Consider the following 68,772-nt stretch of genomic DNA (forward strand, 5'->3'; position numbering starts at 1 on the left):
AGCGTCTGTTAAGAAATCAGTCAACCAATAATAGACTAGGACTCTCAACCCTGCTCAGGTCTCACTGAACACATTCAGGACGGATTTCAGACAGGTTTTAGATTAGAGACCGTCACTCACCCAGCGCGATGAACGAAAACACCCACTGGAGCACGGCGAGGGTCTGTACCCTGCGTCTGAAAGGTACGTTTAGAGGCGCAAACTCGATCCTCATCGCTGCAGAACCAAAAGTCCCGGTGAACACAGCTGGACTTAAACGAATACAGTTTTATCTGTTTAGTTTTGCATTGATAACAAGCGCAGGCAACAATAAAGAGCGTGTGTTTGGTCCACTCCGGTCGTGCTGCTTCTGTTGCTTGGCCGTGTCTCTAGCCAGTACTGTGGAGTTAATAAATGGATTGATGCGTCCTGGATAACTTTTATTATTCCCACTGGACTCGGTTGGGAAGCTGCAGCACCCGCGGTCCGTCGCTTAAAATCGTCACCGACCCTCCCCTCGCTATCGTGGGCTTTAATTGGAGGTCCTGTACAGACCCACCCGTCCCCTCCCACCGCCCGTGTTCACAAATTATTACAAAACTCCCAAAGCCGATGTGCACAGCAATGATAGATAGCCTTGTTTACAAAGGGTGCAGGTTTTGAATTGTGTTTGACGGGCAATAACGACATAATCTGGGGAGGAGGGGGGCGAGTTTCTCTGTTTTAACCCCAAAAATCTCTCGACAAGCAAGCCTCGAACACTCTGAAACACACCCAGTGTCTCAATGGCAGGGGTGCAAGCCACACGCATTATTCCATTGAAGGTAGCGTGGCCGAGCGGTCTAAGGCGCTGGATTTAGGCTCCAGTCTCTCTGGAGGCGTGGGTTCGAATCCCACCGCTGCCAGCACATTTTTGTGCGGTCTATTCATAGAAACAATGTTATGCATGTATTTTATAAAGTTCTTTTTTTTAATACATTTCTGGCTTACCCCGTCCCGTCCCACTCTCACCCCCCACGCCCACTAATGCCCCTTCAGTACAACACATACAAACCCACACAGTGTGCGGACAGGACAAGGTGGTCGAGTGGTTAAGGCGATGGCCTGCTAATCTATTGTGCTCCCCACGCGTGGGTTAGAATCCCCTCCTCGTCGGGCCAGATGTATTTTGCCGGCGAGTCAATATATTTAATACATCGCTTCAAATTCACACCAGCGAGACCCTTGCTGAAAAAAACACTGGAGATTGACGAGTAACCTTAAGATAGAACATTAGATTTTGATTTTTGGGGGGAGGGGCTGGTGAACAGCGACGTCACTGATATAAACGTAAAATACTATTTCATGTATTATGCTGCTATCCTGTATTCTCCTCTTTCCACTGTATTTAATGCACTATTTCATGTATTCTGCTGCTATCCTGTATTCTGCTCTTTCCGCTGTATTTAATGCACTATTTCATGTATTCTGCTGCTATCCTGTATTCTCCTCTTTCCACTGTATTTAATGCACTATTTCATGTATTATGCTGCTATCCTGTATTCTGCTCTTTCCACTGTATTTAATGCACTATTTCATGTATTCTGCTGCTATCCTGTATTCTGCTCTTTCCACTGTATTTAATGCACTATTTCATGTATTATGCTGCTATCATGTATTCTGCCCGGAAAGGATTACAAAATTTATCTTTCCACTGTATTTAATGCACTATTTCATGTATTATGCTGCTATCCTGTATTCTGCTCTTTCCACTGTATTTAATGCACTATTTCATGTATTATGCTGCTATCCTGTATTCTGCTCTTTCCACTGTATTTAATGCACTATTTCATGTATTATGCTGCTATTATGTATTCTGCTCTTTCCACTGTATTAATGCACTATTTCATGTATTATGCTGCTATCCTGTATTCTGCTCTTTCCACTGTATTTAATGCACTCTTTCATGTATTATGCTGCTATCATGTATTCTGCTTTTTCCACTGTATTTAATGCACTATTTCAGGTATTCTGCTGCTATCCTGTATTCTGCTCTTTCCACTGTATTTAATGCACTATTTCATGTATTCTGCTGCTATCCTGTATTCTGCTCTTTCCACTGTATTTAATGCACTATTTCATGTATTATGCTGCTATCCTGTATTCTGCTCTTTCCACTGTATTTAATGCACTATTTCATGTATTCTGCTGCTATCCTGTATTCTGCTCTTTCCACTGTATTTAATGCACTATTTCATGTCCGTAGACCGATAGGAAGAACGACGGAGAATGAGGTGTTGACGATTACCCAACACGTGCTAGAGTGACATGACGACGAGCAACGGTGGACCTCCATTCCAGCCCCAGGTCAACCCCCCACGCACATGGAAGGGAAATTAAACTTAGCTGAAGTTTTTATAAGCAGACAAACAACAAACAGTATATATATTTTATTTCATTTTATTTTTATTTTAATACAAAATGTGAACATGCTGCAATGAACCCAGACATCAATCGAGAAAGAACGCAAGAGGGAGATGGAGAGAGGGAGAAGCTGTGTTCATGTCACTTGTGTTTGGTGCCACTATTATGCTCCGAAATCCTCAGTATAGTCTCTCTTTGAAGAAGGGAATATCCAACCACAATTCAGAGCCTGTAAACTCTCCTTGGTCTCCGTGTGAGCACAACCAATTGGAATTCAGGATTTGAAAACTGCCCTTGGTCTCTGCGCAAGCACAGCCAATCACAATTCAGGATCTGTAACCTGTCCTTGGTCTCCGTGTGAGTTCAGCCAATCGGAATTCAGGATCTGCACCCTGTCCTTGGTCTCAGTGTGATCACTTCACACCTGTGCAAAAGTCAATTGTCTCTGGGAAGGAGAGGGCAGCCAATCACAATTAAGAACTGGTAATTTTGCCACGTGTTGCCGTGTGAGCACAGCCAATAGAAATTCTCCTTTTGCCTCAATTCACAACATATAACGATAATTACATTAACAATAATATACAATGATGTCCAACCTCTGATCTGGACTCCACCTACTCATGACATCAGAATGGCTACAGTCTCCGTGGGAGATCTCAGCCAATCAAAACTCTGGCCCCACCAATATGTCACCTGTCTTGTTTCCATGGGAACACCAACTCCATTTTACATTCTTCAGCCAGTAGTATTTTCAAAATGGCAGATTATTATTATTCATCTTTTTTTTTTTTTGTCGATAATTAAAAATGTAAACAAGTAAAAAATAAATAGAGGGGAGGTAATTTATTTTTTTTTAAATTATTAATTATTACCTTTTGCTGTTTGAAAGTTGTACATTTTTTCAGAAGATTTAATAAATATAAAAAAAAAAACCTCTACAGATTTTTCAAATTCCTTTTTATTTTCTCGTCCTCCTGTCTCTGATTGTCTTGTCCTCCCTCTCGTCTCGTCTCATCCTCGTGTCTCTTATTGTCTTGCGTCCCCGTGTCTCTTGTCCTCGTTCTCGGTTTTCCTCGTCTCCCGCTCCTCTGCTGGCATTTCCTGGTCGTTGCCGTGCGTCGCTGGCTCCTCCCCTCCCTCCTCCATGGCCGTTTCCAGGGCGACGGTCGCCTTCCCGTCGTTCTCCTCCCTGGAGTCCAGCATTCCGCTCAGCTCCATGTCGTGGACTTCCACATCGAGAGGCGTCGCCACGGCGACCGGGTTAGCTAGGCCGCAGCCCACACAAGCCTGAGAGACAGAGAGAGGGTGAGAGTTTACATTAAGAGTATAACCCCAACGACACAATAATGTTGAGATACTCAGTCTGACATAAAAGGGACGGGAATAAGACTCCCGCTGCACAGCAGCGTCACCCAGTCTATTCAACATTATCCCCACCGTCTTCAGAGTTTATAGTAGTACATCTTCATAAGAGAGAGTGTGCTGTGGCTGTGCTGTGGCTGTGCTGTGGCTGCGCGTTGCTGTGCTGTGGCTGTGCTGAGGTTGCGCGTTGCTGTGGCTGTGCTGAGGTTGCTCGTGGCTGTGCGTGGTTGTGCTGAGGTTGCGCGTGGCTGTGCGTGGTTGTGCTGAGGTTGCGCGTGGCTGTGCTGTGGCTGTGCTGAGGTTGCGTGTGGCTGTGCTGAGGTTGCGCGTGGCTGTGCTGTTGCTGTGCTGAGGTTGCGCGTTGCTGTGCTGTGGCTGTGCTGTGGCTGTGCGTGGCTGTGCTGAGGTTGCGCGTGGCTGTGCTGAGGTTGCGCGTGGCTGTGCTGTGGCTGTGCTGAGGTTGCGCGTTGCTGTGCGTGGCTGTGTTGCTGTGCTGAGGTTGCACGTGGTTGTGCTATGGTTGGTGGTACTCACAGACGCTCTCAGGCTCGTGGGTAGTCTCCCACTCCTGATCCAGGGGTGCACTTCGCTCAGCTCCCTCTTCTGCGCCTCGCTGAACCGAGGCTGCTGTCTCTGCATGGCCTTCAGCCTCTCCCTGTCCTCCCTGAGCACCGTCTGGATGTCTCTGAGGAGGGGGGGGGGGAGCACAGGGTCATGCACGGCAGGGGGAGGTTATAACAGTGTCTCACTATTTCTCAGGTGTGCTTGAGTCAGGTATATTTCTCAGGTGTGCCTGAATCAGGTATATTTCTCAGGTGTGCTTCAGTCAGGTGTATTTCCCAGGTGTGATTCAGTCAGGTGCGGTTCAGTCAGATATATTTCTCAGGTGTGATTCAAGGTATATTTCTCAGTTGTGACTCAGTCAGGTATATTTCTCAGGTGTGATTCAGTCAGGTATATTTCTCAGGTGTGACTCAGTCAGGTATATTTCTCAGGTGTGATTCAGTCAGGTATATTTCTCAGGTGTGGTTCAGTCAGGTGTATTTCTCAGGTGTGATTCAGTCAGGTGTATTTCTCAGGTGTGATTCAGTCAGGTGTGGTTCAGTCAGGTGTATCTACAGCCCTATAGCCAGGTGTGTGGGGGGGCATGTCCTGACCTGGCAGGTATCTGGTAAGTCATCATGACCTTCTCGTCAGCGCTGGCCATGAGCAACCAGAGGGGGTCCTGCAGCACGCACTTCAGGAGCTGCTCGCTCTCGGGAGCCAGGCTGCCCGCCCCACTCCGGCTCCCGTCTCGCTGTGTCCCGCTCAGCCCGTTCTCCGAGGAGTCAATGCTGCCAAAGTATTTGCTGGTGTGGCTGCTCCGACTGCTTCCTGCGAAGGCAAAGGGGGCAGGGTTAAGGTGACAAAAACAACAGCCTTCAATACGCACTCGCTGACACCAGAGCAGGCAGACTCTTCGACTAGCATTTAAACACACACACACACGCACACGCACACGCACACATGCACACACATACACAAGCACACTCACTCTCTCTCTCTGCTATAAACTCTGAAGACGTTGGGGATAACGTTGAGTAAACTGGAACATACTGGTACCGCTGGCAGAGCCGCTGCAGCCTTTGGACCCGGAGCCCGAGGACCTCGAGGCCGAGCCGCTGCCCGAGGCGGCCGAGCCGCTGCCCGATCGGGAGTCCTCCTGCAGGAGCAGGTCCAGCAGGTCAGTGGAGCTCGACATGGCATCCTGGTCAGGGGAGCTGAGAGAACGGGCCTGGGGGAAGAGAGAGAGAGAGAGAGAGTCAGAGAGAGAGGACAGCAGGGTCAGAGAGGAGAGAGGGATCAGAGAGAGAGACAGAGAGAGAGAGAGGGGTCTGAGAGATGAGAGAGGGGTCAGAGAGAGAGAGAGAGAGACAAAAAGAGAGGATGAAAGATTGAGGGTCAGAGAGAGATACACAGAAAGAAAAGATCAGAGAGAAAGAGAGAGAGCGGTGAAGAGAGTGTTGTTTTCTTTAATTTTTTAAATACTGACGTGTTTGTTTTGTTCCCGGACGACCTCACTTCCTGCGACCGCCTGCTTCCTGGCCCCGCCCCTGGCCTGAGGCCCCGCCCACTCCCGAGCCGCCAATGCCGCTGCCGCTGCGATGGAAGCTGCTGCCTGCGTCGCCACTTCCTGCCTGTTGGGGGTGCTGTCTTCCAGCTGCAGCAGATTGAGCTGCAGAGGGGAGCTGCACTGTGACTCAAAGAGGGGCGAGCGGGCTCCTTCCCGCTCGTGTGGGGCGCAGCTGCCGGACTGGGGGGTGCTGGAGCGGGATAGGGGCTTGGGGGGTTCCCGAGAGGGGGCTCGCTCCCCCCATCGACTCCCCCCATCTCGACCCCAGGGGAGAGGGGGCTGCAGCTGCCTGGGCACTGGGGTACATCTGAGAAGGGTTTGGGTACACGGGCTGGGGCAGAGGGGAGCCGAGTTGAGGGAACAAGTAGTTGGGGAGTACGAAAGCCATCACGGGGGCGACGAGGGGGGCGGGCGCCTGCCCCATCGCCTCTCGTCCGACCACACCTAGGCCCTGGGGCCCTCCCATGTCCCCCATCGGGCCCTCTTGGGGTCCCTTCCCTTCGGCGCCCTCTCACCCGACTCTCCGTCGCCTCTCCCGGTCCTCAGGCGGCGGGGGGTTCCCCGTTCCTCGTCCCCCCTCCCCCCGACCCCGTACGGCAGCCCCCCTTCCTCCCCCCGCCGCACGACCTTGGGGGGAGGAGAGCTGCTGGTGTTTGAGGCGCTTGGCTTTGGATTTGCCTCTTCGGCTGCTGCTGCCCCCTGTTGGGTAGTTTCGGGAACTGCGCATGGCTGAGAAGAGAGAGAGATGCATTAGAAATCATGAATGAAAAGAATTCAATTGTTTTATTTTACGAGTTCACCATATTTTCTGTCCGTGGGTTTGAACACCCCCTCCCTCTCCCGCCCCCCTCTCACCACCTCTACTAACCCCTGTGCAGGTATTGTCCCTCTCACCTCCTCTGTTGCCCCCGCCGTGGGTATTGCCCCTCTGCTCCTGCCCCGCGGGGTCGAACACTCTCAGCTCGCTCAGGTCCTTGAATCTGTTCAGGAAGACCTCCTCCTCGTTCTGCGTGTGCACAGACAGGACCTCCTTGGTCAGCCCCACCCGGCGGTAGGGGTCCTTGGGGTCAGGGGTCGCGCTGGGCGTGGCCAGGGGAGGGGCCTGGGAAGGCGTGGCGGGGTCCTCCATCATCACAATATCTGAGAAGACAGAGAGAGAGAGAGAGAGAGATTCTGTCAACATGAATGGGGAGCAGAATTTGAAAAAACTAAATGGTAGATGAAAAACATGTTTTTTGGTTTGTGTCAATGCAATACCTCAGCCTGCGTGCCGTCACGTGACATTAGCATGTCCACACACTTGCACACAGTTATAGGCACGGACAGAGAAACACACAGGCACAGCACCACTGAAACGCCGAGAGCGACACTCCAGAGAGCGCTTCTTGCGTGTTGGTACCTTGTGGCAGCGTGTCTGTAGAGTGTTACAGTGGCAGTGTGTCTGTAGCGTGTTGTTAGCATGTGGTTGGCGTGTGGCAGTGCATACCTGACTCTGGTGGCTTCTTGTCCCCCACGTGCACGATGGTGCTGCTGAAGCTACACTGGCTCGTGACGGACACCACGCTGGCAGCCTTGCTTGGCAGGGCGAGGGGGGCGAGGGGGACGAGGGGGTGGGACGAGCCCAGACCCCCCCCCTGCCCCGAGGCTGGAGGAGCGGCAGCAGAGGCAGGAGAAGCCTGGCCTGGAAACCGAGCGCAGAATAATCTCAAATAATGTAATCTTCATCTTCCATCTTCTCGCTTTAGAATCACCTTGTCAACCTCAACGACTCTGCCCTCTTATTACCATGCAGACCACTCCCCCAAAGAACACTCCCCTCTTGTTAGCATGCAGACCACTCCCCCAAAGAACACTCCCCTCTTAGCATGCAGACCACTCCCCTTTCTGGGCTTTTTTTCCCCCAAAACCTAACTTTTTTTTTGTATTAAGAATTTTTATTATATATATATATATATATATATATTTAATTTTTTTTTGTTTTTGTTCCAGGGCAGCACTCACCTCTAGAGCCGGCTCGATTATTCTGCTTGTCATCATCGGAATTCGATGACGTCGTGCCGGAGGTGGAGCCACACTTCCTCTTCACAGTACTGGGGGTGTTACAGCTTTGCAGATACCTGCAGAAAGAGAGTGAGAGAGCCAGGGTCAGAGAGGGGGGGCTATACAGTGCGGTCCCTGCGTTCTGCACACTGTCCTGTGTCCTGCACAGCGCTCTGTCTCACCGGATTATGCTGTCCAGGCAGTTGATTTGCTGGTAGGAGTAGGTGGAGGGCGGCTCTTTCCTCACAGCCTCCTTGAGAGCTGAGATTCGGGGTACGTAGACCGTCTCTTTGGGGGTCTCCCCGGGCTGCCTGGGGGTCTCGCTGCTCCCCACTGCGGAGAGAAGAGGCAGGCACCCTACAGTCAGCACCACTCACCCCTCCAGAAGCATCACAATGACAATAATAACAATAACAACCTGTCTGTCTGCCTGTCGGAGCCTCAGGAGAACCATTGTCTCTCTCTCCCCCACCCCTCTCTCAGCTCCCCTTCCCCCCCCTCTCGGAAACCTCGAGCCCGGAGATGGGGCGGGGAGAGCCCCCTTCTCCTCACCTGGGGAGGGGGGAAAGGAGGAGTGGACGACGACCCCAGATCTCCCAACACACAGAACTTGAGACCTGCGATACTTTCGACGACCGGGACTAAGAAGTGGTACAACTTGTGAAATGTCTAGACGACCTGCAGTAGATCTCTTTCTATCTCTCTTCCTTAGAGAGAGAAAGAGAGAGAGAGAGAGAGAGAGAGAGAGATACAGCAGTGAGACACTCTGCGATTCCCACACTGTGTATCACACTATGATAGAGGTTTGCAATCTGGTGGTTACTGGTTTGTGTTCGTTAGTGGGAGGCTGTTACAGGAGCTTGTTTCTGTGCTTCTCTGTATGCTGGTACATACTGGTTTGCAGTGTGTTGTACTGTGTTGGGTGCTGCTCTGTATACTGGTCTGTACTGGTGAGTATTCGGGGACGTACTGGTTTGTGCAGCCTGGCCTCCTCGGCCGCGTTGCTGTCGCTGGATGAGGCGATGCTGAGGAGCTGCTCAGGGGAACCACTACTCTCAACACTGCAGTACCCCTGAGAACCACTGGAGACAACGGGCTAGAGAGAGCAGAGAGAGAGAGGGGTCAGTACTGAGAGACACGCAGAGACAGAGAGAGAGGAGAGAGAGAGGGATCAGTACTGAGAGACACGCAGAGACAGAGAGAGAGGAGAGAGAGAGGGATCAGTACTGAGAGACACGCAGAGACAGAGAGACAGGAGAGAGAGAGGGATCAGTACTGAGAGACACGCAGAGACAGAGAGACAGGAGAGAGAGAGGGGTCAGTACTGAGAGACACGCAGAGACAGAGAGACAGGAGAGAGAGGGGTCAGGGAGACACGCAGAGACAGAGAGACAGGAGAGAGAGGGGTCAGTACTGAGAGACACGCAGAGACAGAGAGACAGGAGAGAGAGGGGTCAGTACTGAGAGACACGCAGAGACAGAGAGACAGGAGAGAGAGAGGGGTCAGTACTGAGAGACACGCAGAGACAGAGAGAGGAGAGAGGGGTCAGTACTGAGACACACGCAGAGACAAGGGGCTAGAGAGAGCAGAGAGAGAGACACGCAGAGACAGAGAGAGTTCTACAGACAAAGAAACAGGGGCTAGAGAGAGCAGAGAGAGAGACACGCAGAGACAGAGAGAGTTCTACAGACAAAGAAACAGAGCAAGAGAGACAGAGAGAGATAGAAGAGAGACAGATAGGAAAGAGAAACAGAGAGAGATGGAAAGAGACAGAGACACACGCTGCAATATCCCAGAATGCTCACCTGCACCAGGAGTCGATGAATCTGTCCGCTCAGCTGGTGAATCTCGGGCTCCAGAGACTTGAAATGAACCACACGAGGAAGAGAGAAGACATCCTCATTCAAGGGGCTCCTGGGATACAAGAGGAATGAGAGAGAGAGCGTGAGAGAGGGCACACAGGGCCAGACAGAGGGGAGGTGTGAGCGAGGGCAGAGAGGGATGAGAGGAGGAGAATGGAGAGGGGAGAGAAGGGGAAAGGGAGATGAAGGGAGAGAGGATGGAGAGGAGACAGAGAGAGAAGGGGATGGAGAGGGAGCAGAGAGAGAGAGAGAGAGAGAGAGAGGGGAGCAGAGAGAGAGAGAGAGAGAGAGAGAGAGAGAGAGAGAGAGGGGAGAGAAGGAGAGGGAGAGAGAGAGAGAGACAGAGAGAGAAGGGGATGGAGAGGGAGCAGAGAGAGAGAGAGACAGAGAGAGAAGGGGATGGAGAGGGAGCAGAGAGAGAGACAGAGAGAGAAGGGGATGGAGAGGGAGCAGAGAGAGAGAGGGGGAGAGAGAAGGAGAGAGAGACAGAGAGAGAAGGGGATGGAGAGGGAGCAGAGAGAGAGAGAGAGAGAAGGGGATGGAGAGGGAGCAGAGAGAGAGACAGAGAGAGAAGGGGATGGAGAGGGAGCAGAGAGAGAGAGAGAGAAGGACTGGGGGAGAGGGAGCAGAGAGAGAGGAGGGGAATGTCTCTCTCTCTCTTAGTGTTACCTCTCCCTAGTCTCTCTCTCGTCTCTCTCTTCCCCGTACCTATCCCTCGTTCTCTCTCTCTCTCTATCCCTACCTCTCTCGTCTCTTGTCACTCAAGAGAGAGAGAGAGAGGAGAGAGAGAGGGAAGAGAGAGAGACAGAGAGAGAAGGGGATGGAGAGGGAGCAGAGAGAGAGACAGAGAGAGAGGGGGAGGGAGAGGGAGGAGAGAGAGAGAGAGAGAGTTCCACTACCAGAGGGAGAGGAGAGGAGAGGAGAGAGAGAGAGGAGAGGAGAGAGGGGGATGGAGAGGGAAGGGGCTTTGCTCGATCGCTTGGGGCGCGAGTCCAGGTATTCCCGACCGGAGCTCGAGGAGTCTATTCTCTCTCGCTTCTCGTACCTCGGCTAAAGCGCGGAGCCGGGTGTCTCTCTCTTCCGAGACCTCTCCCTCGTTCGCCACTGCGATCTCGCTTCCCGAGAGAGGATTCCTCGTGGAGTAGCTGTCCCTTCGACCTAGGTCTCCCTCGTCTGAGAGGGAGAGGAGAGAGGGATGAGAGAGAGAAGGGGATGGAGAGGGAGCAGAGAGAGAGACAGAGAGAGAAGGGGATGGAGAGAGAGAGAGAGAGAGAGGGGGATGGAGAGGGAGCAGAGAGAGAGAGAGAGGAGGCGCAGTGTGACTCACGTCCTGACTTTGTGTCTGCCAATGATGAAGGCCACCTTGCGTGTCCAGGGGTTGACGAAGCTGGACCAGCTGGTGTCGATGGTCAGGTACTCACCGTTCCGAGCGCAGAACCGGATCGGGGAGTGGTCAAAGGGCTGGCCTGCGAGCTTCAGAACTGCCGGGAAAAACAACACAGCGACTGAGCCCCCTGCGGCCGGCCATTACGGCTCTGAAGCGCCATCAATGCAGTGAGACAAAACCTCCTGCTCAGATAATTAACACAATTTCACAGACCAGAGCAGATCATGAAACTGCAGCCCTGTGTCGGCCATGTTGGCTCCTGGTTCCCTATAGGTTGCTATGCAGAGCTGGCTCTGCCCCAGAGCCAGAATGGCCCCAGTTTCATCTCGTTGACTCACTTTTTTTGTGGATGGCAATCATGACTGGTCTGTCTTCGGGGTGAAGGTAGGGCAGAACCGGGGTCCCCACGAGGTCCTGGGGCAGGTACCCCAAAAGAGGGACAGCCCTGAGGCAGGAGAAAATCGAAATCAGGGCAGAGGAACAGGTGTCCAGTTACAGCGCTTCAACATTACAGTGCGAATTTCCCCTGGTTAACTTGCACAAGTATTGCAAAATGCTCTTCCATTTGTACCTGTGTGTCTCTATGAGGTCTGGTCTCTTTGTATAAATACTCCTTACCGTTCATCAACATCCTGGAAAAGGCAGCTGGGTGTGTGACTGGTGGTGAAAACACGCTTGTCTGAAGGTATTCTAGGAGCTGAGAGAGAGAGAGAGAGAGAGAGAGACAGAGTCAATTTCCAGCTAGTGCCTTCATCAGTGTTAGTGACACTAAACTGAGTCAAGCAGCCCAGCGTTTGGGCTCTAGTGTCTTCATCAGTAGTCTGGACTCTGGGTCCTCACCCTCGTATCCTGAGTGAATTTTCTCTGCCAAGAGGAGGCAGCACGGCTGGGCTTCGGAGGTCTCGGGGTCTCGGAGGGTGAGCAGGTAGGGGGCCAGTCGGAAGGGACAGTAACGCACCCCCCCTCCCCTCTCCCTGCCACTGCTGGGGAACAGAGAGAGAACACAAGAGCTTACAGCAGCGTTGGCAGAGAGGGTTCAGAGGACAGAGGAGAGAGACAGGGAGAGGGGGGAGGACAGGGGGAGCAGAGAGGACAGAGAGAGAAATGATGGGGAGAGAGACAGGGAGAGAGATAGAGGGAGATGGAGAAAATGGGACAGAAAGAAGAGGGGAAAGAGAGGGGGAAGAATGGGGAGAGGGAGAGGAAAGAGAAGAGAAGGGAGAGGAGACAGAGGAAGAGAGAGAGGAAAGAGGGGAGACAGAGGAAGGGGAACTCCCCCCCCCCCCCACTCACACTCTGTTGACACTGCTCAGGTGGGGACTGTTATTGGGACTCACCTGATTCTACAGAACATGGACTTCTCCTGGGCACAGTCCAGAGGGGCGACAGCTGAATAAGAGACAGACAGACACAGAGGCAGAGAGACAGAGAGACAGTCAGAGAGAGAGAGACTAAACAACACTGAAGTGGTCTGGGCAGCTGTTTCCATTACAGTAAGAGTGAAAATGTTCGAGCGAGTGATCTGGGCGGGGGTACCTGCTCCCATGCAGGCACTCCAGGAAGGCAGGCGGCATGGCGCGGTGGAGCTGTAGAAGACGCTCACATCCTGGGGGGCCAGGAGCTCAGAGAATCGGGCCCCCTGCAGGGCCTCTGGCTTGCAGCGGAGCACATAGGAGGCTTGGTGTGAGGCATAGACGACCTGACCAGTGAGGTAGGACACCACGACCGAGAAGGTGTCCTGCAGGAGAGGGAGATAGAGAGGGGGGAGTGTCACTGTGGAAGCTTTCCACCAGCGCTGTCCACTTCCACTACAAAGACAGCGCTGTAAGAGTTTCAACTGAACAGAACTAGCACTGGCAATGTAACTACAATGTCAATGAACAGCGCTGCTGTGACTAACTGAGGCTGTAATTATAACTGACTGCAATTGAAACTGGTTGTAATTGATGGTAATGGTGTTTGTAATTGATTGTAATTGGTTGTAATTGTGTTTGTAATTCATTGTAATTGATTGTAATTCTGTCTGTAGTTGATTGTAATTGTGATTGTAATTGTTTGTAATTGATTGTAATTATGTTTGTAATTGATTGTAATTGCCCTCACTGTGTTCTTCAGGCTGCAGGCGGAGGTGATGTTCTCCAGCTCCTCGATGGTGAATGTGATTGTAATTGTGTTTGTAATTGATTGTAATTGCCCTCACTGTGTTCTTCAGGCTGCAGGTGGAGGTGATGTTCTCCAGCTCCTCGATGGTGAATGTGATTGTAATTGTGATAGTAATTGATTGTAATTGATTGTAATTGCCCTCACCGTGTTCTTCAGGCTGCAGGCGGAGGTGATGTTCTCCAGCTCCTCGATGGTGAATGCTGACAGGTCCAGGCTGCAGGGCTGCCTCTCGTACTGAGCCCACTGGTGGAAGTATTGCTGGTTACCTGCGGGGGGGGGGGGAGAGAGCAGGGGGTGAGAGGAGACCCCAGACAAGCAGCGGAGAGCAGAATACAAGCTGGGACCCGCAGAAGAGTGTTGGCTACCTGTTTCCATTACACTGCTGTGTGTGTATCTCTCAGTGAGTGAGTCTCTCTGTGTACCTGTGTGTGAGTGTCAGTCTCTCTTTGTGTCTCTCAGTCTCAGTGTGTGTGTGTCTCAGTGTCTCTCTGTCTCAGTGTCTCAGCGTCTCTCACCTCTCACTTGCTTCACACAGCTCAGAGCGTACTGCAGGGCTGCCAGGGTGCTGGACTTGCCCTTGCCGGGCCGCTCTGACGGCACCCCGAGCTTCAACTCCTTCAGAGCCTTCATCAGCTCCTTCTGAGTCTTCACACGGGCAGACTGGTCAGAGCTGAGAGGGGAGAGGGGAGGACGAAGACAGGGAACAGAAAGAAACACTCCAGAATGAGAAAATACTAGCTGATCGAAAACGTCTGTCTTTCAGTTTATCTTTTCAGTGCTTCTCAAGACGTTGTAAAGTAGCAGTACCAACCAAGTGTAATTAAGCACAGTAACAGCGCGCTAAAGCACAGGGAAGCATTGCAAAAACTTAAAAACATGCAAACCACATGGCATCACACGTAAGGAGAAAACGGTATCACACAGACAGTAACAATAATGAACACGTGCAGTTCAGGCAGCCAGCAGGCAGGGGGCGCTGTGTTGTGGTGGGGGCAGGTACCTGCAGCCGCTGGTGGAGGGGTTGTCTTGCTCAGAGCTGCCGCTCAGCAGGCTGTAGGCGATGGAGCTGCTGGGGGGAGACAGGCTCTGGGAGTCTGAGCTGCAGAAAGAGAGAAAGAGAGTCAGAGAGAGAGAGAGACAAAGTCAGAGAGTCACACGACTCCCACCTCCTGCGGTCTGACAATGAACGCGGACGAAGGAAGGCGCCAGGGAAAGGCGCGCCCGCGCTAACACGCACCTCTTGTTGCTCTCCGTGGTTTCCAGCAGCCCCGAGTCCTTGTCGTGGCAGCTGGAGCCGCTGCGGCTCTCGTGCCCCGCCGTCTCGTTCCCGCTGCTCCCGTTGCTGTGCGCGTCCATCTCGTCCGAGGAGACCCCGGTCTCCTGGGCCCCCCCCTCCGGGCCCTGCGCGGGCCCCGCCGCTTCCCCGCCCACCGCTGACGCGTCGTCTCCACGGCTGCCGGCACGATTGGAATTGTCGTTGCTCATGGCTAAGGCTTGCAATGCAGCGGAGTGGCCACTGGGTGGAGAACTTATTATTTTATATATAAATAAATAAATAAATAAATAATTATCAATGCATTAATAAATGCAAACCCTGGTGTATTTAACAAAGGCTTGTTATAGCTGAAGCTTTGCTGTAATCAAGCTCTCCCGTGTCTCAGCACCAGTTTGCAAGGCGTGTTTTCGCTAAGTCCTGCACTGCTCCTGGGGGCGGGTGTGGCAGTCGAATTATTCTCCCCTCTCTCTCTCTCTCTCTCTCTCTCTCTCTCTCTCTCTCTCTCTCTCTCTCTCTCCAGCGAGGAGCGAAGCAGACTTGCTCAGTTTTTTTTTTTTTTTTTTTTTGTAAATCTTCGTTGCTGTTCGTCTCGCAGCCTGCAAAGAAAACAACAGACGGAGAGAAGGAGGAGTGAGGGAGGGGCCGTCACCCTGCAGCAAGCACACAAACCTAGAAAACAGGCAGGGATTGCTGGCTGAATCTGAGCGAGCGATCCAGACCTCTAAACTGACGATATAAAGACACCTTGAAATCCTGCAGGACTGGCGCTCTCCAGGACCGGAGTTAGGGACTCCTGCTTTAGTATGATTGCACTGCGGCCAAAGGGCTTGTGTGTGCTTGTGTGTGTGTGCGCGCGTGTGTGTGTGCGCAAGCCCAGTGTGAGGGGGCCTGGCACACACACACACACACACACAGGGGGAGAGTTTAATGAGTGTAATCTAGTCTCTGACACACACACACACACACAGGGGGGAGAGTTTAATGATGACAATCCGGTCCCAGACACACACAAACACGCAAACGCTGTAACGAGCTCAATTAAGTCCCAAACACACACACACACACACACACACACAGCAAGTGCTGCAATACAGAAGGGATCTCTGCAGACACATCTAGATTCAGCCTGCTTTATCCAAGATTCACACGGGGCTCTGCAGAACATCAGTCAGCCTGTCTGTCTGTCTGTCTGTCTGTAACCATCACAGCTCTCTGTCTGTCTGTCTGTCTGTCTGTCTGTAACCATCACAGCTCTGTCTGTCTGTCTAGAACTAAACTAAAAGGATAAAAGAAATCCTTTTAGTTTTCCGAGCTCCGAGTCACAGTGGGGGAAGGGGGGGACCCCTGTTAACTGGCCAGCTGACCACGCTGCTAACTACAGTGGACACGGGTTCGATGAGGCTCAGGGCAGCCCGGCTGGTTTCCTCGCTGACACACGCACACCCTCACCAGCGCTGTGCATTTCCAGAGCCTGCTGCAGGATCAGCTACTGTGAGGACCCCGCTACTAACACAGCAGACATGCAACTCACTGACTGAGGATCCCACTACAGGTCTCTCTCAGCGTCTTCACTGTGAATTCAGTGACTAACGTTTCCACTAGAAGTCTCTCTCAGTGTCTTCAGTGTCAATTCAATGGCTAACGTTTCCACTAGAAGTCTTTCTCAGTGTCTTCAGTGTCAATTCAATGGCTAACGTTTCCACTAGAAGTCTCTCTCAGTGTCTTCAGTGTCAATTCAATGGCTAACGTTTCCACTAGAAGCCTTTCTATACCCACTACATTATATACATCTCTAGTGATACACTAAATGAATCTTAACGGAAATAAATAAGTAATAAGGCAAATATTAACATAAATAATAAAACAACGTAGGGTGCTGATGTGTACCAATGCAAGCAAGCGCGGTATTTAAACAGTATTCAACATGCATTAAAGCACACAAAACGATTCATTGCTAACAGAGCGGCAGCCCTGCTCACCCCTCCAGATTACATAACGCTTTTTAAACGAGAAATAGCAAAGAGCCGCCGCGTGATTGGTCAAAGCAGTCCCCCCCCCCCCCCCCCCGTGTGGGGGGGGGGTCTGGAAAAATTTTTTTTTTTTTTGTATGTCTTGCACGTGGACTGAGGCCAGGCCCCCACCCCCCCCCCCCCCCCCCCCCACCCACAACCACACCCCCCCCCATCCCACAACGACGCTCGGCGACTAAACGCGGCGGGCCGGCCCAGGCAGCCAATGGGAGCGGTAAGCCGAAGAGACTCGTGTTCGATCGGGCAAACCCGGAGACAAACCCAGCTGGGTTTACCTTATGTTATCAAAATCAACATTATTTTAATGTACATTGTATTTAATTCATTAAAAAAAAGACAAAACAAAACAAAAACAAAAAACAGAGAGATAGAGAAACGGAACTGTAATAATATAGCCAGCCGGCGACTACAGAGCTGCGCATCAATTAATTCAACGCGAATGACAAGCGTTGTTGTTCCCACGCAACGCTACAATTAAATCATTCGACTACTTTGTTACAGAAAAGAAACATTCATCTAAAATCTAATTTAACAAATACTGCCGCCGTTCTGTTTTCAAAGCAAAAAAAAAACGGAAGATGAACGTGTCGTGCCGAGAGTCTCGCAAAACTACAACCCCTTCTCTCTCTCTGTAGCTACAGGGGCGTTGTACTGTTATTATTTTTTTTGAAGGTAAAAAGCCATTTCATAAATTCAATGTGTTTTGAGCAGAAATCGCGCTCAAAATGTACCCCCCCCCCCCCTTTCCCCCCTCCCGATTCTGTTCCCTCAGCACACCTGTGCTCAATTGACCTTTATAGGGCTATATATTCTCAGCCAAAAAGAACAAATCGATCCATTCCTTAGATCTGGGATTTATTTTATTAGTTTGCTTCAAAGGAGGGGGAAAAAAAAAAAAAATTAAATGTTTGCTTTCCGCATCACAGCTCAGACAAGCAGAAAATGAGTTTCTGAACAGAGACGCTAAAGTGCCGGGCAGCGGTGTCTGTATATTTTGCATCGTTTCATTTGGCAACCTGAGGAGCCTGATAATTTCAATATTAATAATAATAATATTAACAATAATAATAATAGACTTCATTGAGGGGAGCTCTGAGCCCCAGGACTGGGTGCAGCTGCAGCAGGGCTAGTGTGAGTTTGTAACCCTGCTCAAACTCCTGGCTGCTGATCATTGCAATACTAATAATAATAATAGACTTCATTGAGGGGAGCTCTGAACCCCAGGACTGGGTGCAGCAGCAGCAGCAGCAGCAGGGCTAGTGTGAGTTCATTTCAATATTAATAATTCAGTATATTCACTTCGTGCTCTTGCACCATCTCAGCAGTTAATGCGCTGCACTGCGCCCTCTTGTGGCTATTTGTTAACACTGCAGCCGCTGTGCCAAGACGAGTTACTAACACTGTGCTCTACCCTAGCTGCAGTCATTTGTGCGTTTTTCCCCGCAATGCTTTTCCCATTGTTGCACTGTGCAATGCATTTACCAGAGTGCATCCACACCTCACTGTGCTTTACCAGACCTCCCTGTGCTTTACAATGCTTCCCTATGCTTTACCACACCTCTCTGTGCTTTACAATGCTTCCCTGTGCTTTACCAGACCTATCTGTGCTTTACAATGCTTCCTTGTGCTTTACCAGACCTCTCTGTGCTTTACAATGCTTCCCTGTGCTTTACCAGACCTCTCTGTGCTTTACAATGCTTCCCTATGCTTTACCAGACCTCTCTGTGCTTTACAATGCTTCCCTATGCTTTACCACACCTCTTTGTGCTTTACAATGCTTCCCTATGCTTTACCAGACCTCTCTGTGCTTTACAATGCTTCCCTATGCTTTACCAGACCTCTGTGCTTTACAATGCTTCCCTAAGTCGCTGGCATGGTTGAAGGGCTTATCCTAAGTAGCCTACGCATGTTAGATTATAAACTGCAGAAAAGCCTTGAAGATATCATCCCTAATGCGGTGTGGTGAGGTAAGCCAGGACAGTAACAAGTACGCACAGCCGACAGGGATAAACTGCTTTCTTAATCTTCTGGACTGAGTTCCACCCCCAAAAAAAAATAAAATAAAAACGGCTGGGGTGCAGAACAATGAATACTTAAAATACAAATAATAGCAACAAATAATACAAATAAAATAAAATACAATAAATACATTAAAAACCAAGACATTGTATTTCACAGGACAGCACTTAGCTAGTCGTGTTCTCGTTTGGATAGTTAGGAATATTTGCTCTGTTTGTGTGTGTGGGGGGGGGGGGGGGGGTAAAGCTAACCTGTATATTTAATTTAAAACGTCTACATTTTTTTTTTTTTTTTTTTTGCTTTATGTAAACAACAACATACACGCTTACAGAAACACACGCTTACACACAGGCATACCAAACTGGCCTGCAGGACAACTGAATGCAAAATCACAACTAAATAGATTGTTTGTTTTTTTTAATTGCAGCTCCCAAAATGACACATTGATATCTAGGATACACTGAAACAGCAGAACCGATAATACACACACACTGAGACACACACACACACACACACACACAGACAGACAGAGACAAACACAAACACACTGAGTCAGACAGAGACAAACACACACACACACACACACACACACACACACACACACACACACACACACACACACACACACACACACACACACACACACAGGACACACACACACACACACACACACACACACACACACACACACACTGAGACAGACAGAGACAAACACACACACACACACACACACACACACACACACACACTGAGACTCTTGTCTGTCTCTGTTTGTGTTTGTCCTGTGACTCAGTATGTCTCACACACACACACACACACACACACAGAGAGACAGACCTCACACACACACACACTGAACACACACACACTCAGACAGACAGAGACAAACACACACACACACACTGAGACAGACAGAGACAAACACAAACACACACACACACACACACACACACACAAACACACCAACCACTGAGACAGAGTGTTTGGTTGTCGTGTGTGACTCAAACACACACACACTGGGACACACACACACACAGACACACACACACTGGAGACAGTGACGACTGTTACACACACAACACACTGAGACAGACAGAGACAAACACAAACACACACACCTGTGAGTAGACCAGAGACAAAACACACAAGTTTGTGTGACGACCCAGACACACAACACACACCAACACCACAAATGTGGACTCACACAGACACACACCACACACACACACCCAGACAGACACACACACACAGACTGAGACAGACACACACACTGAGACAGAGACAGACACCAACACAGACACTCACACTGAGACAGACACACAGACACTCACACTGAGACACTCACACAGAGACAGAAGCACAGACACTCACACTGAGACAGACAGAGACAGACACACAGACACTCACACAGAGACAGAGACACACACAGACACTCACACAGAGACAGAGACACACACAGACAGAGAGACAGACGTCGCTGGGTGCGCATTTGCATTGGCAACAGAAAACAAAAACAATCTTACCCTGAACGGGTTTTCAAACCAAGCGAGGCAGATCCAGCTAATATAACGTTGCTCTCGTTGCTGGATGGAGGGCTGAAAAAAACCCAAAACGAAACCAGTCGCTTGCTTGCTTGCTTGCTTGCTTGGTTGGTTGCTTGCTTGCTTGCTTGCTTGCTTGGTTGGTTGGTTGTTTGCATGCAGTTTATCTCAAGCAGCGAGTCACACCGCAGCTCTGATCCCAATGCCTGGTCCTTCTCTATACTGTCCTTACCCAGGACCAGCCACACGCACAACAGCATGTGTGAGCAGCCTCCGCCTGCCCCCGCCCCGCCGCGCCCATTGGCTGGGGCTCGCCCCTGGCCCCGCCCAGGCCCTGCTCCGCCCCGCCCCGCTGCTCTCCTATTGGCCGGCGAGGGAGGCGCTGTGTGCACGGGTTAGGGTGGTCACGTTGCCGCCTGCCTGCTTCTAAATCTAAACAATAAAGCGCAAGAGATTACCGTAATCACCAGAGATCAGCGCGGCCACCTCAACTGCGCCAATCAGTCAGTCAGTCAGTCAGTCAGTCAGTCGCGGTCTTGCAGGGCAGTTCCGCTCCGGTTTTGATACAGTTATAAAATGAGCTAACTCATGGTCTGGATTGAGGTTTAATTTAATATGTAGATTTTTTTTTGTATAGAAGCGTAAGCCGTTTGTTTTAGTGTCATTACGGTCCAGCTCTCCACCGCATGCACGATTCAACGTGAATCCCCGAACGGCCCGGGACGATGCAGTCGCGCCACCCCACCCACCCCCACCCACCCCACCCACCCCCGCCGTGCGCCGCACACCACACCCGCAGCCACGTATCGGGACCTCGTCCCTGTCCATGTCCCTGTCCGTCCTGTCCCTCTATCCTCCTATCCCTCTCGATCCCTGGCCCTCTTCGCTCATGTTCCTGAGATAGAGAGGGAGAGGGACAGGGAGATGGACAAGGAGATAGAGAGGGACAGGGACAGGGAGAGGGACAGGGAGATAGAGAGGGACAGGGACAGGGAGATAGGGACAGGGAGATAGAGAGGGACAGGGAGAGGGACGACTCCCACCCCCCCCCCCCCTGGAGAGAGGGACAGGGAGATAGAGAGGGACAGGGAGATAGAGAGGGACAGGGAGATAGAGAGGGACAGGGAGATAGAGAGGGACAGGGAGATAGAGAGGGACAGGGACAGGGAGAGGGGAGGCTGTGTTGACCGATCTGTTGTTTCCATTGATCTCCGCCTGACCTCGTTTTCACAAAACCGGCGACACCGGATCCCAGGCAGGAGGGAATTCATACAGTCTGCAAATTATGAGCCGTAAATTAATAATAATAACAATAATAATAATAATAATGTCGTGTTCCAGGAATTGCAAAAAAAATGCTATCCCTGCAAAATGATATTATTATTATTAATACTGTTATTATTATTATTATTATTGATTGATTTGTGATCTGGTGTATGGGTGATAGTATCGATTAAATAATTATAAGACATATGTTTATTTTTGGCTTTATAAATGAACCGCACCATGGAGAGGGAGGGAGGAGGGAGGAGGGAGGAGGGCGTGTTCTGATTGGCGGGTTGGAGGAAGAATGGCACTCTCGCGTCTAATCAGATCGCTTCTTCTGTTTACCTTTAAACCAACCGCTGGCCGGTGACGCGCGATCAGGGGCGGAGAGCATCCAATGAGGAGAGAGAGAAGGTTTTTTAAATTTCTCGGCGGTTGCGCGGCGGGTCGAGTTCAGGAGCCGCGCCGCTGAATTGAGAGTAAATATCGAGGTAAGAAAACAAGCAAATAAACAAACAAACAACCCGAGCGTTACTGAAGCGTAAAGCGCTTCCACCTGGAATAATACACGCGTGTCCTGTCTGAGTCGTGTCTTCCGTTGCGAGTTCAGGGTGTTTTTGTACGCGAGTGTGTTTGTGTAGTTGTGTAGTTGTGTAGTTGTGTAGTTGTGTTGTCAGTTTAAATACACCTTTGGGTTTTCCACCCAAATACTTTTGTTTCGTTAAATTATGTGGAAGTCCCAAAAAGGTGGTTTAAAACATTTGGGACTGGTTGGTGTTGGGCTGCGTGTTTTGAAGAAGAAGACGGGACGAAGCGTTTCGCCGAGGACCGAACTACTATAATAAAATTATTATTTATTAATTATTATTATTATTATTATTATTATGCAAGAGGAGGATATTAGATTATGCCCCATTATTAATTAAAGGGTTCGTGTGGAAGCAGCGCCCTGAACTGAACCGCAGCGGCTCTGAAGACCTGGAGAGACCCGCTAGTAAAAACACAAGTTGTTCACGGAGTTAAAGGCAGCTAGCGTTCCTGAAGCTGTTTGCAATTTCAGGATGATAAACTAATAATTGAAAATATACTTCCCTGCTCTCATCAGATCTCTTTCTTCCAGGAGTCATGTCTATCAAAGAGAATTTGCCCCCAGCTAGCACCTCCACACCGCAGGTAAGCCCTCTACTCACCAGCCCCCCTCGGGCAAGGGGGGGTCCAGCCCTGGTCCTGGAGAGGTAGGTCTGGTAGGTCTCTGTGTCCTGTGTAACTCTCTCTCTCTCCTCTTCTGTTCCAGTTTTTAACCCCTCTTGGGATCGGTGGTCCTCAGCGTGTCCCGAAGAGCAGTTCTGGAGCCAGTGTCCGGACCGTGGCAGTGTCGGGTCAGTCCTGCAGGGGGTGGGGGGGGGTCGCTGCGTGCTCCTGGCACTGGATCACACCTTCAGCAGCACCACTTATTAGGTGTTGCTGAATGCCAGGACTGTGTTCGGTGTCAGACTCTCTGTGCTCTACCACGTGTTACTCATTGTATTTATAGTGAAGTGTGCCACACAGAAGAGCCCTAGATATTACAAGCATATGTTTCCTGTTTCCATGTATATAAATTTAAAGGTTGTGTTTTTTTTTCTCACAAACATTCACTGTACAATCTTGTGTCTCCGTGCAGGTCCTGGGAGAGTCATGGCTGAACCCCCTGCCCAGTAAGAGCCTTTCATTCACAGTTAGAACTCAGATCAGTGTTTGGACTCTCGTAGCAGTGTCTTCATGGGGTGTGTTGACCCTGTCTCTTGTTGGGGTGTGTTGACCCTGTCTCTTGTTGGGGTGTGTTGACCCTGTGTCTCCCCCCGTCTCTGCAGGGAGCAGTTCTCTCTCAAGGATTTCGATATCGGCCGACCGCTGGGGAAGGGGAAGTTCGGGAACGTGTACCTGGCCCGGGACAGGGAGATTAACTTCATACTGGCCCTCAAGGTCATGTTCAAGTCCCAGATCGAGAAGGAGGGAGTGGAGCACCAGCTTCGCAGAGAGGTCGAGATCCAGTCCCGTCTCAGGTGAGTGTCCGAGGGGAGGGGATTCAAACACAGGGATCGTGTGACTCTGCAACAGGAGCCCTTTTCACCCCTCGAGTTGTATAATTTCTCCCTTACTGGTTCTGTGTGAGTTGGGTGCGCAGGTGTGCTGCTCTATGTTAATCTGACTCTCTCTCGCCCCCCCGCAGGCACCCCAACATCCTGCGCTTCTATAACTACTTCCACGACCGCAAGCGCGTGTTTCTGATGCTGGAGTACGCGCCGCGGGGGGAGCTGTACAAGGAGCTGCAGCGCTGCCAACGCTTCGACGAGCAGCGCAGCGCCACGGTGAGGAGAGGGGTGCACAGGGTGCAGGGCACTGCTACGGGGAGAGGGGCTGTTGGATTGCAATGCAAACTCTGTCTGGATTGAGTGGGGGGGGGGGTGACCTGTCCGCAGCGTCCACATCGGGGCTCAACGGGGAGCCAGTGCGACTCCTCCATCGGCCAGTGTGGAACCCAGGATGGATTGTTGGCTCCCCCTCTGCAGTATATAGAGGTGTTGATAATGGATGGGTTTAGTTGTGTGTTTGTGTTGCTCTGCAGTATATAGAGGTGTTGATAATGGATGGGTTTAGTTGTGTGTGTTTGTGTTGCTCTGCAGTATATAGAGGTGTTGATAATGGATGGGTTTAGTTGTGTGTTTTGTGTTGCTCTGCAGTATATAGAGGTGTTGATAATGGATGGGTTTAGTTGTGTGTGTTTGTGTTGCTCTGCAGTATATAGCGGTGTTGATAATGGATGGGTTTAGTTGTGTGTTTTGTGTTGCTCTGCAGTGTATAGCGGTGTTGATAATGGATGGGTTTAGTTGTGTGTTTTGTGTTGCTCTGCAGTATATAGAGGTGTTGATAATGGATGGGTTTAGTTGTGTGTTTTGTGTTGCTCTGCAGTATATAGAAGTGTTGATAATGGATGGGTTTAGTTGTGTGTGTTTGTGTTGCTCTGCAGTGTATAGAGGTGTTGATAATGGATGGGTTTAGTTGTGTGTGTTTGTGTTGCTCTGCAGTATATAGAGGTGTTGATAATGGATGGGTTTAGTTGTGTGTTTGTGTTGCTCTGCAGTGTATAGAGGTGTTGATAATGGATGGGTTTAGTTGTTTGTGTTTGTGTTGCTCTGCAGTGTATAGGGGTGTTGATAATGGATGGGTTTAGTTGTTTGTGTTTGTGTTGCTCTGCAGTGTATAGGGGTGTTGATAATGGATGGGTTTAGTTGTTTGTGTTTGTGTTGCTCTGCAGTGTATAGCGGTGTTGATAATGGATGGGTTTAGTTGTGTGTGTTTGTGTTGCTCTGCAGTGTATAGCGGTGTTGATAATGGATGGGTTTAGTTGTGTGTGTTTGTGTTGCTCTGCAGTGTATAGAGGTGTTGATAATGGATGGGTTTAGTTGTGTGTTTGTGTTGCTCTGCAGTATATAGAGGTGTTGATAATGGATGGGTTTAGTTGTTTGTGTTTGTGTTGCTCTGCAGTATATAGAGGAGGTGTCGGATGCCCTGCAGTATTGCCACGAGCAGAAAGTGATCCATCGAGACATCAAGCCAGAGAACCTGCTGCTGGGCTTCAGGGGGGAGCTCAAGATAGCGGACTTTGGCTGGTCTGTGCACGCGCCCTCCATGAGGTGAGGGGGGGGGGACGGGACCCTTTGGGGGGGCGGGGGTGGGACCACCCTGCTACCCTTTATGACTCTCCTCTCTCCTCCCCTCTCCAGGCGTAAGACGATGTGCGGGACTCTGGACTACCTCCCCCCTGAGATGATTGAAGGGAAGACCTACAGTGAGAATGCAGACTTGTGGTGTGTGGGGGTGCTCTGCTACGAGTTCCTGGTCGGGACCCCCCCCTTTGAGACCGCCAGCCACAGCGAGACCTACACCCGGATCACCAAGGTGAGTATGGGGGGGGGGGGGTTGCTCTGGTACCCAGCCTCACAGCCAATGCATTACAGTGTGTCTGCATTGACATTTCGCAGATCTTTTGGCCAGGGTATAGTTATCAACTTTCTGTAAGCACTGAACCACCGAGAGCCTCCGCAGTGTCCAGCCCTGTCCTCTCCTCTCCCTCCCCAGGTGGACATGCAGTTCCCCAGCATCGTCTCTCCCGGCGCGCAGGACCTCATCTCCAGGCTCCTCAGGCACTGCCCCTCCATGCGGCTGCCCCTGAAGAAAGTGCTGGAGCACACCTGGGTGAAAACCAACTCTCGCAGGGTGCTGCCCCCAGTGTACCACCCCAAGAGCTGAGCCCAGGCCAGCCACACGCGTGTTACAACCGCCCCCACACGCCTACTGCTGCTGCTCAGGCGAAGGTGTGCCTTGGTCACAGTAAAACCAGGAATGGATCCGAGTGCTATGCAATGGTGGGGTGGGATGGTGGTGTATTTCCAGCCCTGTTCCTGAAGAGGGACCTGCTTTTAAACCACACCTGGACTCAAAGGACTGGGAGAAAAGAAATGGAAGTCTGGAAAAAGTATAGAATTTCGCTGTTGAAAAAGTGTATGAACCGTGATAGATGGATGATAGAGAGAATATTTTACCAGCCGCCCTTACCGACTGTACTGGACCAGCTCCAAGCAGTGCTGCTGTCGAAAAGACTGAATGAGATTGCGCCCAGTTACATAGAATTTACAATTACAACCAGTGCATCCATATTACAAACCAGTTACAGCACCAGTGGCTATACTGGCACTCATACTGAAAATGGGTACAACGGAAAAGCAAGGCGGGCCTTCATATATTAACAAGGTATTCATTTTTGTGATGGCATGTGTATTAAAAAGGCAACAAAAAATTATATGACGTGTTTGTGACTCTGTGTAGCCCAATAGGACAGAGTAGAGTGGAACAGAGTAGAATTTAGAAGGAGGTTAGAAATGACATCTTCAAACTCTTAGTCTGGTCAAAGCTGGCTTGGTCTGTTGACTGCAGAGCTGTTCCACCGGGGTGGGGGTTCAGATTCAAGAGGAAAGCGTTACTTTTACAATGCAACACACAAGCTGATCACAATATATTGTTTTAAACTGCATATTTACATACAGTTTTATTATATTTATTTTTTACAAATACATTTTCTACTTTGAGTACAGTTACAGGTGTCAACAGAACCATATAATTATCATACCACACTTACAACTTGTAATATGTTATTTTCTGTTGCGGTTTTCACTAAAAGACGGCCCCCCCCCCCCCCCCCCCCCCCACCGAAAAGAAGCTGTAACATTACCCAGAATTGCTGTTCCCTCCAAGTACAAAGGATTCTGGGTAACGCCTGCATGTCCACACTCACTGAGGATACACAACACATTTACTTCAAGTTGTAGTCAAAGCAAGCAGCCTTATAGAAACCTGTGGGCCCCATTTTCACTCCTGGTTTTGGAAGCAAAGACTTCTGGGAAGGCTTAGACTAAGGGCAGTTACATTAGGGAGCGGGGGGGGGGGGGAATTAAAAAATCAAAAAAAAAAAATTAAAAAATATTCAGGAAACAACCAGAAATGGTCTGTAAGGATTTCAATTGGGACCATTTCTGGGATACAAGTTCAGTGACAGGGGGAAACTCTTCCGTTCCTTGGCGTTCTCGAAGAGGATATAAACTTCAAAGGTGGGAGGGGAGGGATTTGAAGTTAGTGCAAAATTCTCCAACCCCCCCCCCCCCTAGTAGTGCTGTAGTGTTTTTTGTAGACTTTGATGTAGTGTGTGTGTGTGTGTGTGTGTTTATTTATCAAGGGTCGAAAAGTCACAGACACACGCAATTTGATTTTGTTTTCATGTCTTCTCCTGAAAATTATTTGTGCTTTTCCTAATATGATTTTGTTTATTCTATTTCTGCGTTTTAGATCCGCTGTTAGGATTTGAGTGCCTCTGGTCTACATGTATAATAATAATAATAGGACACGCTGAGTGTTATAAATTTGGTGGTTCTTGCATTAAGATTAAACACAGATTCACCACACCCGAGTATCTTTGCAGAAATGCCCACTGCTTATCCGGGAAAAAAAAACAAATTATGAATTGAGCTCAGGTTTTCATGGTATGTTTATGTATACATGTAACATTAAATCACTATTCGAAGAGGCACGAACAGCAGCAGATGTCTGCAAAATAGTCACACTGGGACTCCAACTACCAGAATGCACTGCAATGTAGCTGGGACTCCAACTAGCACTGCAATGTAGTTTCTTCTAGTTTTTCAAGTTCCAGAATTCTATTAGCTTTAGCTCTGGCAGGGGCAGAAATTTTTGGGCCATTTTATATATATATATATAATTAAATTTTTAAAACTCTAACATGATAAACTGCTTAAGAAAATAACATTTCATTTTATCCTGGATAAACCCTCCAATTAACCATGGAAGAAAAGAAAGTCTACAGTTCTACAGCAGTCTAAAATACCACACAGCACATTACCAGACGCTAATCAAATCTACAGACGTGATTTCACCAGCAAACGTTTTTAATTTCTCTGCCCTCAGAACGCTGGGGGAGGGGCCAGAAAGCAGCTTCACCTTCTCTATTGGCTGCTGTCAGGAGAGACAAGCTAAACATCACAGCTGCAGCTGACAGGCACTGCTAGGGTGTGATTGCAGCTTAACATCTGGTAATTCTGCACCAGCACTCCTGCAGCTAGTAATAATAATAAGAAGAATAAAAAATTGGTCCATTGTTTCCGAGAGCAGTGCAGTTTTTCGAGAAAGCTGTGGAGCCAAATATTTATTTAAATTCTATGTTGTTTATTTTATTTATCTATAGATACACAGCCCGTGTATATTTCTTTCAGAGCTACACTATTTGTAGAAGTGTGTGTCGTTAGTAGTTGCGGGAGCAAACAGAACAAAGTTAGTGTAATTACCTTTTTATTTGATATTTATAATGTTTTTAATTATTAGCATTGACGTCTCCTGTCTGTCTGTCTTGTTTAATCTCCCGCGTGTCTCTGTATATATTTATATTCATATGTATAGACGGTATAGATATATAGAAAGCATACACACCGCTTTCAAGGAATGTTACAGAATTAAACAAACCACAAAAAAATGAACAGTTAAACATTGGTCCTCTGCTACATAAAAATACAAAAAACAGAGAGAGAGAAAGAGATAAATATTTGCTACTTTCATGGTGTACGTCCTTGTGCTCAGTCCTTCGGACGAGATGTTAAACTGAGGTCCTATTGTAAGCGAGTCACAGCTGCTGCTGCTGAGTCACTTCCAATAGGACCTCGTTTGTTTTGCATCTCATCCCAAAGACACAGCACAAGGAGGTTCAGTGACTTGCTCAGGGTCCCACACAGCGAGTCAGTGGCTGAGCTGGGATCTGAGCCTCCTGGTTTATCAAGCCCCTTTCTTTAACCACTGGACCCCTGAGCCTATATAGTGCCCTGTTATTTAGTGCTCCATGGCAGCTCCAGAATGTGCACGTATGACTTCAGGCAGTTTTGTTGGTGCGACAGCATCTTCTAGGAATGTCTACAAGTCTAGCAGTTCGATTGATTAGTGCCATAGAAACTAGTAAGTAACATCAATAAATAAATCCTAACATTTCTACTGTAAAAATGTACCCCAGTTTGTGCAAATATGTATTTCTCTTTTACAATAGATAGATAGATATAGGCAGTTACTGATATGGAAATAAATACACACCATTAAAACATTCTAAACAATTCTCTACAAAGGACAAAAATCTATATCATTGTAATAATAATAATAATAAAAATAATAAATAACCAGCCTATTTACAGGACAGACACACACACACACACTCAGTCACACACACACACACACACGGTCTAGGAGCTGGAAGATTTGGCTCGCAGTGTCAGTGTGACGCTGGTCCTGTAGCTCTCCTTGCCGAATTCTCAACCAATTTGCCATTGGGGATGGCGCCACCTTTAGGTGCTGAAGTACACTGCGAGAGAGGAAGAGAGGCGAAATTAATTAGAAAAGAAAATACAAACCATTCCAAGGATGGGAATAAGCCTCCTGTTGCACAGCAGTGTCACCCATTCCAGCTTTTACTACTATGAGCTTGATTAGCCACAGTGTACAGATTGGATAACAGCTTGTAATGCAAAACACCCAGATCATATTCTCTATACAGCACACTGCCCACACCCTAGATCATAGTCTCTATACAGCCCACACACTTACCAATTATAATGATGAGAATGATTGCACATATCACTCCCAGGATAATCATCATCTGAGAGAGGGAGAGAGAGAGACTGTTTAGCATTGGGAATATTGCAATCCAGCACGACTCAAACCCACTGCCTTCCACACTGCAGCCCTGCGCTTTCTTTATCTAACCACTGAGCTCCTCAAACCCACTGCCTTCCACACTGCAGCCCAGCGCTTTCTTGATCTAACCACTGAGCTCCTCAAACCCACTGCCTTCCACACTGCAGCCCTGCACCCTAACTACTGAGCTGGGAGCTCCCCTCACCCTCAGACAGGTGTGCAGAGAGCTGGGAATCCCCCACCCCTCCACCTCTCCCTCACCTTCATATTCTTCCACCAGTTCTTGTTCTTGAGTTTGGCCGCACTGGTCTCAAACTGGGAGGCTCCAGCCTGCAGTGCGTCTGCCCGGTCGTCCAGCTCGGACAGCTTCTGGTCCCTCTCCAGGACCTTGTCCACATTGACACGCATGATGTCCACCACCTGAGGACAGACAAGGGGACAGGTTAGAGCGTGCAGAAAATACAGCAGCCTCCCTCCTTCTCAAAGTCCACTGCTTTATACAGATTAGCTGTTGTATTGCTGGTCAGTGCGTAGTGTTTGGGGTCAGTGTCGGATTGCTGGTCAGTGTGTAGTGTTTGGGGTCAGTGTTGGATTGCTGGTCAGTGTGTAGTGTTTGGGGTCAGTGTTGGATTGCTGGTCAGTGTGTAGTGTTTGGGGTCAGTGTTGGATTGCTGGTCAGTGTGTAGTGTTTGGGGTCAGTGTTGGATTGCTGGTCAGTGTGTAGTGTTTGGGGTCAGTGTTGGATTGCTGGTCAGTGTGTAGTGTTTGGGGTCAGTGTTGGATTGCTGGTCAGTGTGTAGTGTTTGGGGTCAGTGTTGGATTGCTGGTCAGTGTGTAGTGTTTGGGGTCAGTGTTGGATTGCTGGTCAGTGTGTAGTGTTTGGGGTCAGTGTTGGATTGCTGGTCAGTGTGTAGTGTTTGGGGTCAGTGTTGGATTGCTGGTCAGTGTGTAGTGTTTGGGGTCAGTGTTGGATTGCTGGTCAGTGTGTAGTGTTTGGGGTCAGTGTTGGATTGCTGGTCAGTGTGCAGTGTTTGGGGTCAGTGTTGGATTGCTGGTCAGTGTGTAGTGTTTGGGGTCAGTGTTGGATTGCTGGTCAGTGTGTAGTGTTTGGGGTCAGTGTTGGATTGCTGGTCAGTGTGTAGTGTTTGGGGTCAGTGTTGGATTGCTGGTCAGTGTGTAGTGTTTGGGGTCAGTGTTGGATTGCTGGTCAGTGTGTAGTGTTTGGGGTCAGTGTTGGATTGCTGGTCAGTGTGTAGTGTTTGGGGTCAGTGTTGGATTGCTGGTCAGTGTGTAGTGTTTGGGGTCAGTGTTGGATTGCTGGTCAGTGTGTAGTGTTTGGGGTCAGTGTTGGATTGCTGGTCAGTGTGTAGTGTTTGGGGTCAGTGTTGGATTGCTGGTCAGTGTGTAGTGTTTGGGGTCAGTGTTGGATTGCTGGTCAGTGTGTAGTGTTTGGGGTCAGTGTTGGATTGCTGGTCAGTGTGTAGTGTTTGGGGTCAGTGTTGGATTGCTGGTCAGTGTGTAGTGTTTGGGGTCAGTGTTGGATTGCTGGTCAGTGTGTAGTGTTTGGGGTCAGTGTTGGATTGCTGGTCAGTGTGTAGTGTTTGGGGTCAGTGTCGGATTGCTGGTCAGTGTGTAGTGTTTGGGGTCAGTGTCGGATTGCTGGTCAGTGTGTAGTGTTTGGGGTCAGTGTCGGATTGCTGGTCAGTGTGTAGTGTTTGGGGTCAGTGTTGGATTGCTGGTCAGTGTGTAGTGTTTGGGGTCAGTGTTGGATTGCTGGTCAGTGTGTAGTGTTTGGGGTCAGTGTTGGATTGCTGGTCAGTGTGTAGTGTTTGGGGTCAGTGTTGGATTGCTGGTCAGTGTGTAGTGTTTGGGGTCAGTGTTGGATTGCTGGTCAGTGTGTAGTGTTTGGGGTCAGTGTTGGATTGCTGGTCAGTGTGTAGTGTTTGGGGTCAGTGTTGGATTGCTGGTCAGTGTGTAGTGTTTGGGGTCAGTGTTGGATTGCTGGTCAGTGTGTAGTGTTTGGGGTCAGTGTTGGATTGCTGGTCAGTGTGTAGTGTTTGGGGTCAGTGTTGGATTGCTGGTCAGTGTGTAGTGTTTGGGGTCAGTGTTGGAGTGTGCTGGTCAGTGTTGGATTGCTGGTCAGTGTGTAGTGTTTGGGGTCAGTGTTGGATTGCTGGTCAGTGTGTAGTGTTTGGGGTCAGTGTTGGATTGCTGGTCAGTGTGTAGTGTTTGGGGTCAGTGTTGGATTGCTGGTCAGTGTGTAGTGTTTGGGGTCAGGTGTTGGATTGCTGGTCAGTGTGTAGTGTTTGGGGTCAGTGTTGGATTGCTGGTCAGTGTGTAGTGTTTGGGGTCAGTGTTGGATTGCTGGTCAGTGTGTAGTGTTTGGGGTCAGTGTTGGATTGCTGGTCAGTGTGTTGTGTTTGGGGTCAGTGTTGGATTGCTGGTCAGTGTGTAGTGTTTGGGGTCAGTGTTGGATTGCTGGTCAGTGTGTAGTGTTTGGGGTCAGTGTTGGATTGCTGGTCAGTGTGTAGTGTTTGGGGTCAGTGTTGGATTGCTGGTCAGTGTGTAGTGTTGCTGGTGAACTCACCTCATCGACCTGTGCTTGGGTCTGCTGCAGTCTGCGGTTGCTGGTCAGATTTGGGGGCGGGGTGGGTCCTGCGGGGGCTCCCCCCTCTCCTGCTGCTGGGGCAGACCTGACAACCCCCCCCCCCAAAAAAAAAAAAAAAAAAAAACGCATTAGGGGGAGCACCAGAGTTATTTTACTAGAGAGATTTTTGTTAGTCTGCTTTGACCGAGTTTTGGGGCGCTGATGAAAGCTCAAACAAAGGGTTAAGTGCGAGAGTCAGTGAGCGAGCAGTCAGTGAGCGAGGGATTAATGGATTAAAAGCTTGCTCGCTCTTCTCTGCTCTCCTCCCCCTCTCCCTTACTCCAGCTGTCGCTCTTTTACAATAGAACCTCCCCTCCCTTTCTCTCTCTTCTGTATCCATTTCTATACCCCTTCTTTCTATATCTAATATTTGATTTTAAATAAACACACATGTACAGTTAAACGCACACGACAACCAGAAAAGTACAACAACACAGCAGCTAATCGGCAGTTGATGACACGATGGGTTACTGAAGTCACGGAGACTTCTAGTGGAAACGCTTGTCATTGAATTTACATTGAAGACACTGAGAAAGACTTCTAGTTGTTTAGTTTGATCCATTCAAGGTTTTACTAGGAGTTTAATAATCAAGCTGGTAGCAAAACCTGGACTGGGTATAACCTCTAGGCAATAGGAGTCTTATTCCCATCCTAGAACTTACATTTTTTCATCTGTGTGGATCTCTCTGTGGCTCAGATCCTGGTTTGTTTACCCTGTGCTGTAACCCCCCCCCCCCCCCTCTCTCTTTCTTTCTCTCTGACTCACAGCCTGGTTTTGATGCTGGTTTGTTTACCCAGCAGTTTAAACAAAGCTGGAGATGAAACAATGAAAAGGGGAGGACAGAAAAATCTTCTTGGTGGTGAGAAAGATGTGTTAAATCTCCACGCAGAGTAAAGGCCCTTCAGTACTGTGATAGAGGAATAAGAGAGAGATATTACATCTCGTGGAAAGAGGAGGGGTGTTCTTCATAACACTGGGGAAGACACTAAAGCCCAAACGCTGGTCTGCTTGACTCAGTTTAGTTTCCACGCACAGTGATGAAGGCACTAGAGCCCTTCTGCTCTGCTTGACTCAGTTTAGATATTACTGATGAAGGCACTCAGCAGATGCTTGACTCAGTTTAGTTTCAATAACACTGAAGGCACTGGAGCCCAAACGCTGCTCTGCTTGACTCAGTTTAGTTTCAGTAACACTGATGAAGGCACTAGAGCCCAAACGCTGCTCTGCTTGACTCAGTTTAGTTTCAGTAACGCTGATGAAGGCACTAGAGCCCAAACGCTGGTCTGCTTGACTCAGTTTAGTTTCAGTAACACTGATGAAGGCACTAGAGCCCAAACGCTGCTCTGCTTGACTCAGTTTAGTTTCAATAACACTGATGAAGGCACTAGAGCCCAAACGCTGCTCTGCTTGACTCAGTTTAGTTTCAATAACACTGATGAAGGCACTAGAGCCCAAACGCTGCTCTGCTTGACTCAGTTTAGTTTCAATAACGCTGATGAAGGCACTAGAGCCCAAACGCTGCTCTGCTTGACTCAGTTTAGTTTCAATAACGCTGATGAAGGCACCTGCAATGCCGGGGTCTGGCCAGGCGGTGGAGCCAAAAGCGCGTACGAAGGTCACCTTCCTCGGAGAAAACCAAATCAATTCAGCACGGCTCGGTTGCCATGGCTAACATAACGCTCGCCAATTTAGGCTGCAAAAGTATTGCTACTGAAACACAGGCTATGTCTTATTAGTTTTTCGTAAACTGTTCCCCGTCGTTAATAATGTGTATGTGTGTGTGTGTGTGTGTGTGTGTTTATTTTTTTGTTATTTTCTGCCCGCCCCTTAGAAACCGCTTGCAGTTTCACATTCTCTCTCAGCCGGTTTCAAACCCTATTTATAGAAAGAGAATCTGTTCATCCATTAAAACACACAGCGTTAACCAATTAGCATCTCCGCCAAAAAAATGCAACACCGGGATAGCGGGCTGTGTGTCACAGGACTCGCACAGAGACAGTTAAAAAATATATATTTTTCGCTCCCCCCCCCCCCCCCCCCAAAAAAAAAAAAAAAAAAAAAAAAAAACAGGAGCTCTGTAAAATACAAAATGTGAAGCGCCGGGTTCTCTATAAAATATAACTCCATAAATCCATTCAAAATATCAATCTCATTTTATAATTGACTAGTCGAACCACAGTCCGACTGAGTTACTTAGTCGTTCTAGATATACAAAAACTAATCTGGTAATAACGACATAACAATAACAATAATAATAATAATAAATGGTGTTGTCATCGATATTATTAGGTACAGTGTCAACGCAATTCGGGTAGAATTTTATTTCAGGTCAGCCTCATTTCAATCGGGTTACAATGGTCATAGAAATATACATATAAAAAAATGATAATATTTTATATAATACACACACTATACTTTATTTTTTTAGGTTTGAGCCTGGTAATAATAAAAGCAGCCCCAATCTTTGTTTTAAACCGATTATATATATATATTATATGTAATATTTGGTTGTGCCCCTTGTTATAGTTTAATAGTAAATGCCGCCTCTCTCTTCGGTGAAGCCGTTAAAGAAACATCTCGCGGTGGAGTCCGAGCCATCGCCCTCGTGCAGGGCGCCTAGTTCTAGAACGGTCATTTAAAAAAAAAAAAAAAAAAAAAAATTCAAATTCAAAATTTTAACGGTTAACTGTCGCCTCCTCACGCCATCCCATCACGGAGAGAGGAGGAGGAGGACGCGATTACACGGAGCTGCTGCTCTCCCGAAAAAAGGACACTTTCCCGGGATATACTGCGTTAAATAAGACTGTATTCTCTTGCCGTGTCGATAACAACAACCATCTGCAACCTTATCCTTCAGCATTCACCTCAGGGCTGAATGTTTTAACCGTTTACAATTTGACAATAAAAGATACACACTTGCAGTTACACAAGATGTATTAGCCAAGAAATACCCATAGTCCACAGAAAACGAGATTATATATACATATATATCTATATCTATATCTATATATATATAAACTGTATATTATTCGCTTCACTATCATACAAATCGAAACATTTGCCGCTACTGCGAAATAAAACCCTACGATGCCGCTTTTAATTTGCTACGGAGGGTTTTAAAAATTAAAAAAAATTTAACAACCAAAATGTTGGTTTTACAATAGTAATATTAAACTATAACGATTGCTTGTCTTTGTAATTAATGCCACAGTCTAGAATTTACTGGTTGCACACACACACACACCACACACATCTATACAATATATATATATATTATAATATATATATATTATATATATATTTTTATACGCAAACACACAGTGCGTTTGTATGTTAGTGTGGCTCATATATAAAAAGAGTAAGCATCGTAAGTTTTTCTCATTCGTCAGCATTCAACACAAACCAGTGGTCTCCTCAGAAAGCCTGAGAGTCAAAAGATGGTCAGGACTCGATATTTCGCTCAATACATAATTGTAATTATGTCTACTCAGGAAACACAAAATGACACATTTGATAAACAAATTTGCTGTATATGTATATAGTATATATATATATATATACACACACACACAGAAATATGAACAATAATAAATACATGCCATATAACACGCGCAGCAAAGTGTGCTATTGAAACATATTGAAATGTCTGTTCATATATGTTTGCTATATTATTATAACAAACTGCAAACACAAATCAATCGCAGCCTCCAGTGTCAATGCATATATTTACTATGCATGCATCTATCTGTTCTGATCGGTCTTTTTTTTTTTTTTTTATTAAATATTAATGTGAGTACTCACATTATTGGATTTATTTCAGCTGCTGGTACTTGTTTGGGGTGCGCGGGTCACTGGCGGTAGCAATAACGATAATAATGTTAATGATAATGATAACGGCAAGGGTGTCGCTTGCTCCTCGCTTTGCTTGCACGGCTCCCAGCTCACCTCCTCCTCTCTGCTCTCCTCAGTATTAATGTTGTATAATATGGCGGCTCGGCGCCTCTCTCCTCACAGAACCAAGACAGCTCGCTGACGTCACCCGCCATCCGGGACCCCAGGCCAGGGGCGGAACGCTCCGGGCTTGCGTCACCTGTTGTTTTGTTTTGAGTTTATTACTTTAATAATAATAATAATAATAATAATAATAATATAATAATAATAATAAACTATTAAAGAAACGTCAGGAATTAATAAGAGATGAAAGAGGCAAGGTGGAGAGCTGTCAGTCTGTCTGACAACAGACCAGATGTATTAACAAAACCTGGGTTACAAAAACTGACACACACTGAGCAACACATATATCTATTATATTTGAATTTATAAACACAATAATATAAAAAGTAAGATATTTTCCCGTCTCTCCTCTCCCTCTGCAGAAAGTTCACGCCGTGCGTCTTCATTGACAGGGCTGCGTGCCGGATCTGGAAGGCAGCTAGCCTATATTATGTTATTAAAATGCGTCATTTCACACAGACTGAGCAGCCAGCTCCGCAGCGTCGACATTTATATTAACAACAAAGTCATATATTATATTATATTATAAATCATTAAAAAGAAGCTGGCAGCGGTGGGATTCGAACCCACGCCTCCGAAGAGACTGGAGCCTTAATCCAGCGCCTTAGACCGCTCGGCCACGCTACCCTGCTGACCGCACCGTCAGAACACGGCTGCGACACTGTCGTCATGGGAACAAAAGCAAATCAAACATCCATAAAAGTATATAAATAGCCACAATCTCGTCCAAACTAAACATATAGGCACAAGCAGGGCTGCTTCTGCGTGGTTTGTATTTGACCGGATGAACAGTCCTTATTTGGTTAGATATTTCTCTCTGTCTTTCCTCCACACACGCACACACACACACACACACACTAACCCCGAGGGGATAATATATCGTAAATGAATCACTGTATAACATTACGTGCGTTAATATTATATATATATATATACACACTTTATAAAAAGAACCCCCTCGATATATATATTTTTTTGTACAAAACCGTGCAAAGCTGGCGAAGTCAACTCTTATCAAATTCATCAGAGGGGGTTAAAATCAACACCGATTTTATATTATACAATGCGAGATTCACAAGAGCATTGCAAGTCTACAATGCGATATTCGCAAGAGCAGCGCAGGGCTACAATGAGAGATTCACACTGAAACAAAGTAGAAAGACGCCTTCTCTTACAGACCACGAAGACGTGATAGAACAGAAACACAACCTTTATTAAATTTGCACAGAAAATATTTACAACAAGATTACAGACAACAGAATAAATCATTTTCATGTCAACATCACTGTCCCTCAAACCAGATCACAAGAGGACAGACAACATAGAAAACATCTGTGAAAAGCACATTACAGAAGGTCAGAGGTGTGAACCAGCTACACCAGTTCTCCCAGTCCTTTGAGTCCAGGTGTGGTTTAAAAGCAGGTCCCTTTCAGGAACAGGGCTGGAAATACACCACCATCCCACCCCACCATTGCATAGCACTCGGATCCATTCCTGGTTTTACTGTGACCAAGGCACACCTTCGCCTGAGCAGCAGCAGTAGGCGTGTGGGGGCGGTTGTAACACGCGTGTGGCTGGCCTGGGCTCAGCTCTTGGGGTGGTACACTGGGGGCAGCACCCTGCGAGAGTTGGTTTTCACCCAGGTGTGCTCCAGCACTTTCTTCAGGGGCAGCCGCATGGAGGGGCAGTGCCTGAGGAGCCTGGAGATGAGGTCCTGCGCGCCGGGAGAGACGATGCTGGGGAACTGCATGTCCACCTGGGGAGGGAGAGGAGAGGACAGGGCTGGACACTGCGGAGGCTCTCGGTGGTTCAGTGCTTACAGAAAGTTGATAACTATACCATGGCCAAAAGATCTGCGAAATGTCAATGCAGACACACTGCAATGCATTGGCTGTGAGGCTGGGTACCAGAGCAACCCCCCCCCCCCCATATTCACCTTGGTGATCCGGGTGTAGGTCTCGCTGTGGCTGGCGGTCTCAAAGGGGGGGGTCCCGACCAGGAACTCGTAGCAGAGCACCCCCACACACCACAAGTCTGCATTCTCACTGTAGGTCTTCCCTTCAATCATCTCAGGGGGGAGGTAGTCCAGAGTCCCGCACATCGTCTTACGCCTGGAGAGGGGAGGAGAGAGGAGAGTCATAAAGGGTAGCAGGGTGGTCCCACCCCCGCCCCCCCAAAGGGTCCCGTCCCCCCCTCACCTCATGGAGGGCGCGTGCACAGACCAGCCAAAGTCCGCTATCTTGAGCTCCCCCCTGAAGCCCAGCAGCAGGTTCTCTGGCTTGATGTCTCGATGGATCACTTTCTGCTCGTGGCAATACTGCAGGGCATCCGACACCTCCTCTATATACTGCAGAGCAACACAAACACACACAACTAAACCCATCCATTATCAACACCGCTATACACTGCAGAGCAACACACACACAAACAACTAAACCCATCCATTATCAACACCTCTATATACTGCAGAGCAACACAAACACACACAACTAAACCCATCCATTATCAACACCTGTATATACTGCAGAGCAACACAAACACAAACAACTAAACCCATCCATTATCAACACCTCTATACACTGCAGAGCAACACAAACACACACAACTAAACCCATCCATTATCAACACCTCTATATACTGCAGAGCAACACAAAACACACAACTAAACCCATCCATTATCAACACCTCTATACACTGCAGAGCAACACAAACACACAACTAAACCCATCCATTATCAACACCTCTATATACTGCAGAGCAACACAAACACACACAACTAAACCCATCCATTATCAACACCTGTATATACTGCAGAGCAACACAAACACAAACAACTAAACCCATCCATTATCAACACCTGTATATACTGCAGAGCAACACAAACACAAACAACTAAACCCATCCATTATCAACACCGCTATATACTGCAGAGCAACACAAACACACAACTAAACCCATCCATTATCAACACCTCTATATACTGCAGAGCAACACAAACACACACAACTAAACCCATCCATTCTCAACACCTCTATATACTGCAGAGCAACACAAAACACACAACTAAACCCATCCATTATCAACACCTGTATATACTGCAGAGCAACACAAACACAAACAACTAAACCCATCCATTATCAACACCTCTATATACTGCAGAGCAACACAAACACAAACAACTAAACCCATCCATTATCAACACCTCTATAAACCCACTGCAGAGCAACACAAACACAAACAACTAAACCCATCCATTATCAACACCTCTATATACTGCAGAGGGGGAGCCAACAATCCATCCTGGGTTCCACACTGGCCGATGGAGGAGTTGCACTGGCTCCCCGTTGAGCCCCGATGTGGACGCTGCGGACAGGTCACCCCCCCCCCCACTCCATCCAGACAGAGTTTGCATTGCAATCCAACAGCTCCTAATACTGCCCCTCTCTCTGTAGCAGTGCCCTGCACCCTGTGCACCCCTCTCCTCACCGTGGCGCTGCGCTGCTCGTCGAAGCGTTGGCAGCGCTGCAGCTCCTTGTACAGCTCCCCCCGCGGCGCGTACTCCAGCATCAGAAACACGCGCTTGCGGTCGTGGAAGTAGTTATAGAAGCGCAGGATGTTGGGGTGCCTGCGGGGGGGCGAGAGAGAGTCAGATTAACATAGAGCAGCACACCTGCGCACCCAACTCACACAGAACCAGTAAGGGAGAAATTATACAACTCGAGGGGTGAAAAGGGCTCCTGTTGCAGAGTCACACGATCCCTGTGTTTGAATCCCCTCCCCTCGGACACTCACCTGAGACGGGACTGGATCTCGACCTCTCTGCGAAGCTGGTGCTCCACTCCCTCCTTCTCGATCTGGGACTTGAACATGACCTTGAGGGCCAGTATGAAGTTAATCTCCCTGTCCCGGGCCAGGTACACGTTCCCGAACTTCCCCTTCCCCAGCGGTCGGCCGATATCGAAATCCTTGAGAGAGAACTGCTCCCTGCAGAGACAGGGGGGAGACACAGGGTCAACACACCCCAACAAGAGACAGGGTCAACACACCCCATGAAGACACTGCTACGAGAGTCCAAACACTGATCTGAGTTCTAACTGTGAATGAAAGGCTCTTACTGGGCAGGGGGTTCAGCCATGACTCTCCCAGGACCTGCACGGAGACACAAGATTGTACAGTGAATGTTTGTGAGAAAAAAAACCACAACCTTTAAATGTATATACATGGAAACAGGAAAAATATGCTTGTAATATCTAGGGCTCTTCTGTGTGGCACACTTCACTATAAATACAATGAGTAACAGGTGGTAGAGCACAGAGAGTCTGACACCGAACACAGTCCTGGCATTCAGCAACACCTAATAAGTGGTGCTGCTGAAGGTGTGATCCAGTGCCAGGAGCACGCAGCGACCCCCCCCCCCCCCCTGCAGGACTGACCCGACACTGCCACGGTCCGGACACTGGCTCCAGAACTGCTCTTCGGGACACGCTGAGGACCGCCGATCCCAAGAGGGGTTAAAAACTGGAACAGAAGAGGAGAGAGAGAGAGTTACACAGGACACAGAGACCTACCAGACCTACCTCTCCAGGACCAGGGCTGGACCCCCCCTTGCCCGAGGGGGGCTGGTGAGTAGAGGGCTTACCTGCGGTGTGGAGGTGCTAGCTGGGGGCAAATTCTCTTTGATAGACATGACTCCTGGAAGAAAGAGATCTGATGAGAGCAGGGAAGTATATTTTCAATTATTAGTTTATCATCCTGAAATTGCAAACAGCTTCAGGAACGCTAGCTGCCTTTAACTCCGTGAACAACTTGTGTTTTTACTAGCGGGTCTCTCCAGGTCTTCAGAGCCGCTGCGGTTCAGTTCAGGGCGCTGCTTCCACACGAACCCTTTAATATTTATCCCGTATAGACTTATAGGAGAAACGAAATAATAATAATAATAATAATAATATAATAATCATCAGCCAGGAGCCGCTTTGCGAAGCAGGGCAGAAAGAAGCAGCTTTTGCTGGTCGGGTTGTGTTTGGTCAGGGTTACAAAATCGCTGAAGTGTCGATTATTAACGAAACAAAAGTATTTGGGTGGAAAACCCAAAGGTGTATTTAAACTGACAACACAACTACACAACTACACAACTACACAAACACACTCGCGTACAAAAACACCCTGAACTCGCAACGGAAGACACGACTCAGACAGGACACGCGTGTATTATTCCAGGTGGAAGCGCTTTACGCTTCAGTAACGCTCGGGTTGTTTGTTTGTTTATTTGCTTGTTTTCTTACCTCGATATTTACTCTCAATTCAGCGGCGCGGCTCCTGAACTCGACCCGCCGCGCAACCGCCGAGAAATTTAAAAAACCTTCTCTCTCTCCTCATTGGATGCTCTCCGCCCCTGATCGCGCGTCACCGGCCAGCGGTTGGTTTAAAGGTAAACAGAAGAAGCGATCTGATTAGACGCGAGAGTGCCATTCTTCCTCCAACCCGCCAATCAGAACACGCCCTCCTCCTTCCTCCCTCCTCCCTCCTCCGACCAGTTGGTTCATTATACGTGAAGGGCCAAAATATTAGAAACATCAACACATCGGGACATAAAAACATAATTTTACAAACGAGAGGAGGCCATTCAGCCCATCTTGTTGGTTTGCTCGTTAGCAGCTTATTGATCCCAGATTCTCATCAAGCAGCTTCTTGAAGGATCCCGGGGTGTCGGCTTCAACCGTGGTCATTGCTGGAGCCACGATTCGGGTCCGTTCTGGACGGGCGGGACCGGGTCGTCCGCGGTAAAAACGAAAGCTGCAAACGAGAGATATAAAAAAAAAGTGTGTGTGTGTGTCTCTGTGACTGTGTCTCTGTGACTGTGTGTGTCTGTCTGTGTGTGTGTGTCTCTGTGTCTGTGTGTGTGTGTCTCTGTGTGTGTGTGTCTGTGTGTGTGTGTCTGTGTCTGTGTCTGTGTCTGTGTGTCTCTGTGTGTGTGTCTCTGTGTGTGTCTGTCTGTGTGTGTCTGTGTCTGTGTGTGTGTGTGTCTGTGTCTCTGTGTGCACACCACTCTGACACTGACTGGACACACACAGAAGACACACACTGTCTGTGTGTGTGTGTCTGTTTGTGTGTCTGTGTGTCTGTGTGTCTGTCTCTGTGTTTGTGTGTCTGTGTGTGTGTGTGTGTGTGTGTGTGTGTCTCTGTGTGTGTCTGTCTGTGTGTGTGTCTCTGTGTCTGTGTCTCTGTGTGTGTGTGTCTGTGTGTGTGTCTGTGTGTGTCTCTGTGTCTGTGTGTGTGTGTGTCTCTGTGTGTGTGTGTGTGTGTGTGTGTGTGTCTGTGTGTGTGTGTGTCTCTGTGTCTGTGTCTGTGTGTGTCTGTGTGTGTCTCTGTGTGTGTGTCTCTGTGTGTGTGTGTCTCTGTGACTGTGTCTGTGTGTGTCTGTGTCTGTGTGTCTCTCTCTGTGTGTGTGTGTCATGTGTCTGTGTGTGTCTCTGTGTCTGTGTCTGTGTGTGTCTGTGTCTGTGTGTGTGTGTGTGTCTCTGTGACTGTCTCTGTGACTGTGTCTGTGTGTGTGTGTGTGTGTGTGTCTCTGTCTGTGTGTGTGTCTGTGTGTGTGTGTGTGTGTCTCTGTGTGTGTCTCTGTGTGTCTCTCTCTGTGTGTGTGTCTCTGTCTGTGTGTGTCTCTCTCTGTGACTGTGTCTCTGTGACTGTGTCTGTGTGTGTCAGTATATATAAGTAAACTTATTACTTTTCTATGCTGACATATTCATGACACAGAATACTTTGCAAACAGCTGGAAGAAGCGGGATTTTATCCAAATCGTCCTGAAAAAACATTTTGTTTAATCGTTTAAAATTCATAACTTTTTTTTTTTTTTTTTTTTTTTTTGCACTATTGCAAACCATTGAAAAAAAACTGAATACACCTTTTTTTTGGGAGGCTATAGCTTTAAAGTATTTTTGTATTAGAAAAAATAAAAAATAAAACAAAAAAAATCAGAATGTGTAAAAACGAAATTCAAAACTTACCTCGAGCACAGCTAGCCCCAGTTCAAGATAGCGGCGTTTGGATTAAGTTTAAAAACCTGAAATAAAACAACATTTAAAAAAAATAAAAATAAACGAACACAATCTTTTTTTTTTTTTTAATCTTTATAATTGTAAATAAAATAATCTCGCTGTTTCTGTATTGATTTGCCAGAGAAACTCCTCGTTGCCACAGCAACCCAACCGAACCCTCTCGCTTCTCGCGAGAGCTGTCACCATGGTGACGCGGCTCCCTTCCCTCAGCAGTGTATGGAAATTTCCATTGGGGGGGCGGGGCGTCGTGGGTATATTTATTTTAATTTAATTTAATTTAATAAAAGAAAACAAACAAACAAATACAAACACTATCTCGATCGCACTAGTTACAAACACGAAAAAAAAAAAAAAAAAAAAAAACTGACGGTAGAAACACTCCGCCGAGGAACGACGAAACCGATTCCGATAAATACCGAAGAGTTCCCAAGAGCCAATGAGCGAGCCAATCAGCGTCAGCTTCGGGGAGCTGTATGCAAATTAGCAGAACGGGAGAGGGAATCGTTTCAGTAAAAAAAAATAAAAAAAAAATACGATTGCAATAAAAAAAAAAAAAAAAAAAAATACAACTAAAACAAGTTATTCGAAACGCAGGAAATGTCCGTTTGCATATCTGGAAAAAAAAATTAAAAATCTGCGGGTATGGTTTGTGTCACCCTGAGCTGCGGGAGGTGTGTCCCGGCTTGCTCGCCTCTCTAGCCGGCGCTGTGGTATCGTCAGTGAGGTGTATCCTTACCTGTTACTCCAGCAATGGAGCAGCAGAGCGTGATGAATGGAGAGCAATGAGCCGGTGATTAACCGCTCCTCCTCGCCGGGGACTGCAACTCCCCTCCGAGACCATTCTGACTATCACTGGCGATCGCTGATCAATGCATGTGTTGAAAAGCATAGATTTTATTATTAGCTTGCTTTGGGCGCAAGTGACTTTTATATACCAGAATAACAACATTAAAGCCTAAGTTTTTGCGCGGCGCTGATCAGTTTTATAAAAGGAAACCTACACATGCTTACTGCTACTTTATATCCCCACCTCCCCATGCTTTTGTGTGTATTAGGCTCACAATATTTTTCTCACCAATATATATATGTGTGTGTGTACATATATGTAGGAAGTATTTTAGTTTTCTCTTGCCTCTATAAGCCCTATAAGCTTGTAAGGCGGTGGCGCAGTGCAGTCTCTGTGGCGCAATCGGTTAGCGCGTTCGGCTGTTAACCGAAAGGTTGGTGGTTCAAGCCCACCCAGGGACGTCTTGTTTATGTCTTTATTTATTTTCCTTTCGAATATTCCACAAAATTAATTAATTAAATAAACACGTACATACATACATACATACATAATTAAAACACAGTATCGAGAATAGCAGACTCATTAATGAGAGCCCCTTTTAACAAATGCTCTTTAATTTTAATTAATTTGTGAACCGTTTAGTGTTGCTAAGTAATATTTAAGTTTGCGAGCAAATCTACCGCAAAACCCAACCATGTCAAAAACTGAATTTAAAATAAATAAATAAATAAATAGAAATGGACAACAGCCTTTTAAAAGAAAAAAATATATATATTTTCTGTTTATTTTACCATTGAATTATCCAATATTTACAGCATGGCTTAAAATAAACGAGAGAAAAGAAAAAAAAAACAATTTAAGAAGAAAAACGTTTATTTATTAAATAACAAAACAAAATATCATAAATGTAAAATATTAAATTATGTTATTGAAATGCGTCATTTCACAGCTCTGCAGTGGCGAGATTTATATTAACAACAGTCATATTATATTATAAATCATTAAAAAGAAGCTGGCAGCGGTGGGATTCGAACCCACGCCTCCAGAAGAGACTGGAGCCTTAATCCAGCGCCTTAGACCGCTCGGCCACGCTACCTCAGCGAAAGGCTGGTTTCACTGGGGATGGATCCCACTACAGAGCGGCCACGCTACCTTACTGGAACACGGGCCTCGGTTAAAAATCATACTATTAATAATGATTTATTTGGGTTCTCTTATTTATCTATTTATTTCTTTATTTTCTGACAAATGCACCTGCCTTTAAAGATGTTTTACGCCGATTTTTATTACAAAGTGAAACGAGCCGATTGACTAAGACTCCTTTCTACTCCAGAGAATAAATAACCCTCCCCGTCCCTCATCCCCGTTTTTAGCCGTGGTTATCCCCCCCCCCCCAAAAAGGGGTAGTGTAGTGGTTATCACGTCTTGCTTTATGCAAGAGGTCTTGGGTTCGATCTCCAGTGAAACCAACCCTTTCTGGGTTTCAATGTCTTCATTTATTTTATCGCGTAATTTATTTAAGTCTGGTACTATTAAAATTACTGGGTGTGTGGTCGTCGTTGACCCTTTTAGTATATGTTGAGTTTAGAGAATAGAGGTAAGTATTTGATCAGCACGGTAGCGTGGCCGAGCGGTCTAAGGCGCTGGATTAAGGCTCCAGTCTCTTCGGAGGCGTGGGTTCGAATCCCACCGCTGCCATGAAGATATTTTTCACCTTATTTTTAATTATTATATTTGATTAAAATACGTCTATAATATTCACACAGTTTAAAAAAAAAAAAAAAAGTTGAAATTTGTGTCTGATTAAAAATCACATTCAAAGCAATAACTCATGCCTCCCACAAGAGGGCGCCAAATCCCTGTTTTAAAACAAACTATCCTTGATCACTAATCAATTGGTTAACATTAAAACAACGACGTCTACAAATGCATAATATTCCCCGTATATCGTCAGCTTTCGTGTGTGCATTTCATTATTTGATTTGATCGTACAGGAAATATTAATCCATATTCGGAACACGCCCTTCTTGTTCGCGTATGCTTTTTTTTTTTAATGTAAAACGAAAACAGAACTAATCGAACGGTGGTTCCAGACAGAACGCCTCCGCACGTCGGGGCGCTAGTGACGCAACAATGCCCCCTCTTTGTATAAAGTCGGAACAGCTGGTTATAATAAACATGGGCTGCTATTTCTTGCCCAAGGCTGGGTTTTTAATGACTTGGCCATGTGGACGGTGTAAGGTTCAGAAATAGGAAATTGGAAACACGATCCGTCCCAACTGTTTCGGCAAGTCATGCGGTCTGACGCGTTCCTACACTAGCTGCCTGGAGGGAGAAAAAACACACAGCATGCTTTTTATGAGAGGAGAAACTTAGGCAATAATAGAGAGAGAGAGAGAGAGAGAGAGAGAGAGGGAGAGAGAGGTGGAGGGGGAGGGGGGGTGGGGGGGGGGGGGACACGAACATACTCATCTAATTAGTAGACAGTCCTCACGGTTTGAGGGTACAAAATTTTGGGGTAGTAGGACTAGTTGATTAAGTGACTAACCCATGGTAATTTTGTTGCTGCCAGATGTTTACGTACTGTAAAGGGGCATATAGCAGTCGCGTCCTCAAGCCTGCCCTGGACTGGAGGGAACACCCCTTTCTCTTAGGGGGATAGGGTAAAGCCTTGTGTCGGGAAGGAATACAGCCGCACTCAACGAAAAAAAAAAAAATTACATTTTGCTTTGGCTTGATCTAGCTTTTTGATCCCAAGGTGTTGTGTTCTTGCCGGAGGCGTCAGCAACCGAGATCACTGAGTTGTTCAGGGGGAGAACATATTCAGTCCTCTGTCGACAAATTTTATTTGTATCCCGATACGAAAAGAACCGGGTTCCCGAACCAAAAAATTAACCTGAACCCGGTACACTTGCCAACCAGATTCCTAAGTTTATTCCTGTAACCTCAGTTGATAGGCTAGGGTTGCCAAAAGCCGTTAAGTACGCCAGACTGCTCAATGTGAGATGGATCGACGGACCTTCTCTTTTGGGTTGTGTCGTAATTACGAAAAAAGAAAAAATACTCTAATTCTCAGTTTCTGAGCATCAGAAGAGAGAGAGAGAGTTCTCTCGCTCTCTCCCTTCTCTATCTGTCAGTTCAGGGGGGGGGGTGGGGGGGGGTGGGGGTGCTTCAGTATGCTGACTTGTATGCCGTAGTTCCTCCCCACCCCCCATACTTCCCCCCCCCCCAGGTAGGAGGCACCGGGCCCGACGCCCCATAGGACAAATGTTGTCGTGTCTTCGTTACATTCAGTCTATGATGACATTAAAGGGGTTAGCAAGGTATTTTTGTTGGACGGGAACTCGACCTCCCTCCGTGGGGAAAAAGAGATCCCCTCCCCCCTCCGTCAATAGTCTGCGAACAACTAAGTCAAGTCAGAGACACGTAAGGTCCAGTACTGAGACACGAAAGCAACGTTCCAGGAGCACGAAGTCCTGTAAGTCTGAGACACGACGTGAAAGTCTTCCATCCGAAGTCAAAGTCAGAGACTCACGAATAGTTAAGTCGGACAGAAATGTCTAGGAATATCCTGTCGACTAAAAATCAAGTCAGGAGACCAAGAGTTCTCAGTCCTGAGACATCTCTGTTTTTCATTTCAGTCTCTGTGCGGTCCCCCCCACCCCGTCAAGACAATAATGTTCAGTACCACAACGTTCCAAAGGCCGATCACACGAAGTCAAGTCTGACATGGAACAGTCTTAAATGGGCCAGAGACCACGGAAGTAAAGTCTGTACACGGAAAATGTAAGTCAGAGCACGAAGTCGTCAAGTCTGAGACACCGAAGTCAAGTCTGACCCACGAAAGTCAAGGTCAGGGGATATGACGACGCAGTCAAGTCAGAGCCACATAAAGTCAGGCCAGGAGACCATCGAAGTCCAAGGCTGAGAAACGAAAGTTCAAAGTCAGACAACGACAATCAAGTCAGGAGAGCCACAAAAAAAGTACAAAGTCAGACTGACAAGAAGTAAAGAAAGACAGACAAGAAAATCAGTCAGAGTCACATAAGTCAAGTCCAGATACAAACAAGTCAAGTGAGACAAGAAACAAGAAAGGCCAGTAGGGAGTACACAAAGTAAGTAGAGACACGAGTCAAGTATAAGGGAGACACCGAAGTGTCAAGTCCAGAGACACAAAGTCAAGTCAAGGGGGACACGACAAAAGTCAAGTCTCAGGGAGGACAGCAGTTAAAGTCATGGAGACACGAAAGGTCAAGCCGAGCGACGATAGGTTCAAGTCCTCAGACGAAGAAGAATCCCTAAAAACAACGACTGGAGTAAGGTAAAGTCCTATACAACCACAATTTTAATTCTGATCGACAACGGTTTTGGTGTCGTTTGGATCTGAGAGAGAGGGGGGGGGATTGATGTGGGGGGGAGGTGGAGCAAGGACTAAAGGAGGGGGAAGAGAGGCAAGAGAAGAGGAAACGGCGGGGAGGGGTATGGGGAGAGTCACAGTACTGGGAGAGGGATGTGGTTGAAGCAAAGTCTAGTTCCTGTCTCCTCTCCTCTCTCTCCCACACACATACTTGTGCTTGTATCTTTTCAAACTCCTATAGGCTGCTGTCACCACTGCCGCAGCAGGGTTATACCACAGTAAGAGCACAGCAAAGTTTAATAAAGGCTTGCTTTTATAAGGGCTATTTTACCATAGTTTTATATATAATTTACCAGACCTCTCTGTGCTTTACAATGCATCCCTGTGCTTTACCAGACCACTCTGTGCTTTACAATGCTTCCCTGTGCTTTACCAGACCTCTCTGTGCTTTACAATGCTTCCCTATGCTTTACCAGACCTCTCTGTGCTTTACAATGCTTCCCTGTGCTTTACAATGCTTCCCTATGCTTTACCAGACCTCTCTGTGCTTTACAATGCTTCCCTATGCTTTACCAGACCTCTCTGTGCTTTACAATGCGTCCCTATGCTTTACCAGACCTCTCTGTGCTTTACAATGCTTCCCTGTGCTTTACCAGACCTCTCTGTGCTTTGCAATGCTTCCCTATGCTTTACCAAACCTCTCTGTGCTTTACAATGCTTCCCTATGCTTTACCAGACCTCTCTGTGCTTTACAATGCTTCCCTGTGCTTTACCAGACCTCTCTGTGCTTTACAATGCTTCCCTATGCTTTACCAGACCACTCTGTGCTTTACAATGCTTCCCTATGCTTTACCAGACCTCTCTGTGCTTTACAATGCTTCCCTATGCTTTACCAGACCTCTCTGTGCTTTACAATGCTTCCCTATGCTTTACCAGACCTATTTGTGCTTTACAATGCTTCCCTGTGCTTTAATGGTATGGGATAAGACCCGAAATCGTTACGAAGCGAGACAAGAAATTTACATTCTAAGAAAGAAGAAAGAATTTCTTTTCCCTTTTTGTCAGAACCCGAGAATCGCTTCTTTGCTTTGAGAGACTAACTCTCTTTCCTTTTGTGAACAGTAAATTAAATTAAACACGAAGTTTAGGGAACGGATTATAGCTCCATCTCAGTGTTCATGTAAACAGTCCCAATATTCTCTAGCGTGGTAAAGCGCGTTCCTAATCCGCTGGAGGGAAACATAAACTGTTGATCGGCGTGGCTTCAGATTTTTTCTGTTCTGGTTTTAATATCTCCGCCCGAGGGGGTCGCATAGGGGCGGGTATAGTTTGCACCAGTGCGGGGATGAATGCCGCTATTGTTCTGCAGAAATCTGTAAGGCAGCTGGCAAAACGAAGGTTCAATTCAGACTCGCGGTGAAGCGGCCACACCCGAACATGTGAGTGAGGGAGCGAGTGGAGGAGAGACTGCGTTTTAATGAGATAGACGCCCGCTTGAAGCCTAATGCACTTGAGAATTAAGCGTGTGAGTGGATAGGTCTACTGGAGAGAGGGGGAGAGAGAGGGAGAGAAAGAGAGGAGGGAGAGAGGAGGATGAGATGAAGTCAGTGCCTGACGCTTATGGTCGACTGATGATATCACCAGCCTCCACTTGAGCTAAGGTGTTAGAGAGGGAGAGGGTTAGAGAGAGAGAGAGGGGGGAGAGGGATCTCTTTTTTTTGTTGTTATTAAACCTAGAGACACAGAGAGAGGGGTTGGGGGAAAGAAAGAGGTTTAGAGATTCGTTATTCAACGTAAACTAGAGCGAGAGATAGAGTGGGAAGGAAAAATTGAGTGGGAGAAGAGGGAGGTGGAGGAGAGAGGAGAGAGGAGAGTGGGAGAGAGAGGGAGAGAGGGAGAGAGAGAGAGAGGGAGGGGGAGAGAGGCAGAGAGTGGGAGAGTGGGAGAGGAGAGGAAGAGAGAGGGATTGGAAGAGAGAGAGAGAGGAGAGAACAGGAGAGGTGAGAGGAGTGAGGGAGAGTGAGAGAGAGGGGATAGCCCTTCTCTCCCTCTCACCCGATCTCCCCTCGACCCTCATCCATTTCCTGAGAGGGAGGGGAAGAGGACCCCCTTCTATGGGATCAGAGTCTTTCGTGGGAGCAAAGAGGAGGGAGAAGACTCTCCCTTGGGAGAGGGGGCTCCCCCTAGGAGGGGGGATTGATAGAGAGAGATGGGGATGAGACGAGAGAGAGAGAGAGAGGGGAGAGGAAGAGGGGGGATTGGGAGAGTGAGAGAGTGAGAGAGATGAAGAGGAGAGAGGAGAGAGAGAGACGGGGGATTGGGCTGGAGCGGGAGAGCGGAGGAGGAGTGAGAGGGAGTTTCGAGGAGAGAGAGAGAGGAGGGTGAGAGAGGGAGTTGGAGGAGGAGAGGAAGAAGGGAGAGAGGAGGGCAGAGGGAGAGAGAGAGGGATTGGGAGAGGGGAGAGAGAGAGGAGCGAGGAGGATGAGAAGCGAGGGAGAGGAGAGGGAGAGCTGAGAGAGCAGATGAGGGATTGGGAGGAGGGACGAGTAGGAGGATGAGAGCGGGGGGATGGGAGAGAGAGCGGAAGTGGAGAGCAGGGGGAGAGAGAGAGAGGGAGGAGAAAGAGAGAGAGAGGGATTGGGAGGGAGAGAGAGGAGAGAGAGGGGGGGGAGGGAGTGGGAGAGAGAGAGAGGAGGAGAGAGAGAGAGAGAGAGAGAGAGGACAGAGGGGGAGAGAGAGAGAGAGAGAGAGTAGGAGAGGAGAGAGGAAGAGAGAGAAGAGGAGAGAAAGAGAGAGGGGGGGTCTCGCTAAACCTCCTCTCTAGCTTCCCTCTAACCTCTCTGGAGAGTAGAGAGAGAGAGAGAGAGAGAGAGCTAGGAGACGAGGAGGCGGACCCTCCCTTCGCGCTCTCCCTCTCTACCCGTCTCTCTCTGGGTACTCTCTCTCTACCTCTAGAGAGAGGCGAGCTCCCCATCTCTCCTCGAGAGGAGAGAGATCTCTCTCATCTCTCTCTCTCTCTCTTCTCCTTCGTCCTCTCCCCCCCCCTCTCCATCACGGAGTCTCTCTCGCCTCTCCTTCTCTCTCATCATCCTCTCTCGTCTCCCTTTCCTCAGAGAGAGGGAGAGAGCGAGGAGGAGGAGAAGAGGAGAGAGGAGAGGAGTAGATGAGAGGAGAGAAGAGGAGGAGAGGAGAGGAGAGAGGAGAGAGAGAGTCCAGTCTCTCTGAACTGTGCTGCATGTGTGCTCCCGTGTGTGACGGGCAGTCCTGTTGATCAGATAATGAGATCCAGAGAGGCCGGAGTCCTCGTCTAACCCACCCGGCAGAGAGAGCTGTGCAGTGCGGGGAGGGCAGCGGCGGCGACCGCGGCTCGGGTGAGTAATCCAACGAGACGTGAAAATAAAATAAATAAATCATGCTTTTTCAGTTATGAAGACCGTGGAAGTCTGTGCAGCGAATGCACGTTGCAACGTAGACCAGTTACTGTTAATCCTGCTTGGGCTGAATTTACTAAAAAAATAATTTAAAAAAGTTATAGCGGGTTACTTTTACAATGCAAAATTATATTTCTGTAAAGAATAAGGAGGGAAAAAAAAAACATAATATTTAATATGCTACACATTTCGCAAACACACACACACACACACACACACATATACATATATATATATATATATATATATATATATATATATATATATATATATATATATATAAAACAATATAATTTTGATTTAAAAACTGCTGTTTTTTCAGATTACTTAAGGACGTTTGTCTAGTAATATAGCGATAATAATAAAATATTACACATAACTGAACCGTATAAAAATATCGGGAGCACGTCGTGTACAAGCATGGACGCAAGCCGAAAAATTAAAAAAGTGAACGCGTGTAGTTGTCGGGTGGCAAAACAACGCGCCCGGGATCAGTAACAACACCGTGTGACAATTATTATTATATGACGTCAACCGGGGCCTCAATTGCTGTGGGGTATCTCGTTCAAATTTATTATTATTATTATTATTATGTATTTTTTTTTTTAACAGGATCTGTTTGAAAATGCAGGCTATAGTAAGCGCACAGATGTCAATATTGAGGATATCTTAGAGTCAAAAGCCTAGAAGCACACTGTTTGTAATTCCACTGTAATTCCACCCAGGGTTTCCGTGACGTCATAAACTACGAGAGGGAAAGCAGAGTTTAGAAACATCCATCTCTCTTTCCTGCTTTCACCTGAAGAAGGGACCTTTGAGGTCTTGAAAGCTTGTGAATAGTCATTGTTTTGTCAGTCCAATAAAAGGTGTCGCGTCTCCTTCTCTTTGTCTGTCATCTCTGCACGAATACGGCTACCGTTTCCATCTGCCTAAACCAGCTCAGAGACCCAAGACGGGATTCCTGGCGCGTCTGTTATTTTTTCTAATCCTCAGACCCCCTTGCGATGCTGATATTAAAGAAGACGAGGTTCAGAGGGTCAGTCCGGTGTTTTTTTAATCCTCGTGTTTCAGGGCTGTGCAGACGGTCAGTCTCGTTATCCTTTATTTGGACGATTCACCTTTACCTCGTTTTAATTTCCTGTTCCTCTCCAGTTTCTCTGCCATGCGAATGCATCATTTTGAACGTTTTCTCACTCGAGTGATTGAAAACGAGACATGTTGTGTTTGAAACTGGTAACCTTTGAATGTGTTTTGTCAAGAGTATCAACCCATTCAAAGATTTCACTCTATAAAACTACTGACATGTTAGTGTCATACTTGGAAAGTGGTCAGGAATAGCTCAACGAACGTCCTACGTCGTATGTGATCCATATTCCATAGATAGTATATCATACTATATCAAAATAAACATTTTTCATGGAATATAAGATCACCTCCTATAATATATAGATAGATAGATAGATAGATAGATAGACAGAGTCAAACAGGCAGACAGATGGTGTGCTAGGCAAGCTTCAAAACCCGCTTTTCAGGAACTGAGACTTGAAAGCTGGTTCCGGGAGACCTAGTTTGAGGTTAGCTGTATCAAACCCGCCCCGAGTCTCCCCTGGTGTGCCGGGAAAGGGTCCTGAAACCCAGTCTCCTGAAACCGAGTTCCAAGCCGCAGAGGGGCTCATTCTTCCCTCGGCTTAATAAACTAAAAACGATACTCATAATAAAATCGGCAGCTGTTACCACTATATGGTATAATGAAAGGACTAATTTGATACTAATGAGTAAAATCGGTCATTATTTCCTCGGCTAAAGCTAAATACTTGTTGTGCTGTTGTTACCATTCATAGGTTATAATTGACAAGGTGACTGTTACTGAAAGTGATCTAGACATGGGTACCCACGGGAACTGGGGTGAGGTGAGTGTGGTGAGGTCCACTCCACTCCACTCCACCCACCGAATCAGACAAAGAAGCCGCTCCGCTCCCAGCGGCTCACCGCAGGCGCGCAACGGAGGCGGGGATGACCCTCAATACACTGGTGTCAGGGAGGGACATTAGTTGTCTAGAAAGCCCCTGAATATCAACAGATTTCGGGGACTTGATTTGTAAAAATCCGCTCGTTGAATACTCGTTTTCATCTCGGTAGGTTGAAAGGGATTATATAGATCCTGACACTGGTGGGCAACCTGTGGGCTGTTGTGTTCCTGAGTTCCCTGCACTCGTGTCTAACCCTGGTGTAACTCTCAACACTGTTGTCTGCTCTTGATCTGCCCCAGATATCAAATCACACTGTGTTTTGTATTTGCTCTTATTAGGACTGAAGTCACTGTATTTTGTATCTTTTCTCTTAATTGTGCTGTAATTCCTGTTATGTATTTTTTGTACACAACTATAAGTCACCCTGGGTAAGTGTATCTGCTAAGAAATAAATAATATATAATAATAATAAAATAATAATAATAATAATAATAATAATAATAATAATAATAATAATTCTAAATAAACTTTTAGTTCTATTTCAATATAATTTTGTACTAAAACACGATTATATATATATATATATATATATATATATATATATATATATATATATATATATATATCACGGGGAGACCCGCACTGGAATTCAAGCCCTTCACCACTGGGAGGAAGTGCTGTGAGTCACACTCCTTACACCAGCAAGGAAAACGACTCGCCTTTTACTGATTTTCCAACACTCTGTTGATGTTGTGAAGACAAACTCGAGATAGTATTAATTATTATGTAGTATGCTATTATTATTCATTAATAATAATAATGACGATAGCCGTTACTCTATTAGACTCTACCATACCATACATGTCTTTATAAAGTGACCAGGCAGTGTGTGTGCGCGTGTGTGTGTGTGTGTGTGTGTGTGTGCGTGTGTGTGTGTGACAGTGTGTGTTGTGTGTGTGTGCGAGTGTGTGTGAGTGTCTGTGATCCCATTCTACCAGCCTCATCCCATTGCAGCTGCCCTGTATCTGTGCTACCATTGCCCCTCAGTCTAATAGAGAGCCCTTATTGCATTGCCACTGCAGATGCCAGCCTCCTGTGTGCTTGTAGGCTGAGCTCCTATTAATAGATAACGAGAGATGGGTTAAACCAGGATTATTATTCCTGATCCATGTAATCTCTATCTGCAGCGAGGCAGTGCTCAAAGGAGCTGTGTGACAAAGTGACCCTGCTGGAAGCAATGAGCTGCAGCTGACAAGAATACTCAGCCATCGTCATCGCAGTGCTCCTGTCTGTGTGTCTGTCTGTCTGCATTGCCATTGCAGTGCCCCTGCCTGCCTGTGTGTCTGTGTTTCCTCACTCTCTCACACTCCCTCTCTCCTCTCCTCTCTCCTGTCCCAGGATGTCTCGTTTGGTGTGGTGCAGGTTGCCCGTTTTGGGGAAGGCTGTTCTCCTGTTTGTGGGGATCGGCTTCGCGGTGCAGATTCTGGGGGTCATCTTTAACAAGAAGAGGTACGCCTGCCAAGGGCATCCCAGTGCAGCTGCACAAGACCTGTGCTGCCATTGCCCCTCATTATAACACAGAACCATTGTAATGACTGCTGAACTGTTTGATAATACCTCTCCCCCCCCCTCCCCTCGATTCAGCCCGGCCCTGGAGAGAGCTGGCCCTCCCCTCCCCGTCTCCGGGGACGCGCCGACCTCCTGCTCTCCTCGAACCCAGGTCATGTTCCTGAAGACCCACAAGACAGCTAGCAGCACCCTACTCAACATGCTGTACCGATTCGGGGATGCCCGTAATCTGAGCTTCGCCCTGCCAGTGGGGTACCAGCTGGGGTACCCCCGCCCGTTCCACGCCCGCTACGTGAAGGGGTACAGAAACTGCAGCGGCCAGACATTCAGCATCATGTGCAACCACATGAGATTCTACCAGCCTGAGGTACAGCGCAGTGCTTCTGAAACTGGGGGAGCAGAATGTATTCTGGAGGGGTGTCGGAAGGGTCAGGCAGTTTGAAAACCGATCTTAACCTACAGCTTTCACCCCTGAAATTTTAGGTTTGAGGCGTCATTTTTAAAAAAGCAAAAAAAACTAGATGAATGTAATTCATATCTTTTTATTATTGAACAGTATGCAATCAGAAAAGCTATCCATTGATATCACAGACAGATCCTCCCAAAGGCAGTATTATTAGCACAGTAGTATTTCATGTTAGATTTTGTTCGACTTTATGTTCGACTTTATGAAGCAAAATGTGTTAATTCTATAGGCGATGCAAAATTTTCTGGCCATAGCTGTAGATATCTATTAACTTAAATCTTACTGCTGTTATTTCTTCTCCTCCTCTCCCTCTCTTCCCCTGCCTCTCCTCTCTCTCCCCCTCTCCTCACTCCTCCTCTCCTCTCTCCCCATCTCTCCCCCTCTCTTCTCCTCTCCCCCTCTCCTCTCGTCTCTCCTCTCTCCCCCTCTCCTCTCCTCTCCTCTCCTCTCTCTCCCCCTCTCCTCCTCTCCTCTCCTCCTTAGGTCCAGAAGATCATGCCCAGGGACACTTTCTACTTCTCTATCTTGCGTGACCCCGCCTCTCTGGCAGAGTCTGCATACTCTTACTACAAGAACTCGTGCCCAGCTTTCCAGGGGTCCCGGGCGATTGACGACTTCATCGCGGACCCCTGGAGGTACTACTTGCCCCGGCTCCCCAACAGCCACTATGCCCGTAACCTGATGTGGTTTGACTTCGGGCTGGAAGGCCACGGGGGCGAGTTCAGCCTCCCCCTGGCCCGGACGGGCGTGGCCACCGTGGAGCGCTCCTTCCACCTGCTCCTGCTGGCTGAGCACTTCGACGAGTCGCTGGTCCTGCTCCGCCACGCCCTCTGCTGGACGCTGGATGACGTCGTCTCCTTCCCACTGAACTCCCGCAGCGGGGAAGCCAAAGCCCGGCTCAGCCCGGACCAGCTCCGCCGGCTCAGGGAGTGGAACGCCCTCGACTGGTTCCTCTACTCCAGCTTCAACCAGACCTTTTGGGAACGCGTGGAGGCCTTCGGACGGGATCGGATGGCCAGGGAGCTGGAGGAGCTGAGGGAGAGGAGGAGGGAGCTGCAGGGGCTCTGCCTGTCCCAGGGAGGCATCCCGGTGGAAGGGAGAAAAATCCGAGACCGAGAACTGCAGCCTTTCCAGTACGGCCAAGCGAAGATCATGGGATACATGCTACACCCAGGACTGGACGCCTCCACCAGAGAGACCTGCCTGCGAATGGTCATCCCCGAGCTGCAATACAAGGACCTGCTAGATGCCAAACAGTTCCCCAAAAGGGACACGGGGGGTCGGGGGGCTGGGGGGGAGCAGCAGGGGTTGGCCCATCCTGGGACGGGGAGGGAGGTCGGCACCGACACGCAGGAGACGATGGGTAAAGGCGAGGCCGATTCGGAGAGAAACGCAACGCTGACTGGGCTGGCCAGATAGCAGGAGTGCTGTGTGACTTTTGTGGTTTCTAGTGCCTTCATCAGTGTTACCGAAACTAAACTGAGTCAAGCAGACCAGCGTTTGGGCTCTAGTGCCTTCATCAGTGTTACCGAAACTAAACTGAGTCAAGCAGACCAGCGTTTGGGCTCTAGTGCCTTCATCAGTGTTACTGAAACTAAACTGAGTCAAGCAGACCAGCGTTTGGGCTCTAGTGCCTTCATCAGTGTTACCGAAACTAAACTGAGTCAAGCAGACCAGCGTTTGGGCTCTAGTGCCTTCATCAGTGTTACTGAAACTAAACTGAGTCAAGCAGAGCAGCGTTTGGGCTCTAGTGCCTTCATCAGTGTTACCGAAACTAAACTGAGTCAAGCAGAGCAGCGTTTGGGCTCTAGTGTCTTCATCAGTGTTATTGAAACTAAACTGAGTCAAGCAGAGCAGCGTTTGGGCTCTAGTGTCTTCATCAGTGTTATTGAAACTAAACTGAGTCAAGCAGAGCAGCGTTTGGGCTCCAGTGCCTTCATCAGTGTTATTGAAGCTGGAAATCTTGTATTATAAGGCTGTGGAACCCAATAGTTGAAGAGTAAATCTGGATCGACTCTAAATCTGGATCGACATGAGGAATTTTAATATTTATTATTTATTATGCTAATAATTTGTTAGTGAAATAACGTGTTGAATTCTGAGAATGCTGATGCAGTTTCACTGAACGCAAGTAAACGCTGACCCCCTGTGGCAACTCTAGGAACTACACCCATTGAGTCCTATGTTAATAGCGGTTATTGATGGGCTATTTTGTCTATTTATAAGCCACACTATAACCCGTGTTTCTGGGTCCTGTTGCTCCTGCAATATCGAGTTGCCTCTACCTGTCTTTCGAGCAGCTTTGAGACAGCCTGGAGAATCCTACGTTACAGGCAATGGCAAGGCAAGAAATTTATTATTATTATTATTATTATTACTTTTTTAAAAAATGCAAATAAAAAAATAAGTGTTATTTGTTTTTTCTTCATAATAAAACTTTTTATTTTGCTGCATCACTGAGTACAAGATTTTCCTGTAGATAACTCTTTGCTTCTCTCTCTGGCTCTGTCTGCTTGTGGAAGTTCTCTATTGCATATTTGATTATTTATTATTATTATATATTCGATATTATTATTATTAATAATAATAATATAATAATAATAATAATAATAATAATAATAATAATAATAATGAAAACTAACACAAAGCCCATTCGTTATGTTAAAAATAAATAGAAAATTATTCCACAAAAAAAGTAATATAAATTAAATAAATAATAATACAATTCTATAAAATGAAAAGCTTGTTTTCTAGAACATATGTATGCATTGGTCTTCGGAAGAGATCCTATTTATGATTCGATGTTACATGATTCTTAAAATGTTACTTTTAGCACAACACCCCCATCAAGCTTGTGTTTACCACGCTCTGAGCCATGGCAGCTGTTATCAACCTGAAAACCGGGGAACATGTTACAATACTTCCCTACACTCTTTACCAGACCTCTCTGTGCTTTACAATGCTTCCCTATGCTTTACCAGACCTCTCTGTGCTTTACAATGCTTCCCTATGCTTTACCACACCTCTTCTGTGCTTTACAATGCTTCCCTATGCTTTACCATACCTCTCTGTGCTTTACAATGCTTCCCTATGCTTTACCAGACCTCTCTGTGCTTTACAATGCTTCCCTATGCTTTACCAGACCTCTCTGTGCTTTACAATGCTTCCCTATGCTTTACCAGACCTCTCTGTGCTTTACAATGCTTTCCTACGCTTTACAAGACTTCGCTGTGCTTTACAGATCAGGCTGCTGGGGGGTTGGGTTGGGTTGGGTTGGGGGGGGGGGGGGGGGTTACAGTTTTTCCTAACAGGGCATTTGTTACGAAAAACAAAAGACAGTAAGAATTCCTGTGGTTTAAAACTTAAACAGTATTTTTGTTTTGTTGTTTTTTTTTTCAATTGGTTTATAAACATGAAAACAGTAGCTGGCTCAGGATACCTTTCGTCTCAGTTCTACTGTGTCTTCTGCAAATCTTTGCACAGTTTCGGCAGCAGGGGGCGCTGGCGGGCTGAATTTGAAGACGGTTTGTGCTTTGAGGGGCTGAATCGTTACCATACATCAATTGAGAAAGCTTTATTATTATTATTATTATTATTATTATTATTATTATTATTATTATCTATTAAAAAAGCAAGCATCTGATTTCTCGTTAGATTTTTCTATCTTTCAATTGCTCAAAGTTAACGGGGTTCAATAATATATCTATGAGTACACTGTGAAAAAATAAATACAGTTCTGACAACGAGGAAAAGGCCTGTTGGATCAAGCTTGTCTCGTCGTAGAGCATTCTCGTGCTGGGACCGGGGCTCGCATTTTTTGTGACTGAATCTAGCCCTTTAATAATATATGATCTATATATCGCCTATATATATTATATATAATATATATATATATATCTATATATATATATATATATATATATATATATATATATATATATATATAATTCCCTAGTCAGGTTTCAGAATGAAAGGGAGCTCTTTTTAAATATAAAGTCTTAAACGCTTAGAGGTTTTTTTCAGCCGTGTGCAGATCTGCTTGAACAACCGCCCCATATCTCCAGTGGGTTTGATTTGCTGTACGAAATCAAGCCGCTGTTGCGGGAAATCTTTGGTGAAAATAGGCAAAATTAGCGATGACTCGAAAAGGCCACACCTGCAATTCATTTGAAACAGTAAGCGAAAAACAGTCACCAGCGGAAAAACGCACAAGACCTTTCAGAAGCTGTTTCTAATTAAAGCACAAAGCGGTCTAACATTTTCACCCTTCATGCCTGTTTCTATATCCCCGATTACTGAGCTGAAAACTGAAATTCTCCCACCCCGAGGTGATTTCGTGCAGGCAGGTAAATAAAGGAGATCAGCGACACATCTGGAGCTGCTAGATTTGCACACTGCTGTCCATACCCAGACTGAACCTGGTAGACAATGCAGCCTTTTAGAACTGGAACAGAACCTCAGAACTGGCTCGGGGTTCTCAGAACCTCAGAACTGGCTCGGTGTTCTCAGAACCTCAGAACTGGCTCGGGGTTCTCAGAACCTCAGAACTGGCTCGGGGTTCTCAGAACCTCTCAGAACCTCAGAACTGGCTCGGGGTTCTCAGAACAGTCATCTCCAAGGCACTGAAGCTTTCATGGATGCAGGTGTATACAGGAGATCAGAGACGCCTCTGGGGGAGTTTGGATACATTTTTGAATTGCGTTTGTGATTGAGTTTTCTCGCCCGTGGCATTCCCAGCGCCAGGGAATTTATAACCCTGCTTTATTTTCCTGCGGAGTGACTTGTTCTTTCCAGGAGGGAGGTGCCCCGCACAGTTTAGGAACTGCGCTCGTTTGAAATACGCCTTGTTATCACTGGCATCCTAAACTGTGCTGCCTTATCTCCTGATTCTGTGCTGTGACGTCTCTACTGCTGTGCTAGACAATGGCTTGGCTGGATCACACAGTAACGGGCTCTCCTTAATTAACTCTGGGAGTGACAATCCACTGCGGTGGAGCGCAGATTTGTATATAATATCCCCCTTATAAAAATATCCCCGTAGTGAAAGCACAGCCAAGTGTAATAAAGCACAGGGAAAGCATGGTAAAGCACAGAGAGGTCTGGTAAAGCATAGGGAAGCATTGTAAAGCACAGCCAAGTGTAATAAAGCACAGGGAAAGCATTGTAAAGCACAGAGAGGTCTGGTAAAGCACAGGGAAGCATTGTAAAGCACAGAGAGGTCTGGTAAAGCATAGGGAAGCATTGTAAAGCACAGAGAGGTCTGGTAAAGCATAGGGAAGCATTGTAAAGCACAGAGAGGTCTGGTAAAGCATAGGGAAGCATTGTAAAGCACAGAGAGGTGTGGTAAAGCATAGGGAAGCATTGTAAAGCACAGAGAGGTCTGGTAAAGCATATAAAAAACAAACCATGGTAAACTAACCGTGATAAAGCTTGGTAAAGCACATTAATAAAAATGAAAAACTGTGGTCAGTGCTGGCAGTTAGTAGTCTCTAGACAGGCTAAAATATACAGAGAAAAATGCAATGCAAACCAGACCAAAAAGGAAATGTGAATAATTCATTAATGCCGCTGGAAGCGCTTTAAAATCATTTGGGCCGCAGTTCACAGTAAGTCCGCCAGAGGGCGCTGCAGACTGTTTTTTTTTTTTTTCCTTCGGTCTGGAGCGGCAGGCCGGCAGGAGTTAAAGACGTTACTGACTGTGGAAGCAGCGCTGTTTGTCTGCCTCCGCATCGTTTAATAATAGCCCTGTCCTGTCTCTCTTCTGTCGGGGTGTATTTGTAACTGTCTCTCTCTCTCGCTTCTTTCCTGAGATAAAAATGAACTACTTGTAAAATGCTGCTGCAAAACGTCCCTGTCCCAAATACTAATGCGCACCGTGGCAGACTTGGAAATAATTGCAGCTGATGCAAACTTCAATGAAACCCAGGTACAGCACAGGGGAGCAGGGAAGAGTGCAGGAGAGCAGGGTACAGCACAGGGGAGCAGCGAAGAGCGCAGGAGAGCAGGGTACAGCACAGGGGAGCAGGGTACAGCACAGGGGAGCAGGGAAGAGCGCAGGAGAGCAGGGTACAGCACAGGGGAGCAGGGTACAGCACAGGGGAGCAGGGTACAGCACAGGGGAGCAGGGTACAGCACAGGGGAGCAGGGAAGAGTGCAGGAGAGCAGGGTACAGCACAGGGGAGCAGGGTACAGCACAGGGGAGCAGGGAAGCGCGCAGGAGAGCAGGGTACAGCACAGGGGAGCAGCGAAGAGCGCAGGAGAGCAGGGTACAGCACAGGGGAGCAGGGTACAGCACAGGGGAGCAGGGTACGGAGCAGGGTAGAGCACAGGGGTGCATGGTACAGGACAGGGGAGCAGGGTAGAGCACAAGGGAGCAGGGTACAGCGTAGGGGAGCAGGGTACAGCACAGGCGTGCAGTTGTGAATTATAAATGATCGCATATATTTAATGTGTGTGTGTAGTATATGTGTGATTATGCAATTTAACTATATTATCAAAATAGAAGGCGAAAATATCCAGTTCGATTCGTGAAAAAAAAAAAAAAATAAATATATATATATCTATATATTATACCAGGCTTTGGTCGGCAAAAAAAAAGCAAATGTCGTGCTCGGTTACCGACTGCCTCTGCTGGGTGCACCCTAACCTTTAAAATCCCTGAGGCTCCGGATCCACCGTACGCGTGTGAGGAGGTGGCGTTTGAAAAGACTCCACTCCGGGTTTTGCCCCCGCCTTGATTCCTCAAGCGTTGCAGATCTAAAAGCGCCCCCCCCCCCCCCCCCGCCCCCCCAGTGTTTATTTTTTATTTATTTTTTTGAATGCTCCGGCTCCGCGTTTCAACAGAAATCCAGTCCGGGTCGGGGAACGAATCGAGAGAGAATAGGGTTTTTAGTTTTGTTTCCTTCGGCAAAACACAGAGAGAGAGAGAGAGAGAGAGACACACAGCGTAATGAAAACAGGATTGCGAGCAACGCAAAGCAAGCGAAGACACACACACACACAGAGAGAAGAAGAAGAAGAAGACCGGAGAAAGGTTGTCGAAAGACCAGGAGATACCCAAGAGCCGAGACCGCGATCCAGAATGATTTCGTGCAAAACTCTGCTCCAGCAACCATAGCCTCATAATAATATTTATTAAGGGTTTTGTGGAGGTCGCCTGACACGTTTTACCAATAGACCGGCTCAAAGTGGTCCACGCATGTGCGGATAGTTTTGCAAATATTTTTTTTCTATAGATACATTTATTAAAGTCGTTGAAAATGTATTGTTAATATACATCCACAAAGATATACAGTTTTTTGGGGGGTTTTTTTGTGTGCAAGCAACGAGAGTTTGGGGAGAAAAAAACAAAAACAACAAAAAAAAAACAGACGCATCAAAACTGGGATCGTAAAAGTTTGGAAAAAATAAATCGAAATAGGAAAGAAGAAGAGGAAGAAGAGGAATAATAATAATAATAATAATAATAATAAATAATAATAATAATAATAAAATAATAATAATAATAGCGTTAAACGCAATAGCACACTCAGTGTGAGTCTTCAGACATGAGTACTCTGCTGGGGAGTCAACTGAAGCCACAAAGTGTTTCCTATACAAGTGGTCAGACCAGACTGATATTAAATTATAATATGCCCCCCCCCTCCCCCACCCCCCCATATAAATATAACCTCCATTGGAGAGCGATACCTGGGAGCTCGCGCAAAAGCAGCCCAGATTACGGATTCGGCCTGATATATTATTTCTCATAGATAGAGGAGATGCATCAAACCTGGAGCCAATATATTGGAATTCATGATTGTCTTCCATTCAAACTTGAGTAAATGATTATTATTATTATTATTATTATTATTATTATTATTATTATTATTATTATTATTATTATTATTATTATCGTGTTGTGGTGTTCTTTCTTGAATGCGCTACACGTGTTATTTTTCGAGACTGTTTTGAGTCACGTTTGCAGTGTTGAACTGACTCGTCAATTTTAGATTATGATGCGTTTTGTTTGGTTTATTTTTTCCAGTTGTGTATTATTGTATGAATGAGATTCCTCTCTCTCAAAGCTGCCCCACAGCTTGCTTCTGGAAATAGAAGTGAACTAAATAAATAAACTATAGGGCCATAATTAAGATCTTTTATTTGGAACTCCAAAATGCTGTCGCAAATAAAGTCTGCCCGAAGCCGCGTTTTGCAATTGGTCGGTTTTTTCAAGTCTAGGGGAGAACTACAGGAGCGGTGTGGACTCAGATCTGTAACAAGGGAACACGGTCCGGCTGAATTCGGTCCAGGCTGATGCCAAACTTCTGGCTGCATGTCGTGTGAATGAGCAAACCTCTCCTCCGTTTGGTCGCGCCTCGCTGCGCTGCACAGAAAGCGCACAGCGCTCCGCGGAGCGTGTCTCGTCCGTGGGCAGTGGAGGTCTGGCGTGGGGAACAAGGCGTCACACCCCGAGTGGAATTAGAACAAGAACCGGCGGCGGCGCACCGGGTGCTAGAATTGTATTGCTGGCTAAAAAGTGAGAGAGAGAGAGAATGAATATTTGTAAGTAATTTTGTACGAGGGTCTAGTTTCGGGAATTCGCAAGGAACTAACACTTGACACTTCTATGCATTAATATCTATAGATGCCTATTGTTATACATAGAGGGCCCAACATATCATATTTAAAATGTAAATTGTTGCAAGTTATTGGCGCATTCTCAACCAACTATATTATGGTTTATTTGAAATAATTTTGTATCGACTTGGAAAATAGGGGAATAGCCCTCTATTCCACATTTCTAATCGATACTGGCACTGAAAATATAGTTTCTGGTATATGAAAGGCATCGACCCGTTCTGGAACAGATCGAGCCTTCTAGAACGGCCCGCTGTTCTAGATTGCGACGTCACAGTTGAAAAGAACTGTGTTGCTATCCCTGCTTCCTAAAGAAAACGTGTTTATTTTTTTGGTTCCAGATTGACTAAAACTTTAAGGGCTTCCTATTACCCGCAAGGATACAAGTTTAATGGTCTAAGTAAAACCACAAAGCACCCGCGCACCCCCCCCCCCCGTCACCCCCCCCCCCCCCCCCCCCCCGCACCCCCCGCCCCCCCCCCCCCCCCCCCCCCCCCCCCCCCCCCCCCCCCCCCCCCCCCCCCCCCCACCCCCCCCCCCCCCCCCCCCCCACCCCCCCCCCCCCCCCCCCCCCCCCCCCCCCCCCCTCCCCCCCCCCCCCCCCCCCCCCCACCCCCCCCCCCAAAAAAAAACCCCCCCCCCCCCCCCCCCCCCCCCCCCCCCCCCCCCCCACCCAACCCGCTTGACCCCCCCAACCCAACTACCGCCCCCCCCCCCCCCCCCCCCCCCCCCCCCCCCCCCCCCCCCCCCCTCCCCCCCCCCCCCCCCCCCCCCCCCCCCCCCCCCCCCCCCCCCCCCCCCCCCCCCCCCCCCCCCCCCCCCCCCCCCCCCCCCCCCCCCCCCCCCCCCCCCCCCCCCCCCCCCCCCCCCCCCCCCCCCCCCCCCCCCCCCCCCCCCCCCCCCCCCCCCCCCCCCCCCCCCCCCCCCCCCCCCCCCCCCCCCCCCCCCCCCCCCCCCCCCCCCCCCCCCCCCCCCCCCCCCCCCCCCCCCCCCCCCCCCCCCCCCCCCCCCCCCCCCCCCCCCCCCCCCCCCCCCCCCCCCCCCCCCCCCCCCCCCCCCCCCCCCCCCCCCCCCCCCCCCCCCCCCCCCCCCCCCCCCCCCCCCCCCCCCCCTCCCCCCCCCCCCCCCCCCCCCCCGCCACCCCCCCCCCCCCCCCCCCCCCTCCCCCCCCCCCCCCCCCCCCCCCCCCCCCCCCCCCCCCCCCCCCCCCCCCCCCCCCCCCCCCCCCCCCCCCCCCCCCCCCCCCCCCCCCCCCCCCCCCCCCCCCTTATCGTCTCCCGCCCCCCCGCACCCCCCCCCCCCCCCCCCCCCCCCCCCCCCCCCCCCACCCCCCCCCCCCCCCCCCCCCCCCCCCCCCCCCCCCCCCCCCCCCCCCCCCCCCCCCCCCCCCCCCCCCCCCCCCCCCCCCCCCCCCCCCCCCCTCCCCCCCCCCCCCCCCCCCCCCCCCCCCCCCCCCCCCCCCCCCCCCCCCCCCCCCCCCCCCCCCCCCCCCCCCCCACCCCCCCCCCCCCCCCCCCCCCCCCCCCCCCCCCCCCCCCCCCCCCCCCCCCCCCACCCCCCCCCCCCCGTGCAGTTAGATCAATGCACAATACAATAAATTACATTGCATTGGTTGTAAATGTAGTGAAAGGGGAGTGAAAGTTCAATACAACAGCATATAAACACAATGCGATACATTAAAATACAGTGAAATAAAGGGCGAGCACAGTCAATACAAAACAGCATAAACACAATGCAGTTAATCAATACAGTGAAATACAGGGCGAGCGATATAAAAAACCGGATATGTTCACAAATGCATATCTATCTATCTATTATCTATCTATCTATCTATCTGTCTGTATGTCTGTCTTCTGTCTGTCTGTCTCTGTCTGTCTATCTGTCTGTCACCTATCTGCTTATCTATCAGGGCATAGTCTGGCTAGCACTATATGTCTATAACAGCATGTCTAACACAATGTCTATCTGTCTATCATTATAGCTACAGTGATCTATCTATCTCTAACTCTGTATATCTATACTATCTATCTATTGTATAGCTATGCAGATGTCATATATAAACAGTGAAATACAGGGCATATCACATCTTTATTTTCTATAGCGCCTTTATTAGTGGAACACTATCACAAAGCGCTTTAGGGCAGAGCGCATTCAATACAAAAAGCATATAACACAATGCAGATACATTAGATACAGTGAAATACAGGGCAGAGCGCAATCAATACAAACAGCATATAACACAATGAAGATACATTAAATACAGTGAAATACAGGCCGCAGCGCATTGCAATATATTGTGTACACAATGCAGATAAATTAAATACAGTGAAAATACAGGTCGAGCGCATTCAATACCAAAAACAGCATATAACACAATGCAGATACATTAAATACAGTGAAATACAGGGCAGAGCACATTAAATACAAACAGCATATAACACAATGCAGATACATTAAATACAGTGAAATACAGGGCAGAGCGCATTCAATACAAACAGCATATAACACAATGCAGATACATTAAATACAGTGAAATACAGGGCAGAGCGCATTCAATACAAACAGCATATAACACAATGCAGATACATTAAATACAGTGAAATACAGGGCAGAGCGCATTCAATACAAACAGTAAATAATACAATGCAGATACATTAAATACAGTGAAATACAGGGCAGAGCGCATTCAATACAAACAGCATATAACACAATGCAGATACATTAAATACAGTGAAATACAGGGCAGAGCACATTCAATACAAACAGCATATAACACAATGCAGATACATTAAATACAGTGAAAAACAGGGCATAGCACATTCAATACAAACAGCATAGAACACAATGCAGATACATTAAATACAGTGAAATACAGGGCAGAGCGCATTCAATACAAACAGCATATAAAACAATGCAGATACATTAAATACAGTGAAATACAGGGCAGAGCGCATTCAATACAAACAGCATATAACACAATGCAGATACATTAAATACAGTGAAATACAGGGCAGAGCGCATTCAATACAAACAGCATATAACACAATGCAGATACATTAAATACAGTGAAATACAGGGCAGAGCGCATTCAATACAAACAGCATATAACACAATGCAGATACATTAAATACAGTGAAATACAGGGCAGAGCACATTCAATACAAACAGCATATAACACAATGCAGATACATTAAATACAGTGAAATACAGGGCAGAGCGCATTCCATACAAACAGCATATAACACAATGCAGATACATTAAATACAGTGAAATACAGGGCATAGCACATTAAATACAAACAGTTAAAAAACACAATGCAGATACATTAAATACAGTGAAATACAGGGCATAGCACATTCAATACAAACAGCATATAACACAATGCAGATACATTAAATACAGTGAAATACAGGGCAGAGCGCATTCAATACAAACAGCATATAACACAATGCAGATACATTAAATACAGTGAAATACAGGGCAGAGCGCATTCAATACAAACAGCATATAACACAATGCAGATCCATTAAATACAGTGAAATAGCACACTCATATACAAACAGCATATAACACAATGCCAGAACTTAAATACAGTGAAATACAGCTGCAGAGCCATACAAACAGCATATAACACAATGCAGATACATTAAATACAGTGAAATACAGGGCAGAGCGCATTCAATACAAACAGCATATAACACAATGCAGATACATTAAATACAGTGAAATACAGGGCATAGCAGAGCATTCAATACAAACAGCATATAACACAATGCAGATACATTAAATACAGTGAAATACAGGGCAGAGCGCATTCAATACAAACAGCATATAACACAATGCAGATACATTAAATACAGTGAAATACAGGGCATAGCACATTCAATACAAACACAGCATATACATTACATACAGTGAAATAAAGGGCAGAGCGCATTCAAATGTACAAAACAGTATATACAAACAATGCAGATACATTAAATACAGTGAAATACAGGGCATAGTGCATTAAATACAAACAGTAAAAAACAATGCAGATGCATTAAATACAGGCATATTGCATTAAATACAAGGCTAGGATGTGAATTCTAGACACTGTGGATGCGTGTGTCATACAGAATCACACGA

General features: G+C 47.5%; 6 protein-coding genes and 6 non-coding genes across 14 annotated transcripts in view; 6 read left to right on the forward strand and 6 right to left on the reverse strand.

The window, feature by feature from the left end:
* The window catches only part of LOC121305693 (2-acylglycerol O-acyltransferase 2-like), a 4,447-nt gene extending 3,957 nt beyond the window's left edge, over positions 1-490 (reverse strand). Inside the window, exon 1 of the mRNA XM_041237386.1 lies at positions 121-490. Within this exon, the coding sequence (XP_041093320.1) occupies positions 121-214 (94 nt within the window). The 5' untranslated portion in view covers positions 215-490. The remainder of the gene's footprint in view (positions 1-120) is intronic.
* A 312-nt stretch (positions 491-802) lies between these two features.
* On the forward strand, positions 803-884 carry trnal-uag. Its single transcript has one exon. It is a non-coding gene; the product is annotated as a tRNA-Leu (tRNA).
* Positions 885-2,404: 1,520 nt separating this feature from the next.
* Positions 2,405-20,420, reverse strand: LOC121305670 (period circadian protein homolog 1-like). Its single transcript, XM_041237364.1, is given in 25 exon segments — positions 2,405-3,669; positions 4,279-4,429; positions 4,902-5,118; positions 5,341-5,518; positions 5,777-6,067; positions 6,069-6,308; positions 6,453-6,586; positions 6,752-6,997; positions 7,344-7,538; positions 7,859-7,974; positions 8,080-8,269; positions 8,450-8,490; positions 8,752-8,993; positions 9,704-9,812; positions 11,088-11,241; positions 11,486-11,592; positions 11,766-11,844; positions 11,988-12,130; positions 12,485-12,536; positions 12,684-12,885; positions 13,455-13,576; positions 13,826-13,980; positions 14,311-14,409; positions 14,548-15,182; positions 20,159-20,420. Coding segments are annotated over 24 exon segments (3,972 nt in total). The 5' UTR covers positions 14,796-15,182; positions 20,159-20,420; the 3' UTR covers positions 2,405-3,408.
* A 1,282-nt stretch (positions 20,421-21,702) lies between these two features.
* LOC121305621 (aurora kinase B-like) lies at positions 21,703-26,891 on the forward strand. Of its 2 annotated transcripts, XM_041237305.1 has the most exons (9): positions 21,703-21,933; positions 22,563-22,615; positions 22,737-22,821; positions 23,106-23,139; positions 23,296-23,487; positions 23,655-23,793; positions 24,971-25,119; positions 25,210-25,384; positions 25,565-26,891. In XM_041237305.1, the coding sequence occupies exons 2-9, from the start codon at positions 22,568-22,570 to the stop codon at positions 25,733-25,735; spliced, it is 993 nt and encodes a 330-aa protein (XP_041093239.1). In that variant the 5' UTR covers positions 21,703-21,933; positions 22,563-22,567; the 3' UTR covers positions 25,736-26,891. The 2 variants fall into 2 exon arrangements, with proteins under 2 accessions (XP_041093239.1, XP_041093240.1); XM_041237306.1 differs by lacking the exon at positions 21,703-21,933 and having other exon boundaries at positions 22,372-22,615.
* Positions 26,892-28,770: 1,879 nt separating this feature from the next.
* LOC121305742 (vesicle-associated membrane protein 2) lies at positions 28,771-36,377 on the reverse strand. The gene is made up of 5 exons (XM_041237494.1): positions 36,175-36,377; positions 32,313-32,418; positions 29,987-30,145; positions 29,636-29,687; positions 28,771-29,393 (listed from the first exon to the last, which is right to left on the reverse strand). Coding segments are annotated over exons 1-5 (336 nt in total). The 5' UTR covers positions 36,177-36,377; the 3' UTR covers positions 28,771-29,376.
* A 555-nt stretch (positions 36,378-36,932) lies between these two features.
* On the reverse strand, positions 36,933-37,014 carry trnal-aag. Its single transcript has one exon. It is a non-coding gene; the product is annotated as a tRNA-Leu (tRNA).
* Positions 37,015-37,579: 565 nt separating this feature from the next.
* Positions 37,580-42,050, reverse strand: LOC121305744 (aurora kinase B-like). 2 transcript variants are annotated; one of them, XM_041237498.1, is made up of 9 exons: positions 41,670-42,050; positions 41,027-41,079; positions 40,821-40,905; positions 40,503-40,536; positions 40,180-40,371; positions 39,874-40,012; positions 38,586-38,734; positions 38,324-38,498; positions 37,580-38,143 (listed from the first exon to the last, which is right to left on the reverse strand). In XM_041237498.1, exons 2-9 carry the CDS (start codon positions 41,072-41,074, stop codon positions 37,973-37,975), a joined length of 993 nt encoding a protein of 330 aa, XP_041093432.1. In that variant the 5' UTR covers positions 41,075-41,079; positions 41,670-42,050; the 3' UTR covers positions 37,580-37,972. The 2 variants fall into 2 exon arrangements, with proteins under 2 accessions (XP_041093432.1, XP_041093433.1); XM_041237499.1 differs by lacking the exon at positions 41,670-42,050 and having other exon boundaries at positions 41,027-41,629.
* A 2,108-nt stretch (positions 42,051-44,158) lies between these two features.
* On the forward strand, positions 44,159-44,292 carry LOC121305754. Its single transcript, XR_005948117.1, has one exon. It is a non-coding gene; the product is annotated as a U8 small nucleolar RNA (small nucleolar RNA).
* Positions 44,293-44,619: 327 nt separating this feature from the next.
* Positions 44,620-44,693, forward strand: trnan-guu. The gene has a single exon. It is a non-coding gene; the product is annotated as a tRNA-Asn (tRNA).
* A 552-nt stretch (positions 44,694-45,245) lies between these two features.
* Positions 45,246-45,328, reverse strand: trnal-aag. The gene has a single exon. It is a non-coding gene; the product is annotated as a tRNA-Leu (tRNA).
* A 520-nt stretch (positions 45,329-45,848) lies between these two features.
* Positions 45,849-45,930, forward strand: trnal-aag. Its single transcript has one exon. It is a non-coding gene; the product is annotated as a tRNA-Leu (tRNA).
* Positions 45,931-51,809: 5,879 nt separating this feature from the next.
* On the forward strand, positions 51,810-57,545 carry LOC121305740 (galactose-3-O-sulfotransferase 2-like). Its single transcript, XM_041237492.1, has 4 exons — positions 51,810-51,960; positions 55,389-55,499; positions 55,635-55,926; positions 56,509-57,545. The coding sequence occupies exons 2-4, from the start codon at positions 55,390-55,392 to the stop codon at positions 57,442-57,444; spliced, it is 1,338 nt and encodes a 445-aa protein (XP_041093426.1). The 5' UTR covers positions 51,810-51,960; position 55,389; the 3' UTR covers positions 57,445-57,545.
* Positions 57,546-68,772: the final 11,227 nt, after the last annotated feature.

The sequence above is a fragment of the Polyodon spathula genome, chromosome 44 (assembly GCF_017654505.1).
Source record: "Polyodon spathula isolate WHYD16114869_AA chromosome 44, ASM1765450v1, whole genome shotgun sequence".
Taxonomy (NCBI): Eukaryota; Metazoa; Chordata; class Actinopteri; order Acipenseriformes; family Polyodontidae; genus Polyodon; species Polyodon spathula.

Coding starts and splice junctions, on each gene's coding strand:
- LOC121305621 (XM_041237305.1), top strand. CDS start 22,568: ATGTCTATCAAAGAGAATTTGCCCCCAGCTAGCACCTCCACACCGCAG. Junction 23,794..24,970: donor ACGAGCAGCGCAGCGCCACG/GTGAGGAGAGGG, acceptor GTTGCTCTGCAG/TATATAGAGGAGGTGTCGGA. Junction 25,120..25,209: donor GTGCACGCGCCCTCCATGAG/GTGAGGGGGGGG, acceptor TCCCCTCTCCAG/GCGTAAGACGATGTGCGGGA.
- LOC121305742 (XM_041237494.1), bottom strand. Junction 30,146..32,312: donor CCCAAGCACAGGTCGATGAG/GTGAGTTCACCA, acceptor GTCTGTCCTCAG/GTGGTGGACATCATGCGTGT. Junction 29,688..29,986: donor ACTGGTGGAAGAATATGAAG/GTGAGGGAGAGG, acceptor TCCCTCTCTCAG/ATGATGATTATCCTGGGAGT.
- LOC121305744 (XM_041237498.1), bottom strand. CDS start 41,074: ATGTCTATCAAAGAGAATTTGCCCCCAGCTAGCACCTCCACACCGCAG. Junction 40,537..40,820: donor CCGGACCGTGGCAGTGTCGG/GTCAGTCCTGCA, acceptor GTCTCCGTGCAG/GTCCTGGGAGAGTCATGGCT. Junction 38,735..39,873: donor ACGAGCAGCGCAGCGCCACG/GTGAGGAGAGGG, acceptor GTTGCTCTGCAG/TATATAGAGGAGGTGTCGGA.
- LOC121305740 (XM_041237492.1), top strand. CDS start 55,390: ATGTCTCGTTTGGTGTGGTGCAGGTTGCCCGTTTTGGGGAAGGCTGTT. Junction 55,500..55,634: donor GTCATCTTTAACAAGAAGAG/GTACGCCTGCCA, acceptor CCCTCGATTCAG/CCCGGCCCTGGAGAGAGCTG. Junction 55,927..56,508: donor TGAGATTCTACCAGCCTGAG/GTACAGCGCAGT, acceptor TCTCCTCCTTAG/GTCCAGAAGATCATGCCCAG.